General features: G+C 33.9%; 4 protein-coding genes, 2 long non-coding RNA genes and 1 pseudogene across 10 annotated transcripts; 1 reads left to right on the top strand and 6 right to left on the bottom strand.

The window, feature by feature from the left end:
* Nucleotides 1-868: 868 nt before the first annotated feature.
* LOC7462871 (transcription factor SPATULA) lies at nucleotides 869-6102 on the bottom strand. 3 transcript variants are annotated; one of them, XR_002980142.2, is made up of 8 exons: nucleotides 5415-6100; nucleotides 5181-5279; nucleotides 5017-5082; nucleotides 4837-4902; nucleotides 3096-3416; nucleotides 2947-3016; nucleotides 1182-1309; nucleotides 869-1104 (listed from the first exon to the last, which is right to left on the bottom strand). XR_002980142.2 is itself a non-coding variant. In XM_024594645.2 (7 exons), the coding sequence occupies exons 1-7, from the start codon at nucleotides 5769-5771 to the stop codon at nucleotides 1251-1253; spliced, it is 1035 nt and encodes a 344-aa protein (XP_024450413.2). In that variant the 5' UTR covers nucleotides 5772-6102; the 3' UTR covers nucleotides 869-1250. The 3 variants fall into 3 exon arrangements, 2 of the variants coding, with proteins under 2 accessions (XP_024450413.2, XP_024450412.2); XM_024594645.2 differs by having other exon boundaries at nucleotides 869-1309; nucleotides 5181-5276; nucleotides 5415-6102; XM_024594644.2 differs by having other exon boundaries at nucleotides 869-1309.
* A 6483-nt stretch (nucleotides 6103-12585) lies between these two features.
* LOC7462870 (probable E3 ubiquitin-protein ligase RHG1A) lies at nucleotides 12586-20005 on the bottom strand. 3 transcript variants are annotated; one of them, XM_006386442.3, is made up of 6 exons: nucleotides 19652-19988; nucleotides 16004-17789; nucleotides 14262-14315; nucleotides 13493-13591; nucleotides 13271-13411; nucleotides 12586-13190 (listed from the first exon to the last, which is right to left on the bottom strand). In XM_006386442.3, exons 2-6 carry the CDS (start codon nucleotides 17705-17707, stop codon nucleotides 13059-13061), a joined length of 2130 nt encoding a protein of 709 aa, XP_006386504.1. In that variant the 5' UTR covers nucleotides 17708-17789; nucleotides 19652-19988; the 3' UTR covers nucleotides 12586-13058. The 3 variants fall into 3 exon arrangements, with proteins under 3 accessions (XP_006386504.1, XP_024449977.1, XP_052306275.1); XM_024594209.2 differs by having other exon boundaries at nucleotides 14262-14312; XM_052450315.1 differs by lacking the exons at nucleotides 12586-13190; nucleotides 13271-13411; nucleotides 13493-13591; nucleotides 14262-14315 and adding an exon at nucleotides 14893-15113 and having other exon boundaries at nucleotides 19652-20005.
* Nucleotides 15585-15997, bottom strand: LOC127904966 (uncharacterized). The gene is made up of 2 exons (XR_008058453.1): nucleotides 15848-15997; nucleotides 15585-15778 (listed from the first exon to the last, which is right to left on the bottom strand). It is a non-coding gene; the product is annotated as an uncharacterized LOC127904966 (long non-coding RNA).
* Nucleotides 20006-23302: 3297 nt separating the features above from the next.
* LOC112326498 (NAC domain-containing protein 79-like) lies at nucleotides 23303-27242 on the bottom strand (annotated as a pseudogene).
* Nucleotides 27243-27830: 588 nt separating this feature from the next.
* On the top strand, nucleotides 27831-28626 carry LOC112326499 (uncharacterized). The gene is made up of 2 exons (XR_008058473.1): nucleotides 27831-28252; nucleotides 28380-28626. It is a non-coding gene; the product is annotated as an uncharacterized LOC112326499 (long non-coding RNA).
* A 6982-nt stretch (nucleotides 28627-35608) lies between these two features.
* LOC7462869 (polyadenylate-binding protein 2) lies at nucleotides 35609-43038 on the bottom strand. The gene is made up of 9 exons (XM_002301135.4): nucleotides 42455-43038; nucleotides 41009-41127; nucleotides 40070-40723; nucleotides 39890-39967; nucleotides 39730-39819; nucleotides 38813-38947; nucleotides 36543-36719; nucleotides 36252-36455; nucleotides 35609-36157 (listed from the first exon to the last, which is right to left on the bottom strand). Exons 1-9 carry the CDS (start codon nucleotides 42705-42707, stop codon nucleotides 35894-35896), a joined length of 1974 nt encoding a protein of 657 aa, XP_002301171.3. The 5' UTR covers nucleotides 42708-43038; the 3' UTR covers nucleotides 35609-35893.
* A 5175-nt stretch (nucleotides 43039-48213) lies between these two features.
* Nucleotides 48214-49513, bottom strand: LOC7462868 (WUSCHEL-related homeobox 4). Its single transcript, XM_002301134.3, has 3 exons — nucleotides 49185-49513; nucleotides 48650-48931; nucleotides 48214-48542 (listed from the first exon to the last, which is right to left on the bottom strand). Exons 1-3 carry the CDS (start codon nucleotides 49392-49394, stop codon nucleotides 48393-48395), a joined length of 642 nt encoding a protein of 213 aa, XP_002301170.1. The 5' UTR covers nucleotides 49395-49513; the 3' UTR covers nucleotides 48214-48392.
* Nucleotides 49514-60005: the final 10492 nt, after the last annotated feature.

Genomic DNA, 60005 nt, shown 5'->3' with positions numbered 1-60005 from the left:
TACAGGTTGCAGTATAACTACAAAATAAAGTTAGCACAGGTGACGTTTCATTTATTCACACTGCCAAAACCATACTTTAAATTGTTTTAGTGTGGTAACGTATAAATTAAATTTTAAAAAATAAAAAAAATATTATTTTAATATATTTTTAAAAATAATTGTTATTATAACGTGAAACACATGTTTGACATAGATTATTCTTAAACTTTCAGAATTTAAAAAAAAAAACAAAAAATAATTTAAAAATCACATGTTGCTCCCAGGAAATAAATAAGTGACCTTACCATGAAGCGGTGATTTCACCCCTAAATCGGAGTGACATGTTTGACATAGATAGATCTTAGAATAAGTGGGGAATAAATCCGATATTCTAACCGATTCATTGGCCGGAATGATTTTCATAGGATGCTTAGAATCACTATGATCTTTCCTTGTTATTTAAGCATGTAATTATTGGAGAAAACGGGCTATTATTTTTATAATACAAAAATAAACTTGTAGTAATATTTATATTAACAAGATAATATAAGAGAAAATAATGAAGAGTTCTATCCTGTTAGTAACTACCAAAAATTAGTAACCCTTCACCTGTATAAATATGTAGTTTAGCAGACAACACACAAAAAGAAAAAAGAATAAAAAATAAAAAATAAAAAAAGAGAAGTAACTCTAAGATGAAAACTCCATTGACAAAAGAATTGTTTATACAAATAAATTGCATTTAGGCCATGAATAAGAAGCATAATTTATTATTATTTATTGTGATTATATTTATGCTCGTGATAGTTACGTGAGGCATGTTTATATTGTTTTTTTCTACTGATATTTTCTCTCTCTCTTTTTTCAAGCGATATAAGCAACATACATGTAACTTCAAAAAATACAAAATTTCTTCCCATTAGATCATCCCACAATAGTTTGAATTACTCGGTGAAACTTTAAATAGCCAAGGATGTACGGAAGACGGCTCAAAAGGAAAAAACAAATCAAGCAACATATAATTGACTTCACGCCATTAAAATGACCTTTTAGAGAAAGAACAGTGCATCAGACATCAATTACATCGACCACTGGTATACAGAGTGAAACAAAATGCTGCAAAATCTACAAATAAACAAGGTTGGAAACGAACGAAACAGGTGGATTGATCCACCTTAAACAAGTTTGGAAAGTGTACTTACTGCTCTTCTGGTTCCTACTCTCTCCATAATGACATGTTGGTTTGAGCAGCACTTTCATACCCTCTACTATCACCTGGTTCGTTTACACGCTTTTCCGTCCTCATAGGTTCCCTGCTGACTCTGCAGTCCTGTAAATAAGAGCAAAAGGCATTCCTGATGGAGCCACCAACAGATATCCATACACGAAGACTTGTGGCACAGCTACTGTGAAAAACTTGCTGATTTGCTTTACATGTTCCACCGAGAAAATTAACCACAAAACCACTATTGCAATTTGCACAAAGTATAGTCAAACATGTAGACGAGCCTAAATCCCAGAAAATCATATGCTTAGATGGTACAAGAATTCTATACCTAGAAACTGGATTTTGAAACTATGCTTTTCTCTTTGAGTTCTATTTCAGAACGAAGCAAACTTTAATAGGAATGCATACTATTTTGACAAGATCACCTTTAGCTTAATCAAGGTAATCAGTTAATTCGAGTCGTGAGTTGATAAAAAAACATTCTAAGAAATGCATTTATTAGAAACTAAGTGCAATTGACACACATTAGAAACTGAAGTGAGCACAAAATATTGCCAAAATTTGATTGTTTAGCCAATATCGCATTTCTTGCTTAAACTTGTAATTAATCCTAATTAAATTGATCTGGGAACGCCAATCTCATAAAAACAAAGAGATGGAAAAGGAAGATCAGGGTGCAGGTTCAGAGACAGTATAGATATTGAAGAACTATAAATGAAATAATTAGTCAAAGAGATGGAAAAGGAAGATCATGTATGACATGCCCTATTTTCAGTAAAAATATATACTTAAAAATTCAATAAAATAATTTTTTTTTTTAATTTTTAAAATTTATTTTTGATGTCAGAACATCTAAATGATCAAAAAATAAAAATAAAATAATAATTTCAAACTAAAACAAATTAAAAATTAGCAAAACAGAGGTTCAACCCCTACACCAAAACAGGACCAAAATGAATTTGATGGCGGTAGTGGTAGCAATAGGTTTAATGGTTTTATTATTAGTTTTGTTGCGTTTAGAAGTGAACCAGAGAGAGATAAGGAAAAGAAGAACTATAGCAGCTCCTGCACTAAAACGAAGAGCTGCCCATGAACGTAAACCAGAGATTGAGGTTTTCTTTGATAGCTCATCGTTCAAGAAATAATTAGACATTACCACTACTACTACTACTTGTTTTCTCTCTTCTTTGTTTCTTTAAACAAAAAGAAGAATTTGTTGATTTTCGCAAGTAAACAGAAAGAGCGAGGGAGGGAAAGAGGAGTCGTAGAGTAAGCGTTGTCGCGGTGGCAAAATGACAGAAAGAAGTTGAGACATTGAGAGCAGCAAGTTGATCAAGGATAGAAGATCCAAATATCATTAGACAATGAGCGTAGCAAAAATGGTAAGGATTATATAGCATCCTTCAACTTCATTTCCTTCTTTCAAATACAGATTTCAAACACAGTAGCAATGGAAACATTCATCCAATCTAACAGAATCGTCTTGGTTTCCTAAATAATTAAACAACTAAAAAGATTTTGGACTAACATTTCTAATGAAGTCAAAGGATGCTAGGAGTTCGGTTCTTATAGTTGTATCTAATCTGTTATAAATAAAATAAATGACCTGGTGAAGGGTGAGAAGTCAGTAGTTTTGAGGAACATTTGCAGCTCATAAGGTATTTGGACAAACGGTAACTGTTATTGGTGGCAATTTCATTGATCATGTATTTGAAGAGTAAGACAGAGCTAGGACACACCGGATGGAGAAGTCTTCACAGTTTGATTCATCTCTATTTGTGCCTGTGGTGTTGCTTCCCTGCATATTTCCTTCACATCACCAAAAAATAGTTCAATGTTAAACCAGCGATTCTCATAAATACTCTAATGGTTGTTTCTCAGAGTTTACCTTTGAAGATGTGCACAGATTGAAGGGTGCATGGTTGACATGGATCAGTGGTTCAAAACCAAAGCTAGTTTCTGATGAGGTAATGTTTGTCCCTGAAGGAATAGCAATTGGTTGATTTGAGACCGTGCACTGGCTTGGAAGATTAAGAGCAGTTTGCACCGAGCTTTCTTCATTTGCAGAAAATATGCCTGTTAATGTGTCTGTAGTTAACAACCCATTTCCTTCATCAAAGCTCATTCCTGACAAGGGCGGCTGCATTGGCTGTAGTGCTCCTGGTAAGCACATCGGGTGCAAACTCAATCCATTTCTCATTGTTAACATCTGTAAACCAATCATGCTATGAATCATATAATATGCTGAAGTGACAATAACTGCATCGTCCACTCCGTGACCAACCTATTTTTGCTATTTTTCCTATTGGACTTGGCAGGAAAAAAAAAAGATTCAAAAGGAGGATATTGATTTCCAGGGTTCAATAATTTCTAAGGGAAAGGACTGGGAAAAGGATGTCCATCCCAATCCAGCTCTGTAACTTTCCAGCTTCAGTTCTATCCTTGGAAATTTAAGCAAACAATGCGCACCCAGGGACAGAAAACCAAGTTATCCAACTTATATTATAAGTGATATGAAGTCATGCTCAATCATAACTAAGAAGATTCAGTCCTGTAGTCATAATAGTAGCATTCAGAACCATTGTAAAACCAAATTTGAGTCAGAGCCATCTCTGTAATAAACAAGCTGAAAATTAGATTAATTTTTGCCTATCTCGGCCAATGTTGCAAATGGTCAATTTGCTGCTCTCTCTACCAACCAAGATATGAATTCCTTGAGCCTTAAAATAAAAGTTAACAAACACAAACATATACTATAAAATGATACCGTTTGCTTAATGCAGGCCTATTGGTATTTGATTATGGATTACAAATGTCAAAAACTTTTATGATGCTTACCTAGATGTTAGGAATCTGGAAAGATCTATTAGAGAAGACATGAAACAAAATACATCAGAAATGGATGGCATTCATAAACTTCTATGATGCTTACTGAGATGTTCAAAATTTAATAGAGAAGACAGGATACAAAATACAACAGAAATGGCTGTGTCAATGTTCTAACCATTTTAACCAGATGCTCTAACTATTTATAAGGAGTGTATAACCTACAAAGTATCAGACCCTTCAACTGACTTTTACATCTTCTTCAAAGAATCAAAGCAACATTCTTGCACTTAGCTGCCTAAGGCTGTTGCCCTACTACAAGAAAATGGCCCCGGATCTTTAGAACTAAATAAGATTACATTAATAACTAAAAGCTCTAAAAACCAGGCTTCTAGTGAAGGGTAGCGCATAGAGCAAAGCAACATTCTTGCACTTAGCTGCCTAAGGCTGTTGCCCTACTACAAGAAAATGGCCCCGGATCTTTAGAACTAAATAAGATTACATTAATAACTAAAAGCTCTAAAAACCAGGCTTCTAGTGAAGGGTAGCGCATAGAGCAAAGCAACATTCTTGCACTTAGCTGCCTAAGGCTGTTGCCCTACTACAAGAAAATGGCCCCGGATCTTTAGAACTAAATAAGATTACATTAATAACTAAAAGCTCTAAAAACCAGGCTTCTAGTGAAGGATAGCGCATAGAGCAACAAAGTCCAAAATAAAAAGGATACAAACAAAAGAGACAATTAAATAATCAGAGTGGCTTCAACCAAACAGCCAGGTAAAAGAGTGCTAGAAACCACCCACCTGCACTTGAAGCTGAAGCTGCTTCAAGTATTCAATGGCCTCATCCAGCATCGAAGCCTTATCCGTCTATCAAAATTAAAAAATATAACTCCAAATCAAATAGTAATTCTTTTGAATTTGAAACTCCCTGCATTCAAGCTTTTACTAATTAAAACTCCTTTGCTGTAAAAGATAGTGTACCTTATTAGAATTAGGAATTAAATTCTGTAAGGCTTTCATTTTCTCATTGATCCTACTCCTCCTCCTCTGTTAAGAAAATAACCCACATAAATTAAATCCCACATTTATCTCACAATCAAAAAATAAATAAACAAAACAGAAGGAAGAAAAATTAGAGTGGGAACCTTTTCAGATAAATTATGAACCTCCGCAGCTCTACTCCTCTTCGATGAACTTCGCGGCCGCACTGCATTAGCTTGCACCTCAGCCACCTCCGCCCCCTTCTATATTCAAAATACTTTAAAGCAGTTACTTATAAAAAGTAAAAAAGAAATTATAACTATCCGCACACTAAACAAAAAAAGAATTAATAATAACTCAAGTATTTGCTTGAATGAGTTATTAAGTTACCAAATTACCTCGCTATCGCAGCTAAAATCACCTAGATCATCCTCCACGGAGGCTCCCCTTCTCTTTGAAATACCTGAAGAGACCGCATTATCCACGCCTCCTTTAACATAATAACCACCGGGATCAGAGAGATTGACACCGGAGTTTCCAGCACCGGCTCCGCACTCCGTCTCCGACCGTCCAAACAGGTGGCAATCCAAAAATTCCACGGCGGCGGAGCCAGTCTCCACCGGCGTAGAGAGAGCGTGATGGATGAATTTAGAAGAGGAGGAAGAAGAGTTGTTGCCGAGGAACTGTTGGAGGAAAGTAGAGATCTCTTCTGGCTCAGTGGCCGGTGACCGTGCCGGTCCGTACAGATCCGCCATTTATATATTAATTAAAATATTAAAAAAATAGAATGAAAAAGGAGAAAGCGAAGAGCAGAGAGTGGATTTTATTTTAATGTTTTTGGTGTTTGATTCCTGTGTGTGTGTTATCTGTTAGCTGATTATTCTTCTTTGCTGCCTTTATTTATTTATTTGGTGAGTGCTGGCTTTTTGTTTTTGCTGTTGAAGGGGAACGGGGGGGTTTTTAAGGAGGCTTTTGGGACTTTAGTGGAGGTTTTGGCATCACGGAGGAAGATGATATTTTGATTGTAATCAATTTGGATTAATCTCCCGCCCTTCTTTTTGCGACCCCACCCTCCCCTTTGGTTTCTGTTATTCTCATAGGCCTTTACCTTTGCGGGAAATCCTTGGATGTGGGCTGTTCCGTTTTTCTTCTTTCCCTTTTTCCTTTTTCCACTTTTTCTTTTCTTTTTTTGCTTCTGGTTAATCTTTTTCAAATTTTGATTTTAGATTTAAAAGAAAAGGGTAAGTTTATTTTGTGAGGACTTTGAATTCCCTGTGCTTTATAACTATTGTATTATAAATATATATACTAGTGTAAAAAAAAAAATATTACATATACACAAAGACACTCTAAAAAAAAATACAAGAGGCCACCCATTACAGCTGAAAAATAAAGAGGGAGAGCAAGAAAAGAAAAAACAAGAACAATAACAGCCTCATTAGCAGTAGCAACGACGGAGAGATCGAGAGAGAGAAGAGAAGAAAGACGGTGAGAAGTTCAAAGCTTTAGGAGGCTTGATCTCCCTCCACAAGGAGCGTAAAGGTGCACCATCGATATTCTAAGATTAACAAGAGAAGGGAGGCGTTTTAGATACGGTAGGTGGCCTCTCTCCAGTAACGGCGGCGCGCTGTTCCACGCGCCGGCAATGGTGGTTACGCTTGAGTCTATGCTTCGCCATTGTTCTAGGGTGTTCTGGTATCATTCCTGAAGCTCCAGCTGCTCTTACACCCTATGGTGACCATTTAGGTCCAGTCCAACCACTTCTGGAAGGTCTATTTCATACTTTTGCGTGATTTTAATTTGTTGCTGTAATTGTTGGTTGATTATTTGATGTGAGTTTGTGAGAAGATGGTGTAGTTGGATTAGTGAAGTGATATTGTGCGTGGGTGGTGCATATTTTTAAGTATGTGTTAGAATAAATGGATAAACAAGAAAAAAGGGAATACTATAAAAAAAATCTATCAATTTGCATAACGCCAAGTCCTGCCAGAAAATCAACAAAAAAATCTCTTTGAATCTACTTGTGTTTTTATTAGCATTTGAAAGAAAGAAAAAACGCTCAAAATATTTTCTTGCATGTCTTTGATAAAAAAAAAAAATATATATATATATATGGCATGTATTTTGGATTTTATAATAAATTTATAAAATTCATTAGAACCTTGTCAAAATTAAAAGCCTCATTGGGCTGCATACCTAAAATTTCAAAATTCCAACTTTGATTTTAAAAACCCATTAAAGAAAATATTTTGCTATTCATTTTTAATATTTGAATAAAAAGACTCGTAACGAGCCAATACTTGAATATTAAAAAAAATAACCTCTTATTATAATTTTTTCTAAACAAAATAATGATAAAATCTTTGTTTAAGAGTAAAACTGAGTTTCCTAGGATACTTAACAATTAAGGGTATTTTTAATCTACTATTCCATGATACCAGAGTTAGAAATATCCAATGTATCTTAGGACAAGTGAAACTTTTTGAGGCACATTTCACAAACTTTCCTGAAATTTAGGCTGGGTTTCATGAACTTAACATAAGTCCAGCGATATATTTATGGTTATAACTTAAGTTATGATATGAGATGACCACCTTGAAGTAGTCAACTCACCAAACAGTTAGAGTGACAAAAACCAATTAGACTTTTAGAATAAATAGGTGTTGGATTTTTTACCAGAGTTTAACTCATCGTAATAAACCCACAATACAGCCTCTCTCAATGAGAATGCTCCAAATGTGATAATATCTTCTCTTTTTCATAACATATCCTTTACCATAAAATCTCTCATGACCGGTTAGGGTTCTCTAATGACTATGATACTGGGTGATCACTTTTTTTTACACAACCTAAGACCTTCCCCACCTCTCTCAATCAAAAAGACTACTTTGCTTTGGATTTTAAGGAAAGATGGTTGGTCGCAGGCGATTTCGTGTTTTACAACCTTCACAATAAAAATATTAGATATTTTATTTTCATTGAATATCCATAAGAATTTATTTTTTTAAAAAAAGTCATGCACATTAGGTTCATATATAATTACTCATAATGTAATTCCTAACATTGTCATTACAAACCTTTAATCTTGAAAAGCATGGTTTAATCATAGAATTTTTAAAATATTACTATAATTATTTCATTAAAAGGGTATTTAATTTTATAATTTTATAAATTCTAAGAACCAAAAAATTAGGTAAGGACTACCAGAGTCAAGCCTAAGCCCGCTTGTTTTTTTTTAAATAAAGTAAACAACACGTAATTCACCTGAACAGACAATGACGTGACATTTATTTTAAGAAATTTCAATTATTTTTGATGACCAGAAAGTTGATGTCCAAGTTTTTGGACCTCTAAAACCTAGATTTAAACTTGTTTCACCTAAAAAAAATCAATAAATCAATTTCCAACCCTATATAACATTCTAATCAATCTAAAACCTCAAAATTAAATAGAATCTAAAATAAATTTCTTAATGGCTAAACTAATTTGGTGTTGGGCAATCAATGCATCTTTTACTATCATGGTCAATTTTAAACAAAGCGAGTGCGCAAAGCTCTTCGTCTAAAACAACCGTGGCCTCTTCTTTGAAAACAAAAGGGTAGAGAAGACACGTAACAAATAGAAAAAGAAAAAAGAGAGACGACCAGTCCAAGACCGAAAGCATTCTGACAGTGGGCGGAAAAATGTAATTTATGTGTCGTGAAGGGGGCATTAATTATACTCATCTGCTCAACTCAGAGATACTTCTTTCCATCCAAAACGTCACCTTGGCCCGACCAGAAAACAGAATTTATTTATTTAATTATTTCTTTTAAGACCAAAAGTGCAATTCCCGAGAAATCACTTTTAGCTAACTTTTCTATTCAACCCATACGGTTTTATCTGCTGACCGGACAGTGCCGGTCGAAATAAATGCTGACCGCAGGGTTTCTTCTCAGGTGAACCTCGATTCACTCCCTTCCTCAATTAGACTCCAAACCTCTAATTCTCAATTAAGGTTCCAAACGTTTCCATGTCTCTCAACAAGTCCTTTTTTTTAATATTTGTTTGTATTTTCTATCTAACGTGCACACTATATGCTGTAAAAAGATGCTTCCTAAAGATAATTTGACAGAAGAGTTTGCAAACCGATGAGGCTGGGAAAAATCCTTTGGTCAAAGATTAGGGTGTTTCACTTGCCGATAAAACTGAGTTTGGATGACTTTATGAACCCAGCAATACCAGTAAGAAAAACAATCTGATACTTAAACCATTATAATGTTTGTATAGGTGACGAGTAGAGTGAGTATTCTCTAAACTTCAATGTTTTTCAAGCCTTATTCAAAGTCTTGTGTTGTGTTGGAGTTGAAGTCTAAAGAGATAAGTTTTGGTCTGGTTTTATTTTATGCTCTAGAAATATCTGTTTATACAGGTTATTTTAAGATAAATATCTTAAAAAATGTCTAGGTTTTAATATATTTTATATAAATATTTCATAAATATCTAAGTTATAAGATATTTAATATAAATATTATAGATATTTATAAAAATGTATATATTATATAAAACATCATGTAAGTTTGATTGGACTCGGTCCAAGAATTAATATTTCTGGGTAGTTATTTTATATATCATCACAAACATTAGCAAAAGAACATAATTGAGAAGTGTCTGGAATACTTGGGACCGAATTGATAATATTTATAAGTTTGATATCCTATTAAAAATGATTATACAGGTTAGGGATTAAATTGAGGTTTCACATTCCTTTCTTCCTCCTCCTCCTTTTTTATCCAAGCAGGGAAAAAAACAAAACCATAGGATGATGACAATAGTCAATAAAAAAAAACGTAATTTGAGTGAAGACAGTCATCAAATAGGATAATCACTAACAACTTTTTTATCCGGTATTTGAGACTTATAATCATAGTTATTAAACTTGAAATAAGATTAACTTGGCTAAAGAATTGGATCTTGAGTCACACGAATTGATCGAATCAGACCAGAAAAACTTAAAAAAAAATTATGTTTGAGATTTTAATATTTCATATGAAAAAATTAAGAAACAATTAATATAAATATAAATTATAAGAATTGAGATATGAGATATAATATAATTATTCATATTGACAAGTTAAGAAATAATCTATTTATATATAGATTATATATATAAAAAAAGACATGAAGTGTAGTATAGTTATCTCACGTTGAAAAGTCATGAAATAATCCATATAAATATAGATTATTAAAAAAATATACATTGAAAAGTCAAGATTGAATCCATATAGATATAAACTATAAAAAAATATAAGAATAAATATTTATAAATTAATTTTATACTTTTTAAATTTATTAAAAAAATTAAATCTCATCCGGCTATACCCCAAGTAGAACAAATGCGCTTTCGTAAGATCGAGTGACACGTCGTACGTAGCCATCCTATCATGAGGCAGTTAGATGAATCTACCATATTTTCCAAAGACCCAGCCCGCCTCTATCCCTAGGTTGCCAAGGACTATCCCAGCTAACAAGATGCATTCTCTTCCGAGACTCCATGGCCCCGTCCATACAATTTTTTTTACATAATTGACCAACTGTTTATAAATATTTTTATGTTTTAAAATTATATTTTTAAGTATTTTCAGATCATTATGATATACTAAAAAATTATTATTTTAATATATTTTCAAGTAAAAAACACTTTAAAAAATAATACCTCCTATAATACTGAAAGTTGTCATCATAGAATAAATAGGAGTGGCAGCTAGAACAGATTGGGGAAGAATCACCCTACCAGCAAGTTATAGATGATTCACTCTCCACCCAGCTAACCGCTCCTGAGCCCGTTCTACATTGCTACCATAGGTATCCCTGTTAACTCGTTTACGTAGAGGAGGTAAACCGAACAAGACGTTTGGTTACAATTTAGGCTGCCAATTTAGCCAATTAGCCCCAGCTTAATACTTTAACATAGCATTCGATTATTGTTTTACAATGAAAATGATGAGAATAGTCTGGACAAAAGAGGCAAAATAGAATATAAGATTGGAAAATAAAATTGTATTTGATAATGATCTACTCGATAAAAAAATTGTTTTTATATCTTGTTTGATTGATAGTGGATAAGACAAAATAAAATATAAAAAATACATATTTACTCCTAACATGTATTACCGTCAAACTTATATAATTTTAAAAACATAATTAGATTGTTTGTTTTTAGTTTATATTGAGTGTTGAAATTAATAATAATGTGATAGTCCTAGTTATAAAACATAGACTAGCTTAGAGGGTAGACATGAGACCTGATGTCTAGATCGATCCGAGTCTAAAAAAATATAGGAAGAATTAACTCAGCCTTACCCGGTCAAACCCGGGTCTACCCGATCCCTGGTTGACTCGGGTAAAAAACCTGATGAGTTTTTTTTTGTTAAAATAATGTTATTTTATTTAAAAAAAAATATTATGGTTGACTCGGGTTGGTCCTCTGACCAGTAATATGGGTCTTGCCCTGAGTCGATCTTCAAATTTGATTTTAAAACTATGATAATAATCATTTCTATCTTTATATATCTTAGCACGACAAGTTTGAAATTAAATCATTTTGTTTTCATTCACATCCTTTTTTTAATTGAGTCATTTTTCTTCCTATTTAATCATTGTAGTTATGTTTCATAAAACTGATGATCGGTAAACCATAAAATGATATTTAGAATCATGAATAAGTGAGACGATGCGAGATGAAAAAAATATTAAGAAAATAATGAAAATACAACATAGAAAAAGACAATCCAATTGGAGTCGCAATAATTACCGATATTGTTTTTTTTCTTTATCCATTGATTTTTTTTAATTCTCAATTTAATCATTTCATATTAAATTGATTTGGAATTGATTTCATATTAAATTAATTTGGAATTGAGTTAATGTTTTGTTTTGATTGACTTGATATGAGTTAATCAATTTAAAAAATACAATTCAATTTTATAATGCTCGATTTAAAAATAAAATTTAATTTTATTAATTCAAATCAAGAACTAAATTTCAAACCAAAACAAATATTTAATCATTTTTTTTAAAACAACATTTTTATATTAACTTCCTAATTATTTATTATCATTTATATATATATATATATATATATATATATATATATATATATATATATATATATATATATATATATATAATTCTCAAATTATTTTATTAAACTTGCACATAAACTTTTCAGATTGCGCATATATTGTTTTTTGTTGAAGAAAAACACCTCCATTGTGGGTATCAAACTAATAAATATAAATAAAAATGGGTGAGTGGAAAACGAATATTGTAGAACGTCGACGGCACCTAGTTTGTGTCGATAAATCGAGAAATAAAAATTGGCGAGTAGGCAGGTAGAAAAACGAATATGGAAGGACGCCATCACCCCCTTGTTTGTGTCGCATGCTGTACCCAATCCGTTGCTAGGAAATAATACTCCTGTATTAATCTAATCCAGCTCTAGAGTTTGCAACGGTGCCCGTGAACTAGCAAGTTACGCTGGAAATTTTGAATAAGAAAACGGAACAAAAAAAAAAGAGTACTATCAAATTCTCCAAAAACTCCAGAATTGCAAATTTAAGAGGTCAGTACTTGAAACAGAAAAATAAAATAAAAATAAGGCAGTTGAATATTCAATTGATATCATAAACTACTCGTTCAACGATAAATAAAATGTATGAAACCAGTTTTTGCAATTCCCACTTCTTTTGAAAGTTGCGGCATCCACCAACTTTCAATGATAAATAAATTTGGAATCCCACTTCTGCATCCCCACTTCTTTTGACAGTTGCATCATCCACTAGCATTATGTTTTCTTTCTTTATTTGTGTTTTTTTTTTTTTTTTGAAAAAATGACTCCCGACTTGCCAAGACAATGAGGGCAACCAGAATAGGTGGGTGTATGGCAGCGCTCACCATCCAGTAACCAAAATATGAGATAAATTCCAGGGCCACGCCTCTCACGTTTTCCTCGTACAACCGTGTACCAACCGTGTGTAATGGCCTGACATCTTTACCCTTTCTCATGTAGCAAGTCCTGTTGTTTTGCAGATGGGGCACCAATTCTTGTGCATCAGCCACTGCTTAACACACCCCGCGTGGAAATCATGTCCGCAGTCCAGTGTTCCAAGATCTTCTCCATCATTGTATTCCTCCTGCAAGGAAGAAAATAATTAGTTAAGCAAAGAAGAGCCTCTGGACTCACAAGGCACCAATCCAGAGGACAAATCATTACCTGGCAAATGCAGCATGGTTCAGCCTCCACCTTCGCTCCAACAGCAACAGAGTATTTCTGCTGTTTTAAGTTGTTTACTATAGTTTCTTCGCTCAATCCAGTACTGACATTTCCAATGCGCTCTTCCAAAGCCAGCAACTCCTGTAATTCCAGAAAAGAAATCCATCACAAGAACAGTCTTCACAACAAAAAAGACACCAAGAAACCGTTTCTTAGATTCACCTCATAAGACATGTTATCAACATCAAGCCGCATATCCCTATGCCTATCATACATGTCAGCTGCTCCAAACAAAACTGATTGGTCAAGAATCATAACATCCTGCACAAGCAGAAGCGGAAGTTAAAAATCTGACACTATTGAGAATACAAGTGAGTTCACTCATCTGTTAGCATGAGAGTGTTTATATAATGGGAGAAAATTTCCTGGTTGTTCATCCCAACATAATACAGTTGAAAATAATATACACAAGCCCCAGGATCAATTATCAGTTGGGGGAATCACAAAATGTTTAGCTTCTGTACCTCAGAAGTGCATGTTGTTCCGAATGCATAACATGTTATTCAGATGGCAGTGAATGGACCAGAAAAGAGCCTCAAGTTAAATGCCCGAGTAACATCTCATGCAAATTGGGACCAACAGTTCACATATTTAGAAAATGTGGGTTCCAGGTCTGTTGTTGCGTTAAAAAGAAGGAAAATGAATATGGTGAACAAACTTTGCTCGATAATGGCCTTATTATTTCCACAACTTATCCCAGACCAAAGTGACTAATGAACATTCCAGAACCATAATAAGATCAAAACCGATATAAATATATATATCGTTTAGCAGCTATAACCATCCACCTTTTGTGGCTTAAAGATTTTGTTTTCAAGCCATTAACCACCAGCAGCTTATAAGAAAATAAATAAAGCAGATTACACATACAGCTCATCTTTCCACTTAACATGTAATAAACTGAAACATACAGAGTTTCTACAATTCTTACCTCAAATCGCAAGCTTTCACCCCTACGCATGAGATCCAAGACATTGCGAATCTGCTATACAAATAGAAAAACCAAATTAATCGTTTGCCAAGACTCACAAACATCAGGGGACTTGGAAAATGACAGACATCAATTCATGGAACTAAATGCAACACACACTATTACACCATTTTTTTTCCCTTCCTCTTAAGCATCATTAATTTTTCTTTATTCAAATTCAGTATGGCAGCTGACATAATCAGAACAGATAAAACAGTCATTGGATGAAAAAAGAGGCGTACGAAAATAATTGATGAAACTTGTGGATATAAAAGATTGACAATGAATAAAGTTCAAAATCACTCACCAAGTTCATGTTAATACTTTGGGATTAATTGGTATAAGTTCCAATTTCTACTTGTAATTTTCATGATTTTGGTTTCCAGTTTTTATTCTGGGGACTCTTAATGTACAATTGGTTATAGTGTATGTGGCGTATACTGGTGACGTTATATGTACTGGGAATTCCTCATCCCCTGAGGACTTTTGCCACAATAATTTGTTTGGTGAAGAAACAAGGAAGAGAAATCCAAAATCTGGTGACTTAATATACAATTGATAACCATCGACCTCTTACCAGCCAAACTCTGACCAGTTGGCAATCCACCACAGTGGATGCCATTGCCAACCAGCAGATGGCCATCAACTAACCACTGGCGACCAGTGACTCCAAATAACAGGTTGACAACAGATTAATTCTGACCAATCAACTATTGGCAACCTCTGACTGGTTGGCAATCAACTACTGGTGGCTGCCAACCGACAGTGGAGAATGGTAGTGATTGAGAATGAGAGGGGACAGTTAGTGATAACCTGCAGAAACGATATCTAAAATTAAAAAATAAAAACTACCAGCAGAACTTCTGAGTTTTTGGTTTTTCAAAGTTCCAAACACTTTTTAGGAAACATGAAAAGAAAACTCATAAGAGCAGTTTTTAGAGACCAAGAACAAAAACCCAAAATAAATATCAGAAGGGGTATGTGTCAAAAACCCTGTAAAAGAGTAGATTGAGTCCAATCATGCTTGCTTTAAGTAACACATTAAAAAATTAAAGGAGCCCAACTCATCACCAGAAAGATGTCCACAGAGAAGCATGGTATTATATTATAAATGGAACAACTTTGAATAGTAATGACTGTCTTGAAACCAAAAAAATTCACTAACTTCTAGTCAATACAAAGTATACCACACAAAAATCAGAAAACAATATTTATGCATAACACAAAGCACAGACTTTTTAATGATTATTATGTCAATTTAATCGACAAATTTAACAGCCAAAAGAAACTAAGAAAGAAAATGCATTGTATTCTTCCAAGATGTTTGAAAGGAGAGACAGAGAAAAGGAAATTTCTCCTAACTCCAGAAATCTCTGTTGTTGGCCGACCAAAGTTGCAACAAAGTTATACTTCATTAAGAGGAAGCTAGCAAGTTGATAAAGCATTATCCAGCACTTGCATATAAGCCAGAACTAAACCTTCAGTAGAAATACCCTAGCAAGTTGATAAAGCATTATCCAGCACTTGCATATAAGCCAGAACTAAACCTTCAGTAGAAATACAGAGAGAGAGAGAAGGAAAGAAAAGAGAACTTTGATGACAACTAGCAATGGTGAGAAAAAACGATGATAACATCAAATGTCAAACCACCTTTAAAATTAAATGAAAATACTTAAAATCCTGACAGAAGACAAGAAACAGACCTCGGAGACAACAAGCCTGCTTCTTCCTTCACTGGACAAAGCTCGCAGAGGATAAGGAATTCCCAGTACACCATCACCTTGTCTCTCCAACCATGATGCTGATCTTGGATGTGGTCGATGAAGACCCTGGTTACCAGCTCCAGATGAAGGCACTGTATCTTCTGAGCTGGAAGCACCAGAATGGAATGGGGAATGAGTACTGCTCTGGCCTCCAGTATCAGCAGCAGCAGCAGCAGAAGAAGAAAACAATGATCGACGAGCATACTCAGCTAGTCTTCGTGAATTTCTTGAAGGAGGATTTGTATGAGGACCCCACGTTGGGGCAGATAGAGGGTGGATACCTGGGCTTGCACCAGTCCGAGATGTAGAACCAACATTTCCAGGGCCACTTACCTGTCCACTGGTTAAACTTCTATTGCCTGGATTCCTAACTGAAGTTCTCAACTCAGTCGCAGGAGCAAATATAGGATGTTCCCATATGTGTCTTGTTATGTTTCTTGCATTGGGTTCCTCTCTATCATCCAAGCTAATGGAACTTGATGAAGTACCAGTTCTCGAGCTTGAGCTTTCATTCCATCTAAATGATTGCACATTCTGTGGCAAAGCTGGAGCTGGGATAACTGGCTGATTTTGAGGAGTTATACTATCCATGGCTGATGATGACCTGAAGTCCAACGAATGATCAATCGGAAGAGGTCTTGATGAGCGGTGGGAGGATGATAAACTGGAACGCCTTACGGTGCTTCCTGTAGAAAATAAAGAGGGGGGAGAAGATTCTTGATTTGAAGAATTGATCCTCAAACGGAAATTTCTATGGGAGCTTTCTGCACGTTCAGCAACTGCTGATTCTGGGATAGCATCACAAGCTAGTCCTCTTACTCCAAGTCCAAGTCTGGGGTTCACTTGTTCCGATGGAGCAGATATACTTAAACTGCTGCCTGCATCATATCGATTGGGAACCCCAGGCCATGGATTACTCTCTGACCGCTGATAGAAGCTAGAACTTCCAGCCACAGATGACTGGCCAATATTCCCCTCAACAGCCTTTCTTTTGCAGGATTGTCGGCGACCATCCAATGAACAACCTGGTCTTCCATCATTCTGTTCCACTAAGTACCCCCCATTTCCAGGACGCAAGAAATTATCTGGACCACTAGCAGGTGAGTTCCGCTCGCTTTCTGCGCCAATAGGCTTGTAAATAGCAGAGGCATCCATTACTTGACAATTATCACCCCCATGACCAACAAAACCAGCATTCAAGTTGATATTCTGTGGAATTGCATCCGGGTTGGAAATCCGCTCAAATTGTGGGTTCACATTTACCCTGTTTAGTGAAAGAATATTTGTTGGTTCATATCTCCTTTCTTCTAACCTTGGACCAGCTCCAGCAGAGCTACTCGCAGAAGATGACCATCCATGTTCCAGTTTCCGATCATCATGACTTGCCTGGTTTTGTTGCCCACTGGAACTGGGTTCACCTAAGCTCCAGCCACTCAAATTTTGCCGTTCTTGATCAATAGAATTCGCATATGGATTGTTCATTCGACTAGGTGATAGCATAAACTCCGTCAATCGGTTTTCCGCTGGATTTCGCATGTTACTCAAGCAAATTTGCTGATCTATGATTGCATTACCAGAAGTGGATCCATGGTCAAAGTCCAGGGTTTCTGGCAAGGAGCCAATGATACTTCTCTGCCCTTGCATTAGGGCTAATGTCAATGTCCCTTATAAATTATAGGTAAAAGACTGAAGAAAATTCCAACACAAACAGCAATATGCACTACACCTGAAAAAAATTACCATAAAGAAAATGAAATCTAAAACCAAAAGGATAGGAATAAAGTAATCAATTCAATCTAGAAATCAGTCAAGATCAATATGTTCTAATTTGTCTAGAAATTTGGAAAATATATGCAATTCTATTCGCATAGAAGCTTAGGATTGCTCACAAGGCCCAGAAGATGAGGACAGTGGAATTTTTTTCTGGATTTGAGCAAAAGATATATACCCAAACCAACCCACATTATAATTTTATTAGCCATTAAGATAGTTTATGAGAACTTCTTTTCCTATATAAAATAAGAATAATGAGTGTATGAGGGAATGTATTGGGAGTACAAGAATATCATTCAAGTACTGGATAAACTTTCAAAATGCAAAAGCCTGCATAACTTCATCTCAACAAAAACAAAGAACTAAGGATCACATTGTGGTAAAGAAGCATTTATTTTCGGGTCTATCCAATGAACTTTTCATACCATATACCCAAGTAAGCTTTCTATTCATACCTTCCCTTTCCCAAACATCAAAACCAAATTCCGACCACAACTCAACAGTCATACACCAAAAGAGACAATTAAAATCAGATGAAATAAAGAACTCAACTGCAAAGAAGGTCCAACTCAAATTCATAACCAACCAAATCAAATAATCAAAGGGTAAGAATTTCTTAACATCATCAACAAAAAGAGGATGCTTGAATTAAACACATCCATAGATAGACACAGCAGAGATTAAAAGGCAAACTTTTTTCTAGCTCCTCAACAACCACTCAGGACCAATCTCATGAACCCAAAAGCCCCATCAAAATCAAAATCAAAATCAGCTTAACAGCATGTTTGAAACCAATTCCACGATGAAATTGAATTCATTTCTTACAGTAAAATTGAAATCTATTGATTTTGGATTTAAATTCTCTGTTTGGAATGATATTAGTGCAATTGAATTCAATAATTTTTTTTTAATATTGGACAATAAACAAATAAGATTTTAGTTTTAACATATCACTCCTAGAGCTGTATTCTAAAATAAAAGGTTAGAAACAAACGTTGGCTCTTGGAGTAGAGATTTTAGTTCTAAACTGGTCTCTGTTTTCCGTCTTCTACATATGGGTGGATAAGAACAAAGGGTTTCTGTTGTAAAAAAAGAGGAAAAAAAAAAACAAGAGAAAAGGTTTCCCCTTATTCACGAACTCTGTCCATCCTCTCTCTCTCTGTTTTATTCTTCTCAATTCCCTTCACCTTATCTCGTGTTATCTCTTAAATAGCTTCCTTTTCTATATTTTTTTTGCTCTCTTCGATTGCGGGTGGCTTTTGATTTTTACAAGGAGGTCGATGGCTGTAATTTTGAGGAACCTGCGTTTTGCTATTACGATGAGAGTTTGTTTCACTTTAGGGTTGAAATGTGGTGTTTTGCTGGTGATATTCATTGAAAAAAGGTATTTAGCTGGTTGGAGGTTGAAGAAATTACAAGACAAGTTCTTAGGATACGGCCAGGTTTCGTTGAGCTTTTGAAATCACGGACGAGTTTATTCTTGGATACAGAATTTGCGATGGTAATAATAACGAATTCTCATCAAATCTGGGTGAGATTTGAAACCGCAAAAAAATCAATTCTGCAGTCAATTAAGTGATTCCAAGCATAAGAATATTTTAAATAAATAAATTAAAAAAAAAAACAGTTACAATAAAGAGAGAAAAAAAGAAGAAAAAAGCTTATAAAAATGGAAACAAACAAAACCCCCACATAAAACTAGCTTTTAGCAGCTCAATGAAATAACAACAAAAATCAAACAATCAAACACCATAACCAATCATATCATCAACCGATCAAGCTAAAAAATTGAATTAACACAGAAAAAAAGTTTACCTAAGAAAAGAACCCCGATCGATCTAACAATCTGCAGTAAGAAAACAAAAAGAATAAATTATTAGGCCTCAACAACACCCAAAAAATGAAGGAAGAAGCCTCCTTTCTTCTGTGTTGGCTTCTCTTTCTCGAGAAAAGAAAGAGAAAAATAAATAAAAACAAAACCCTCACCGAAAGAAAGGAGAGAGAGAGGGGGGGAGAGAGAGAGCGTGAGAGAGGGGGAGAAGGGAAGAGGAGGAGGAGGATATGAGATATGAGGGATGCAATGTATGTTTGTATGTATGTAAGGGAGAAAAAGGTAGAGAGATTAAAAGAGGACAGTAATCAGTAATTTACTAAATAACCCATTCGACCACCAAGAAATAGAGAGATGAAAGAGAGAATGATCGGTTTCTCTAAACAAGGACTTTATTATTAATTATATAATTCAAATAAAAATACAAACAACGACATCAACACCAAATAGCAACAACAACTAGGCAAAGGAGGTGTCCCCCTCTTGGGCCGCTTACCAGCTCTTCCTCCCTCCTCTCCATGTGACTTTTCTTTTCCTTTTTCTTTTCCTTTTCTTTTAATACTTCACTGTTTGATTAGGAAAACTAATTTTGGAATTATACAAAACATTTACCACTCTTTACCGATCAATACTATCAATTCACACGCACAAAATAACTGATCTCTAAGCTTTAAAACGAAGAACAAAAAAATTAATATTAGTAAGAACTTACCAGTGCGAGCTGGATGACAGTATACAATGATTTCATTGAAAGAATGTTGATTGTTTTGTAACATTGCGTATATACAGTCTTAATGAGATTGTTATGAGGATGTTTTTTTATTTTAATTTCAATAGTGAAGAAAAAAATTTAATCAGTTTTTTTTTTTTTTTTTTTTGAAAAGAAGAAAGAAAAGCAGCGGTAATCTTGCAATAATAATAAATGAGAAAAGAAAGAAAACAGAGATGGCTATCATTTAAAGCGAGGCCGAGGAGAGATTAGAAAGGAGGAAAGAATGGTCTCTACTTCCAATGCGCGGCGAAGCCAACGGGGCCCATGCTCACCTTGTTGTTTCCATCTTCTTCACGCCAAGCACTCCTCTCTTTTTTTTTACCATCACATGTGTGTTTTTTTAGGTGACTGGACCTGCAATATGTAGCTGTGTGTTTTGAGTTGTCACAAAAATTACAAATTAAATCTTGCATACGTGGCACTGATATAATTGTTTGGGGCCCGCTGTTAGATGACTTAGATTTTCTTGCCTTACCTAAAAATCTGATTGCTTTTTTGACTAACTATTTACGTACTGATTTCCTGTTACATGGCTTTTGTTTTTTGTTATGTTTTTTTTTTCCCCTTCCTTGAGTACATGTATCACAGACGAAGAGGAGGTTAAAACATGCCCTAATGGTTAAATTTCTCGAGTAAATTGTCGGCGTCGAAGAGGGCGGTGGAATTTATCAAAATTGGGATGCTTGTTTAGCTGGGCATCAATCAATCTTTAGGTCACAAGAATCCAAGTAGCCCTCCAAATTGACAGCAGTATTTATTTACTTTGCCTGAGAAAGGCCCCCCAAGTTCCCTTGCAAGTACCTTGGCAGGTTCCGTCTAAGCTTCCTTTAAAAATCTAGCCTCTTGAGTCTTGCCCTTCATATCTCAATCGTGGCGTGGGCCTATTATTCTTCTCGGCTTTGGTCCCTTGGCACCCTTTTTATTTTCATGATTATTATTATTTACTTGTTTCCTCTCCTCTCCTTCAAAGAAGGTTGGTTGCCTCGCCTTTTCTTACGTGTAATCTTTTCTGTGTAATTATTTCTGGCCACGAAAATGGGCTCTAATCTGTCCACATGGATTATGCTTAGATAAACCATTGCGTAATGGCACATTTCAAAGTTATTTGAATATTAATTCGGAAGGAGATAAGATTGATTATTCTCCCACTTTAATAAGTGAATATTTAGAAACCTGCAACGCTATTGTCAATGCAGAAAAAACTTGGACAGCCTAAGGCATGGTGGCTAAGGAAAACGCCAAGGCCACTCCTATCTATCAATTTTTTTTTTCTTTTTAACTTCGCTCCAGTTTCACGTGGCCCAACACTTGAATGTAATAATTGAAAAATATAGAGTAAGCAAGTTAATTTGACTTTTTTTTCCCCTCAATACACACTAGCAGCTATGGGGGCAGCAGAGGAAGATTATGGGCTGGATGTAAATGAAGAACGAGTCCTCTAGCAAAAGGGATTATAGTTGATGGCAATTATGAGATTAGGTCTCAAAGCTTTTATGAAAGGTGGGTGTGTGGTTATGGAAGCAATTAATTTGAGGGAGCAAAACTCATGAGCCTCAACTGGGTCTGCGAGAACACAAAGATTGAGATGACCCACCTCCATCAGCATGTGTGAGCATATGTGGAGAGGTGGAAGTTGGATCCTTGGTAATGATTAAGCACATGACAACTCTGTTCCTCCAGAATTAAATCTAAACATAAGAGAAAACAAGGCTGAAAAACACAAGATGGTTCATATGAACCTGAGAGGGCACAAGATCGCCTGGCGACTAATGACCTCAAGCCACAGCCACTCGATTCCTGTCTTGACTTTAAACAGCACAAGGATGGCCTGCGAGAAAAACAACCATCTCGTTCAAACCGCAGATAATGGCTCGGTTATTGGACGCATACACAAGATGAGCAAGACGTCAAGTGTCACACAAGCATTCACGGGAAAAGGAGGGGGGGAGAATAAAATACTTCATCAATGAAAGGGATGCCAGTTGCCCAACCCAGAGATTAAACTTGAAGGATGGAGGAAAGAGAAAAGAGGAGTGAAAGGAAAAAAAGAAAACCATCGTACTAGGTCCACTTGCTCGATGTAATTCGACAGCAGGGCACTAATTCGGGATTCATTGACAATGCAGCTTTCTGTCGTCATTGTAACTCAGTTCCAAAATAATTCATAGCACTAACGCTTTCTTATTAAAAAAGTAAAAAGAAAGAAAGAAAAAAAAAAGTAAAACCGAGGCGAATGAGTACTCATGGAATTATTTTCAGCTTCCATATGACAATTCACAATGAATGCACTGACCAAACCACCTTGCGAGATGCGGCTTTATTGTATTGCAGACGCAGTATCATGTATATATATTGTCAAGGGTAGAGAGGTTGGTGGTGGAGCAGGCTATGGGTATTTCATCCACCAAACAACCCAGCAATAACCCACAATCCCCTACAGGTGGAGATGGGCACTAATCAACTATAAGCCTACAACCAAAAAACGCAATAAATAAATAAAACTCAGTGTTTTAAAGCATATTACACGTCTATTCAAATAAAAAAAAGCCTATTGTTTTAGCTCTTAAATATATTCAAGTGTTATTCAGATTACAACTAAAAAAATAATCAGTCTATTCAACATTGAGAGAGAGAGAGAGAGAGAGAGAGAGAGATTACCCACATAGTTTGATCGTACAGCTCCAGCAGCAGTTCAAGTTAAGAACACAAAAGGGAAAATGAACTTGATAACAATTACGATGCAAGAGGGGACTTGTGATTAAAGTGCTAATAACCAATTCCGATTCAAATGATTTGCCAGCATCTCACTCTGCATCAGCTGACAGAGCAAGGCCCATAAATTAAGAGACGTTGCACGGCATCATTATATAAAGATATATCCAGGATTCATAAGTCATGAGAAAACAATCCAAATATGCCACAGCAGAGTTCAGAAATGGAACACATAACAAGGTAAGCTTAAAGTTTCGTGGGAGGGAAGAGGAGATTAATTTACAATAGGTATCCAGATGCTAGAGAACAAAGCATAGGCCTGTACAAGTCCAATTGCAAGGGCAGGGCTGGGAAGAATACGGTAAATAACATCTTCTCAGAGATACAAAGAAACAATCCACCATCAATAGAACAATAGCAAGATCATAAAGCCAGGTGAAGCAGCCGATTCTCAAAGATTTAATATTTGAACTTGCCATCATCCAACACATTGATCTTGTTGCTTCTACTGGAGAAAAACGCCTCATATCAGGCACAGGAAATCTGCACATGAATTACAGGAAGAATTTCTGCGCAGTTCCTTTAACAGGATGGGAGAAAAGAAAACTACAGGCATTCACCTCGAATGACAAAGCCATTCCTTCAATGGATTCTAAACCCCTTCTTGAATATACTAACCCTGAGCATTAGGGTTAGCATCCACTTCTCATCAAAAACTAAACTCTTCCAATAAATTCAATTTATGGTTTCTAAACCATTTATCAAATATATTGTTTCAGGCAACAATAACCCTGAGAAGTCAAGTTTCCACAAATCTTTGAAAATAACTCTTTCAATGAATTCCTTCTATGGTTTTCAAATCCCTTTTGAATAATTTTTCCTTGATGCTTGAGGTTAATATCTACATAGTTTCAAAATTAATTCTATCAGCTTTTGACTTGGACAATCAATCTGCAAGCTTATCTACAAAATCATCCAAGTCAAAAGCTTTCTCCCTCTAAAATGGATAGCAACTGTTGGGCAGTTTCAGCATCTGCAGACATGTTACCATCAATGTGCCTAGATGTCCTAACCTGTGCTCCAGGAAGGAAAAACGACATTTATTAGCACCTTGAGGTGGGAAAATGACTTATCATGAGAAAACAGAACACGTGAACGCAGAAACCAGCTAAATTCCATGTATACTTGGCCATTATAATATGTCAAATATTGCTTCAGAAAGAAGTCACAGTTATACATGTAACAGATAGTCGGATACACATCATGCGCATCAGACAGTAAAAGATGTAGTAGAAGTGGGCATTAAAGTAAAAGGCAGTTTCACGATATTGAGAACATAACTAAGGTCGAAGTATCAATGAGGACTCATAGGAATAAAGAGAAAACAGAGATTGTGACAATTTGTCAAAATATGTAATTTTTACCGTCAAATTGCTTCATATATTTTTGGAACTCCAAAAACTTTGAAGTCTTGACTGCCAATCATACTTTCTGCGTTCAAATGAAACAAGCATATCAAAAAAATATTGCAATTGTAAGAAACAAAGCCATATTGCTAAGATGTTAATCCATATAAGTTACACTAGTACAAGTTATGCTACTTAAAAACCCTGACAATAATCTTCCACTTGCATTCACGGTGCAAAGGAAAAGCAATAATCTATAGCACATGTATAATTTACATGCTATGTATGAACAAATAATAGTGCCTCCTAATAGCAAGAAAAAGAACGCGTGAAAAAAATAAAATTAGGGTCGGAAATGTGACACAATAATGGTGGATATAATCCAGCTAAATCAATTGGCCTAAATATCATAAGAATCTTACCAGGTCTTTGGATTGGCTGCCTGATTGACACTGGAAACTGGAAATAGAAACAGGTCTAGTTGTGACTCGGCCATCGAGTTCTCTACCCATTCTTAAAGCATTTTTCATATAAACAAAGCAGTCATTGCACTTCAGCCTTGGCAATGTCGGGCGTGAGGAATCCATCATGCTGAGTGCCATTGTTGTGGACAGCAGAAATACTTTCTTCAGCACAGGAACTTAACATTCTCAGGAATGCTATTTCCTCAGTGAGACTTGACATATACCTCACACAGGACAAACGAAGCCTGCAGGCAGATAATATAATGAGGTTTTGCAATAGCAACAAAAATCAATTGAATTAAATAATTCTTTATCGAGATTGCCAAAAATCTTGAAACTTAATCTAAATAGAAAAAACTCAATAGAGAAGATAAATAATAAATTCATTCAAAACAAGAAAAGCTATTAAATAGATCACTACACACCACATCGATTTTTTAAAATGGGAAAAAAAGACAAGTGGTATAACACAGCAATCTGACATGTTAGAATCAAGACTGTGAGCTTGATCATGGTATCCCTGGAAAATTGTTTTTTTTTGGGGTGGGAATGGGTGGCCCTAGCCCTCTCAAAGTTTGAAAAATTCTCAAAATTCCCCCTTCCCTAAAACTTTCAAGGCACTTTTATGAAATGGGCCGCCAAAATCAAAATTATATGTTTTGGCCCTCCCGGTTTACCAAGTCTAGATTCATCCCTGGGTATAGCAATATATAAATCCGTGTCAGTGTTTGGTTTGTGTTTATATGTATCTGGAAGTGGAAAGAAAGAAAGAAGAAATCAAGAGTAACTAAACCAGATGAAACTCACTTTAGCTAAATCACTAAATTGGAGTTAAATTAGCCTTTTCACTCGAAGATTTGCTTCTTTAGTTATGCTTTTAATGAAAGGAAGAACGCGGAAAGCAAGCAGACAACAATTCTGTAACAAGACCCATCTACCAGTTGCAGAGTTAATTAATTTTTTTTTTGCAGAAATAAGTCTTTAATTGATAGTTGAATTCACACTAGTGCATCAGTAGTATCCTTATTAACAAATGGAATGGAATGAAAATAACTCGAATCTAAGAAAGCACCGCACAGGACCATTTTACTGCATTAAAGATTACTAATTACTAAGATAAGCTCCAACGTGTGAAGCCTGCTAACACTTCCAAGTATTCCCCGAGCATAAAAACGAGATTAATAACAAATACATAAAACAAAATTAATTTCACAATTCACAAGACCCTAATCTTATTATAAAAGCAAGTAACTAAACAACCAGCATTCAGTTCGTAGTCCTAAAATTCCAACCTCAAATCCACAAACTCCAATAATAAAATCATAAAATCCACAACTCCTAATCAAAATAATACAACTAATTACTCAACATTATAAGAAAAAATAAGAAGAAGGAAGGCCCAAAATTTAAAATTACCTCAAAATGATGAATAGGAGCATACTCGTGTAAAAGCCAATCAGTCCTGACTGCACTCTTAACAGAACTCCCCAAATACAAAACAAACCTATTACTTGTCCCCAAAACAACCTTCCCACCTGGACCCAGCACAACATTTCTAAACCTATCACTTCTCCTCCAATTCCCTCCTTTTGCCTTTCTTCGAATAACAATACCAGCGCCTCTTCCTCACTTTATAACCATACGCATAACACGTAAATCAAACGGCAACTCAATCAAATCATAGCCATCGAGATCATCGGTGTCGCTGGGAAAGGTGCGGTTCTAGTTTGTGAGGTAGTAATAGAGGAGTTGTTCGCCGGAAGGGTAAAACCGGCAACCTGGCGGTGGTGAGAACGACAGCGTTTTGGGGTTTTCTCGTGTGATTGTCTTCCATTGTAGTATTTGTGAGTGCAGAAAAGGAAAAAAACTGTGAGGGGTTAAAAAGGGATTTGTAAATTAGAGAGAAAGATGGGTGCCCTTGAAGTTTTTCTCTGGGCCTTTGCTCTAGTAGTGTTAAACTCCAGTGTATATTTTGCCTTATCATTGTTAAGCTATTATTTTTAAAACTATACTATTTCTCAATTATTATTATTGTAAATAACACTTTTTTTTTTTTTGTCAAAGTTGTTTCTATTCCCATCATTGTTAAGCTATTATTTTTAATCATACTATTTCTCAATTATTATTATTTTGACATGTACTAGTTTGACAAATATTTGATCAAATTGTATCAATATTAAAAAAAATTCTTATTTTATTTTATTTTATGTAGTCAAATGTAGACTTTTCCACCACCCTGACCTAAATGTGAGAATATGCCCTATCCAAGTTTTTCTCACCCTTGAGTGTCTCAATTCTCAAATGTATGCTTGCCTTGTTATCCAGTTGCCCACTTTATCTTGTGCATTTTCATGCTATTAACCAAAAAAAAAAACCAAGTGATTTATTGTGCCAACACTATAGCTGACGACGATTCGTTGCAATATAGACGACCAATTGTTTATGAATAGCACAAGTATAACATGTACTAAGGACAGTATTTTTTTTTTTAATTACATGAGCCCAGATCGATGACCAATTTGTAAAACATTGTTAAAGATTAGAAAAATTCAATGATAAGGAACCAAAATGAAAAATACGAAGAAATATAATGGCTAATCTAATATTATGAGGCAAAGTTCGTTTTTTTGGTTTTTTTAAGCTATTTTTTTCCTATCAATTATGTCCTTTTTCAATCCTATTTGCATGGAATAATCCTTGAAACCATGGTAAAAATATCAAATTAAAAAGAAAAAAAATGGGGAAATCACTGTAGCTTTAGACTCATATCTACTGTGGATTTGCACAGTATCTTAGCTTTTTTTTTTTTTTTTTCTGTTCTCCTGATTTTTGTTTCCAGGTTGTTTGCAAGAGATATGGCAGGGTAAAGGGAGAAGTTGCGGAGTTTAGTGAAAAGAAAGCAAGAAAGGACAGTGTTCCATGAAAAGAGGAGAGGAGATCTAGAAAACACTATAATCAAATTCGTCCTTTATGTGCTTTTATTGAAAAAATAACACAACACAGGCAGAAACGAGGGATTAGTTGCAGAATTTAAGGAAAAGCAAGCAAGAAAGGATCATGAAAAGAGGAAAAGAAAAAAAAAAGGAAGAGATTGGAAAACAATGTTCCAGAGATCGTGCTTTTTACTATTGTGAACACTGTGGACTGCTGCAGTTGGTGGAGTTAGGCTGTAAATCTTTTGCTCTTTTGATGCCTCTGTCTTTTTGTTCTCTCGACAAGGAAAAAGAAGCCGTGCGCTTTTGATCCACCAGTGACCATTTTCTTTCTTTTCCTTCCCCCCTTTCTCTCCTCTCTTTCCATTTTATTTCTCCAGTTCCATTGTGTTTTATTGATCATTTTTCCTACTTTTTGATCGCAGATATGATGTGAGGAAGACATCGAGAAAGAAAGAGATGGCTGGAGGCGCACTCAGAGAGGGGAAGGATCGTTTCAGTTGAAAGAGGAAATCGATGAGAAACAGAGGTTTGCGACCCTTCGAACCCTAATTGAAATGTCAATTGTTAACCTTTCGTACATGTAAGATTCCTCATTCACGAGTGGTATAAGAGGTTGTGTCTGATATTCATAAATTAAAATTTGAAACCTTTTTATTACTTTCCATTGAAGATTCATTGAAGTGAGATCATGAAGTTTTGGAAAGCATGAATGCGTAAAAATTGCTTCCATGGTGTATTAAAAAGAGAGACAATCACTCCAGTTGAAAAACATGTCATGAGGGCGTTTCTTTAAATTTCGAAAAAAAAAATTTGTTTAAAATGAATTTTTTATATATATTTTTAAATCATTTTAATTTGATTTGGTGTTGTAAAAAAATATTTTAATATATTTTTAAATAAAAAATATTTTGAATCATTATCGCTACCACAATTCTAAACATACCGAATATAGGTTGTTTGTCCTGACAACTGGGCGTCTTCTTATCTAAGACACTGCTTTTGGTCATGCTTGCTAATATGCTTTTCAAATTTGTTCAAAAGAGGGTTTTGGTCCTGTTATTTTTTTATTTATTTAAAATAATATCATTACTTTGATACTTTAAAAAAAAAAATTCAACATAACTCTTTTACAAGACTTTTTAGTACTAGGAGCATTATTATAATTGTAATGTATTAAATATCACTAAAAAAACATTATACATGTCAGCATGTGGATGACCCCCGCACTGTTTAGGCGGCATGTGTAGAACTGTTCGACCACTAAATACCACCTTCTAGTGTAACATTTAGAAGTTCTCAGTGTCTTTTACGCTATGAGACGACACCCGAACTATAAGCGTCTGTAGTTTGGGGTCAAATACCTTTCTTCTTCTTCTTCTTCTTCTTCTTCTTTCTCAAATTTAGTGATAGCCCCCTCAAAATTTCATACTAGCCCCTTCAATTTCTTTTTACTTCATATTTGGTCTTTGTCTTTTAATTACTATTTTTTATTTTTGAATAAACTATAAAATTACAAATGTTTTTTAATTTTACCACATTATGATGTTTTAATCTTTCAAATTTGGCTCCCATTTTTTTATTGCTATTTATTTTGTTTGAAATTATTTTTTAAATCATTTTTTTTTCAAATTTCATTATCCTTGAGTTTTTTCCTATCAATTTTTTTCCTTGTTTTTTTTGTTGTTATTTTTCTGCTTTTGCAAGTTTTTTTATTTATATTTTTTTTCTTGATTACATCCTTCAAAATTAAATTGGTTGAGAAATAAGCTTATTGATTGAACCTGGATCTAAGATTTCACATGTTTCGAGTTTTAGAATTTAGACCAAGTTTAGGAGATTTGTCTAGTTTTGTTTTTCTTTTTTAAGATGATGTTTTCTATTTTTTTATCATTTTTTTTTAGTTTTGCTTTGTTATTTATTGTGGCTTGCTTTTTACTGGATTGACCCCGGGTTCATGATCGGGTCACTAGTTGTAAAGGTTAATGCGGGTTCACTTTTGTTTTTTTTTTCTTTTTTTTAATTGATTTATTTCAATTTCTTCTTCAAACTCTTTACCTTAATTTCTTCCTATGAGATTATTTAAATCTTATATCTATAGTTGCGGGGTTTTCAAGTTCACCTGATTTAACACGGTTTTTTTCTAAAAACAAATTGGGTGGACTAGATGAAATTTCTTTTAAACACAAAAAAAATCAAATCAAAGAAAAAAAAGCACACGTGACAAAAAAAAATGCAAGCATACAGATTCAAAGATGATGGGGACATATAGCGATAATGTATATTTTGTGTTTTAAAAAAATAATCCAAGATACCATGAAGATCAATTCAAAATAAATCAAATACTTTAAACAAATTTCAATTCAAAAATAATCAAATGCTTCGTGACCTAGCCTGTCAAATATGCAATTTTGATCATGGACTTTACTAGTTTAAGAATTTTGTTTTTAAAATTTATTTTATATATATATACAATGGTGAAATTGAAATAAAAATAAATTAAAGAACTTAAAGAGAGGTCAGGCAAATGTGTCTGAACCAAGTGACCCAACACACATGGGCCTCTAAGAAAAGAGCCCAGGCCGCATACCTTGGTTTGGTTTATATTTTTATATTTTTTTTGGAAAAAAAAACAAATGACGGGTTGTCTACTACAGCTGACGACATGTCGTCTCTTACCCAAAATTTGGCCATCACAGAGTTGGCTAGAAAATCAAGGAAGGTGATTTTTTTATAAAAAAATTCCAATTTTCAAATGTTTTTTATTCGAAAACACTTCAAAAACAACATAAAATTCTTTATAAACCATTTAATAACCCTAAAAAACTTGAAATCACTCAAAAAAACCAAATCAACTGGAAAACAAAATATAAAAAGAACCTAATCTCCTTTTCCATGGATATTTAGAGACAAAAACAACCACCATCAAATTGCCCTCATCGAATGAAATCCGTTAACACCAAAATTTATCTTTCTCGTGGTTAGAATCGATGTCAACCAATGATTTTCTTTTCCATCAATTAAAATTCAGTTACTTTCTCTCTCCTCTCTAAACTCATGGACTGAAAAACAAGAAAATTAAACGTTCGATAAAAATTGAATTTTGGAAGAATGGATGGGCCATAAAGGTTGAAAAATGCAAGTAGAAGGACAATTGATGTTTTCCCCTAAAGTTTAGATTGACCACGATGTTTTTGGTGTTTTCCATTTTGATCCCCCATCATTGAATTTTTCCTTCCTTAATAAAATTTGACAAATTAAAATTGGGCATATAAGGATGCAATTGTAAATAAAAAAATAATCAAAGGCCGGAAAAAATTGCTACAATATCTACAATACCAAACACTATTATGTTTTAGTTTTTAGTATAATTTATCCTTTTACCTAGTCAAATGGAAACTTTAGATTGCCAGATTGTGGGAAAATTGGCCTTATGTTTTATTGGTTTGATGGGGTAAAGTTGACGACAAATTAACGGGCTTTGATTGGTCAGAGAAGAAGAGAAAAGAACTAACGTGGCCATTGAGTAATTTGGTATGTGCTGTACTTGCTGAATGTGTTGAGCACATGTTTAGTATAAGTGTATAACAACAGTGCGAGTTTACAATTTATTTATGAGCACATATCACCAGTTTTACGTTACAAATAGGATTTCTAATATATATATATATATATATATATATATATATATATATATATATATATATATATATATATATATAAGATACATTTTCTAGTATCATACTTTTTTTAACCGAAAAATAGGAAGATGATGTCCACACTTAATAAAATAAATTAAAAAATATACAAATCAATAAATTAAATATAAGTTATTAATAATTTTTAAATACAAAAATGACAAGCTGATATTCCTAGTAAAATCAAAGATAAATGCATATGAAAATATTTTATTTCTATTATCCTTTTTATTTATTTTATCTTATAGGTTAGTTCAGGTTTCTAAAAAATAATTTTTATTTTTATAATTGCATCACACAAATATAACTTTATATATATATATATATATATATATATATATATATATATATATATTACAAGAGGAGAGAATTTAAAGATAAATTACAATAATCAATTGAAAGTATTATAAAATTAAAGAAATAAATAAAATATTAATTACTGTTTGAAAAATATTAAACTAAATTATTTTGAAATATAAAAAGAGAGTTGTACCTCTTTGGTTCCTTTTGGATGTTCTAGCAGGGATGCTGGGAGATTAATGACACTTGGAAGATTTTGTTTTTTTGTTGTTGAAATTAAGAGTGTCATTGTCTAGTCACACTTAATTATTTTACTCGAATATAATTTTTCATTGTATGTTTACTTTGAGAAAAGTTTGATTAAGAAAAATATATAATTGTTATCATAAATAATAGTTATAGACTTTGCTAACTAGAGCCTAAGTAAAAACAAGTTTGAGCATACATTTCACATTTAACATTTCCTTGATAAAGCTCTCATCTTTTAATCATGTGATGATAAAGAGCTCAGTTGAGCTCTCTTTAGCTAGTATGTTAGCATTAAAGTTGGAGATGAGTTTTGCTCTAAGATCATAAAAATCAATGATAAATCCAGGTTTCAGGCTATGGTATCATACCTGAGTAGATCCGTGAAATGTTATTAAAAGAACTTTGCACATAACATCGTCATCTTGTGTTACAAGCTTCAAGCTACTTCATACATTTAATATTTGTTCTTTTAGGTTTGTCGTTATTTTCTAAGTTTATTTTTACCGACATGTAATTTTTGGAGAGACAAGTATGTAAAACCTTATTATAAAGTTAGGAATCTCTTACTTGGTAGGGATGATATTCATTCTTAAAAGCTTGTATCATTACTAATCTCATCTCATGTTAGGATTTATTTTATAAGGAGTATACGAGTAAGATTCAAAGGGAGGTCGTGGTGGGTACTTATATGGTTATGACTTGTTAAGGTTCTATTTTTTATATATTCGGAGTTCAAATTTAGAAAGTCCAGTTTGAGAATATTCTCCATGGTGGGAGTAACTTTTTTGAAAGACTGGAATATGAGTATTGTCATGCCTATTTTTTTGTACATCGTTTCATCCCTTTTCTTAAAAAAAATTAGAGTTATTTATATGCATTAGTGATGTATATAGTGGAGCTAGATAGATGTAATCCAGTACACAATCCTATTATTACCTATATTCAAGCTTACGAAGGATGAGGATGGGGTACAAAAATAAATATTAATATCTATAAACAGCAAGGAGTCTTATGTACTTTATGTATTTGATAGATTATGGTATTTGTCTATGTTGAGCTTAAAAACAGTGTCATGGTAGTTGAAGAAACAATTCATAGTCACTTTGTCCATCTTTGCGGTTTCGTGTGCTTGTTTAAGCGATATGGTTAAGGAGGATACTAGGAGAACTTAGTCACGTTCAACTTAAGTCCTTAGCAGTTCAGCAATTAAGAATCCAGTAATGCATGGTCATGAAAAACACATAAATGTTCATTTTCTTCTTCTTGGTGAGTTCACGAAGGATGAAATTGTAAAGATGGTCCATTATCATTCTCAAGAGCAAGTTTCAGATACAATGACTAGCTCTTAAAACTTGATGTGTTCTTGAGAATGTGTGATCTAATGAATGTTTGTTTCGATCCAGATGTAAACTGATCGCTAAAGTTATCGGTGTTTTTAGCCATTAGAGTCCGGTTTGTCTGTTCGTTACTGCTATGTTAATAATTCTTACTGTTAAGGAACTTGTCATTTGCTTGGCCTTTTCCTTAGCCATGTACCGCGTCATTAGAATTGCTAGACGTGGGTTGCAATCAATCTAGTTGTTTACTTCAATGAAATCTTTCTTCCAATTCTTGCGTGTATTACATAAATAATCCGTTCTTAAAAAAATACACCGATTAAAATGGTTGTTGTGTTGGAGATGATGGTGGGCTAAGCATTATAAATTTACAATAATAATATGTTATTTCACAAGGGGGAAAGGGAGATGCAGTGTCGCCGGTGTTGTCATGGCAAAATTGCCATTATTTACAATAATATAATCTATTATTTTTTAAAAAATAAAATTGCTGATGTTCCTTATTTTCTTTCCTATACATTCCTCTCTCACACATAAGCATAAAACTATACTCTTTTGAGATATTTTAAAAATGGCAATTTACCTCTTCATGATCCCTAGAACTTCTTATTTGAAACCTATTGGTAAGAATGTTTGGTGCACCAACCTCTAGGTTCCAATTTGTCGTTGTTCAAGTCCTTCTCTCATGAGCCCAAAGTCCAGTAGGAGCCACAACGCCCACGTCAAGTTACATGACTGCCGCTAGCATTAGTTTATAATTAAGCAACGTTTGTTTTCACGTTTGAAATTGTGATTGATTGAGTGTATTTTAAAAAAGTGTTTTAAACAATGAATTTTGACTGCTATTTTGTGAAAAAAACATATACTAGAATAATAGGTTGAAAAATGATTTAAAATAAATTGGAATATTTTAGAGAATTGATCAAAAACACAAGGCAAGTTGAACTGATTCTCCACGATTCTAAGACATGATATGATCCTACTTGTGAAATCTAAACATAGTTCAGAATCGCTTCTAACAAATATTCAAAATCTCCCTGCCTCAAAAATTTAAGATACGTTTTGTATCAACGAAAACCATTTCAAGAAGATGGAACTGTTTAGAAAATCTAATATTCTGAGGATTTGTAGAAAAATGCCCTACTTTAACACCTTTTCATCTAATTTCATGGCATGTCAAACATTATTTTGAAAGGAGAACGATTTATAAACAAGTAAACCATTCTAAAATTCTATAAAAATTGATGTCGCCACTCACAAGGATCAACGGAAAAATCTAAGTAGCCTGTCCAACATAAAGAGTAGCCACCACAAGGATTTGTTCGAGGATGTTCTGGCATTGTTCCTTGAAAACCACAACCTTCGGTTTTGAAATCCTCTTTTACCAAAATTTGAAGCTATAATGGTTTTCCATGACATCCACGCAACTTTGTCCTAAGATGTTTGAGAAAGGATGTTAATCGGCACGGGCAGTGTGCTTTTGATCAAATTTATCGTCATTGCTGATGTTTGTTAATGACTAATTGTTTGAATTAAAAGGACCAAAGCGTGGCGCATGTTTATTAACCACCACCAATTTGTTTTTCTAGTGGTTGTTTGTCACGGGCTCATGCATAAAGAAGGGCAGACGACTTCACTGAGCTAGAGATGGTAAATACTAGCACCCCAGGATGCAGCGACCATGTTTCAACCAGACCCCAACTCACAGTGAGTTAACCAACTTCACCAGTGGGAACCTCTTTCCATAGCACAGAGGCCTACCCATCCGAGAAAACAATGTTAATCAGCAGAAGCGGACTGCAAGATACACAACCACGTAGCAGCCAATTATACAAGAACTACACAGAACAAAAAATATTCTTCATCTGGGTTCCGGGTTCCTATCATCCTCGGGATTCTTGGTTCCTCTCCACGCATAGAGCTCACTTGTTTCAAGAAAACGGTGCAATGCTCGTCTACCTGCACACCCATTTAAGAACCGCAGTGGTAATAATGATACCATAATTCAAAGTAAGATGCTTCCCAGGCCTGGACTCGACAAGTGAAACATATAAATATAAAACGTCACAATTAACAAATAACCCACAGCCAGCATTAATCAAACTAAAGAGAGGAGTTAACGGTAGAATCTGCAAATGAGTCGGAAAAAACACCCCCGACAAGACACAAGGAAAATCTATCAAGTTCTACCAAATACCTGGGGATCTTGAACAACACAAATGATTGCATACCAGGAATTCCAAATTTCAATCCCCCTACTTAAACCTAAAACCACACAATGGATGGAATGTAGCAACTTATCTGCCAATAAAACCAGGTCTAGATTTTGCAAAACCAATCCGATGCACTCTTTTCCTAATCCACCAAACACACCAAAGAAACAAGATTTTCATTCAGAGACAGTGAGGCAAGCTGGTCCGCTGGATTGTTGATCTGCTGCTGAGCAGCTACAGTCCTAAGAACCTCCATAGCCTCTGCCACTTTTGCCTTCAAAGCTTCTGGTGACTCGAGCAGGTGCAAAACCTCAGTTTGATCCATCTCTAGAAGCATGCCTGTAACCTTGGCTGCTGAATCATGCTCCAGCTGATCCACTAGGGGGTATAGACCCTCACCCAGCATCTGCCAACCAATAGAATCAAGAAAATAAGATAAAACTCTATGCCCAGGGAATCACTGGAACAAGTGAAGACAAACAAAGTGATGTGGACCCCACCGTCCTTTGCTGTTCAGGTGTTGCATTTGCAAGGGCAGTAGCCAAAGCAGTAATGGGCATGGGCTGTCCGCCAGCAGCATCTCGTATTGGCATGACACCCATGTCATAAGGAACTGAAAGCATGCCACCAGCAACACCTGGCATCGGAACATCTGGCATGTTACGACCAGGTGGGTAACGATAGACACGTCCCCTGGGAAGCATCTGGAACAAACAAATAGGATAACACATTTAATACAAAGAACATGGGATCAAAATGAACATGATAAGTTAAAAATATCTTCTACTCACCTGTTGCTGCATGAGAGGGACTGGCTGCTGGGTCTGTTGAACAGGGCCACCTCCACGTCGCCCTCCAGGGCGCTGGCCTTGCTGACCCTGCTGAACAAGAGGCACGAAAAAATTTGGCATTGGAGCACCACCAGGCCTCATTCCAGGTACAAGTTGCTGTTGATAGCCAAATCCAGCCTAACAATCAACCATTATTGCTCATTATTGTGCATTATGGGTTTCAAATGAAAAGTAAACATGCAATAATATTCTGCATCTAGGTTCATATAAATGCCCCGCATCAACTTCAGAATTGAGAACGGAACCAAAGAAATAGAAAGAGAAACAATCATTTCCTAGCAATAAAAGCACATCACATCTCAGATACTCAAGCTGCAACGAATTCATATCATAAACATTTGGAACTGCTTCAAGTCTCAATAATATGACTTCCAAGCCAACTATCTTGCAGGATTCTTTACAAAGTTCATCCCAGTTTATGCTAAAACTATTGACCACAACAGTCACAGGCCGGTACAGGAGTTATTAGAACCTCATGAAATGTACAAATATCCATTTGATTTAAAAAAATGAATAAAGGACATCGCACAATGTTGAATGAATCAGTACTAAAAACTCGAAACATCTACCATAAATGTCTGCATTTTGTGAGTGCATATGCACGCCTCAACACATGACATTTTCTTTCTGATTATGTCATGGCAAAACCCCTAAATTTAATTTTGTGTTCATATTAATTATTCATTTCTAATTAATTTGATAAGTTAACCCTTGTGTCCTCAAGAACACATTCAAGCGACCCTTTAGCTTCTTCGGTCACCTCTCAACAGAAGTGGGGCTGGAGTGCTGATATAAAAATAAATCACCATAAATTAGGCTACTTTGAAAAAAAAAACCCTTTCAAATTACAATCCCAGAAGCAGCAAGGAATATAATTTATATATTATTTTTTGTTTATATATATATATCTTTTATTGAGGTAGTTATAGAATGTAAAAAGGTTATCCTCCGCTGTAAATTGTGTCATTCTTTTTTTAGATTAATTTAATCTCTTTCCTAGCAGTAAATAATATTGATGATTAAAAATAATGATAATAAAACATCCATTAAAACTGGAATCTCCTTCCACAAAAAACTATGTGCCGGTCCTCTTCATCACAACCCTCTCTTGCATCACACCTCCCTCTTTATGTTTTTATTTGGACTCAATTTGCTTAGGATCTTGAATAAGGGGACTTGAAATAATGCTAATTAGGAGGAGGCAGTTGAATGATAACTATAACTCTTTCTAATTCAAAAGACCCTCTCCTTAAATTCATGCTTGTAATTCTTCATTTGATTCCACTAAAGCTTCAGTTTCAAGAGCCCAATTTCTGGGTTTGAGTTGATCTCAATTGCAGGTTCCAGAAATTTTTTATGTTGTTCTTGTTGCAATTTCTGGGTGTGTTAAACCTTTCCTTTTCGTTTTTTACCCGCATTCTATTTCTGATAGTTCATAATTAGCTTAAGATTTGAGAATTTCTAGCTACAACAGCACTCTGACCCCACTTATTGTCACATGATCATAGTTGATGGAGGAGAAATGACAAAAGTTAGCTACAAGGGTTAATTAAATGTGGTATGAGAACAAAAGGGTTGATTGACAGAATTAAAATATTAGAGGCAGGAATTTTTTTTGACAAAAACACAGATACATTTTGGGGTTTTGCCTTGTGTTAATTGTTGATGCATTACATGCCTGACAAGACCTCCTTCCAACAACTACAATTTAAAAGAACACCTCATTTTGAAATATATGGACATGCTGGCCTGGAAAGCCACCACAAATGCATATACTGGAGGAATGGTGTAAATCCCATAATGCGGCAGGCAGGGATTTCAAATATATTCATATAGTTCCAAAAGATCAAAACTGAAAGGGTTATAAGAAATTGCTAAAAAACATTTTGAATATAAAACGAACAATTCAAACATAAAAATGAACTATCATTCTATAGCCATAGAGACATTGACTAGAAGAACCAAATGAATAGCAAATGATCTGGCAATCATGAAGGAGGAGGTATCTTTCTATGGCCATAGAGACATTGACTAGAATGAACTATCATTGCCAGATCATTTGCGCTATTCATTTGGTTCTTCTAGCCCATGTCTCTATGGTTATAGAACGATAGTTCATTCTTCTTCTTCTTCATGATCTGGTAAGCATGAAGAAGAAGAATGAACAATCATTCCATAGCCATAGACATTGACTAGAAACAAATGAATACCTGAGGAATCATTGCTGGAGGTCCTTGCCCATATAGAAATTGCTGCCCAAGACCGGGAGCCCCAGGAGGATACATTTGCATACGAGGAGCAACTGAAGGTGCCATGGCAACTGGCCTCATTTGAGAAAATTGTGCCTGCAAGAAACAAGACAAGTTAGCAACAAAGTCACAAACAACCACAGTAACATTGAACATGCAGCAATAGCATTTAACAGAAAGGAAGTGATCACATGTTCCAATAGAAAATAAACCACGATAGTTACCTCCCTTTTTCCTACCACCAATTGAATGTGATTTCATACATGTTACATAGATATCACCCAATAGCTAAAAGAACGAAACATGCTTGCATCAAAAAATGGTAGGGATCATGATCCCATAACCATAAATAGCATTGCTTTTCGGGAGGTGGCATCTCCATGGTCTTGCCAGAAGAAATGACAATATGCTAGAGAAACAATCCACTTGAAAGTTAATACACCTCCCTTAGAAATACCATGGAACTGTTTGAAGAGACTAGATATATAAATATCTTTCAGGAAGAGAAGTTTAGAATGAAAAGGTAAAGTTGTTAAAAGTACAAATGCACAATAAAAAATACAGTACATAGTAGGTATCAAGTAAAAATGCCTTCGAAAGTTCATACACTTACCTTAGAAATACTATGGATTCAATGCGACTAGATAAATAAATATCTCAGGAAGAAGAAAAGTTTAGAATGAAAAAGAAAAGTTGTCAAAAGTACAAAAGCACAATAAAAATACAGTACATAATAAGTAAAGTATCAAGTAAAAATGAAAATGCCTTCCAAACAGCCAGAACATCCATAAAATACAATAAGTAACTTCAAGGAGACAGTATGGAATAATAGAATATTTTCATCAAGAACATTTATTCATTTGCACCCAAAATAGTACCTGTAGCCTTGCTCTTCTCTCTTCCTTCCGTTGAGCAGGGGCAACATACAGGGGTTTGCTAACAACCATTTTTCCATTCATCTCTGCAAGCTGTATAAAAACAATAAGGATGACTATGAACTTAGATTACAGTGTGGCAGCCATGAAGCTCATAACTTACAGCTCTAGATGCTTCTTCAGGAGTTGAGAACGCAACAAATCCAGAACCTCTGCTAATACCACTAGGGTCGTGCATAACCTGTAAAATTTGAAAAGTGAAAAATGCTTGAATGTCAACATCCATGGGAAGAAGAAATTGTGCAGGGCTGATTTCCTTCATATATGTGTAGTATTTACATACCTTGCACGAAGTAATAGTGCCAAAGTCAGAGAACAATTCCTTGAGTTTTTCATCATTAACACTATCGTCCAGATTCTTGATATACAAATTCACGGCTTGGTATTTTTCAACAGACTCCAGGCTCTGCTCAAATCGCCCTTTCAGTTCAAGCTCTCTTTCAGATTTTTTTTGGGCTTTTCCAACATACCACTCCTTATCATCAAATTTCTTGCCGTTAAGAGCCTCTACAGCTTTGGCAGCATCATCTACATTTTCAAAATTGACAAATCCAAAACATTTTGATTTTCCATCTGCATCCCTCATCACTACAGCACTAGTAATTGCTCCATGTTCTTCAAAAATACTCTTCAAGTCTTCGTCTGTTGTGGATTCAGCAAGATTTTTCACATAGATGTTGTTGAATTTGATGTTACTTAGAGCACTATCTCTTTCCTGTTTGCGCAGAAAGTTTCCAACATACACTTGTTTATCATTAATCAGCATGCCATTTAATTTATCTATTGCATTTTGAGCAGCCTCTTCACTGTCAAATTGTACAAAACCATAGCCCTTGGACTGGCCAGAAGCATCAGTAGCGACTTTGCAAGAAAGAATATTACCGAATGAAGAAAACGTGTCATGTAAAGCTTTGTGATCAATAGTCTTGTCCAGATTCTGAAGTCCCCAAAATGCAACGCAGAATATAAGGTCAGGGTTAGTCTAAGGCATCACAAAAGAATAGGCAAGAACAGAAGCCCATGCAGCTCCAAGGCAGTTTTGTTTTCAGAATATATTACCACAGAAGTATAAAAAGGATCAATATAAAGCCTTTCCAATTGGAGAATTAATATCTTAGTAGCATAAAGAAAAGATTTGAATTCCAGGCAACCAAAATAACCATCAGCTACCTTAAAGGAGATAAAAGAAAGAAAAGTCAAATAGAACAGTGAAAGTGAAAACCTTGATAAATATATTCGCCATGCCACTCTTACGAATACTTGGGTCCCGATGTGAATACATGATCCTGAGAGGCTTGTTATTGAGTGGAGTGAAGTTTAAGACATCCAATGCCCTTGCAGCTGCAGATGAGTAAATAGATAATAAGCATGTGCAGTGAAGAACAAAAGTAAGACAACCATGAGCTTCAAGTAAAGTGTTAGTGCCATTAAAGCAAGTGTGGAAGTGAGCTGTCAACATAGGCACTGACTAGTGATACCTTGCATATGTTTCTTTAATAAAGAGTAATAGCCCAACAAACTTCTATAATATGATTTTCGAATTACCACATACATGGAAAAGCCACTTGAATGCTAAATCACTTCAAAAGCTAGGGGCGTATATTACATGACCAAATCATCCTACACAAAATTCAAATCAATTGCTACCACCTCCACCTTCTGTATATTATGGGCGTGTCTTCCCTTTCTATCTTTACACTCTTGATTCACATTCTCAGATGTGAAACCTTTGCATCCCTGGGAATGGGCAAGATTGAGGGAGCAAGTAGGTTTAATGTGTATTACTAAAGCCACACCCTAACTCCAATACATGGATTATAGTTTATGTACATGCTATTCCTTTATGGTTCAAAATTCTGATCACAATCCTATAAAATCTCACCCATTTGATCCAACCAGTTGTGACTCTGAAATTAAAATCTTACTTGATCTCTCCAGCTAGCTCAATTGTGAGCATAAAAAAAAATGAAGGTCACACAATGGCAGAGCAAGTACAGGTATTAGTAGCATAGCAAAAAGTGGTTGATCCACACTCTCCGCAAATCATAATAGATCCAAAGGAGAAAGAAAATTTATGCAATGGTTTAGTGAGTGAAATTAAATTGATCACTCCTGGTACTAAAAGTCCTCCAGGCTATGTAGTCTCACTCAACCCAATCCATATAAGTTTAAAAACTCGCACTGGTTCCTGCTTAACCTAAAGTTAATGGGCTTTAGAACATATCTTCCTAAGACTTATCTTCTCAGCATGGTCCCTCAACGTAACTTCATCTATGGTACTGTATCATTAGCAAATACCGCACAGAAAAATTCCCACTCTTTCTTAAAGAATATTTCTAAATGATGACCGATATTTTTTAAGCATGACAGCAGGAGTTATAGAGTCTAGGGCATTACACGAACTCGGCAATCCCTAGGTTACACTGGATACATGGTTGACGTTACAACAACAAAAAACACTACCATATCCAGTTTTTATTTAATACAAATTTGAATTTTTCAATAAAAATTAATTATTCTGTTAGATTCGACAATCTTCATCTAGATGATTAATTAAACCACATCAGCAGCTTAAATATCTTACGCGTTCACATTTTTCAGTAATGTAAACTCAAATTTACAATAAGAAATGCAATTAAAAAAATATTAGTTCAGGGAAAATGCTAACCATCCTGAGGGTTGCTGTAGTTAACATAACCATAACCAAGTGATCGCCTGGTGCTCAAATCCCTACAGACCCTAACCGAAACCACCTGACCGACCTGATTAAACAGATCGTAAAGCTGCGAATCAGTCACGTTGAAGTCAAGATCTCCAACATAAAGCGAAGTCGGCACAAACTGGATCGCTCCAGGTCCCGCAGCCACTCCGTTGGGTCCAGGTACTGGAGCCGCTGCTTGATGCACCTGAATCTGCGCCATCTCAAATAATAATAAAAATAGCACACAGGCCTTCTAGATCCTTCAAATATTTTCAATTTTTTCTTTTTTTGTGAACTTTTTATTTCCCTCTCCTCTTGCTATTATTAAATTAAAATCTAGAGATCGAAAAAATACACAGGATTCTAAACTGGAAATTTAAGACCTAAAACAAGTAAATTTGGGGAGGAGAGGGATAGGTAGAGAGGGATAGATTCATCGGATGGGAACCGAGCGGGATACGACGGAGAAAAGGAGAATTTTTTTGGGATTTTTTTAGGTGGGAGGGCAGAACAAACTGCACCGCACCGGTAAAGCAGTGACTGGTGCGGTTTATATAGTGAGGTTATTAGGAGAAAGAACCCTAGTTTCGTTATCAGAGAGACTTTAATTGTTGGCCGTTCGATCATGTCGTGGCCTGTTGACTGGGGTTTGTTTGAACGGTTATAACGAATCCATCGTAATTATGATTAAATAAAGTCAGGTATGTTACGTAACAATTTAGCGCACGGGACGACACGGATGGGCACCCTATTAATCCTTTCAATCCCCCGCGTAAGTCTTTTTACCCGCAATAATTTTATTTTTTTACCGCTACGAAATAAATACCTTGGAAATTGCTAATTGTTTTTTTTTTTTGTTAAAAAAATTTCATCCAGCCCAATGGACCAGAGATTTCTAATTTTTGTCTCATTTCAGTATGGTGTCTAAAAAGCCCAAAAAACCAATAATTAAGAGCTATGAACTTAGCCGAAATTATTCAGATCGGCCTTAATGCCAAAGTAAAAGCCCAGAACGACCTCCTCGGTGGCCCAATCCCATGTTTTTCTTTTTTGGTGTATAATTAATAATACGGGGCATCATCTTTGAGCAAAACCCATGGAGGGGAAGGTGTTGTGCGCTTTATATAAAGCTCGTCATTGATAGTTAGATGTAACGTGCATTCCATGATAGAATTATGTACTTAGGCTATACACCTACAAGTCTCATCTCTATCATGTAGTCCTGCTAATTATCAACATTACAGATTTGGATCTTCTTGTATTCATTTCTTTATTTTTAGTCAGATTCGTTAAGCCTGAGATACGAATTAATGGTTATAATTTTGACAAATATTAAAAATTGGATCTTTGTAACCTGGGGTACTTTCTTCATTATTCCTTGCATAATTATATTTATTATATTATTTTGGTAATTATTCTAGGTTTCAAGGAGGTTGAGAAGAGTAAGGTCTGATCTAATTAAAAAGTATAATTTTTTATCTGATTAGAGATTGAGAAAACCTTTAAATAAGGGTCAACATTTATTATGTGGTATTGTTTTTGTTTAAGTTGTTGTATTTGGATTCTTTTTAATATTTAGATTAAAACTTCCAATTTAATTAGGATTTTACTAGTTAGGAATCTTAAAGCTAGATGTGCAAACCTCATGTTAAGTAGTATAATTCCAAACCAAAAAACAATAAATTAAGAGAAAAATCTTTATAATTAGAGATGAAAATTCCTAATTAATTAGCGTAAAAACTTTTATGAAATAAAAATTTATTTGGCATGCAAAAAGTATAGATGACTGAATATTAGACAAGAATAATATGTGGGACAATTTAAGATTGGCATTTTCATAAATAAAGCAAAGTCTCCCTCCCTCTTTTATGATGAAGCCCACACCATTTGTAATGTAAGAAAACTTGAAAACTCTTTTTTTTTCCTGCTTTTCTCTCAAATATTATGGCATGGAAAGTGATAAGTAAGTGATTCTTACTAAACTAATTAAATCAAATTAGAAAAAAAAAAGCAATTGGGAACTAAGGGAATTGGAGAGAGGAAATGTACAAATTGGAAGAGGAAGAGGGATCCCTGAGAATTATTGCAAAATATTCATTTAGTTGGGTTATTTGGTAATGGTAAGATGCTTATTTTACAATAAATGCACTTATTTTCTTGAATTATGATACAAGATTGAAAATCCCTGATTTTTGAATTTTTAAGGTTTATATAAACTTTAATGAAAATGTCAAATTGTGTAAATTTATAGCAAATTAGGGTTGTGAACACATGGATAAAGGTCTAATGTGAGAAATTTAAAACAAATTTAAGAAAATAAAAACCGTAAGTGGCTAGCCATGATTAGGTATATGAGAAGAATTTAAATTTTTGATTAAATTGTGTGATATTTTCATGTATTAATGAAGCTAAGAATGTTTAAGCTTGATAAAGAACAATGTAATGTGGATTGCTAAAAATGTATTTATTATGGTCATATAATGGAATGATGAATTCGTTAGAAAGTTGACTAAGTTGTGTAAATATTTTGTTTTAAATGATGTTATTGTACTTAAACTTAACTGACATGATGATGAAATTGTATTTAATCATGGTTATAATTCATGTGAGATAAAACACAAAGATATTGGGTTATGTTTAGAAATGTGGAAAGATATAAGTATAAGAATTAATAGATTACATGAATGTTTAGGGTTTTAAATGATGTGCTGATGTTAGAAATTGATTGGGAATTATAATTTAAATAGTTATATATATCGTGTCTTGACTGATGATTTGAAAAAATAAGAAAATAGAAAATATATATGTTGGATGCAAAATGTTAGTAAAAAAAGGAGATTATATGCCAAATGCAAATTGGAAATATGGAAGAAATTGTGAAATTATATTTGAAATACAAATTAGTAATATGAAATGAATAATGATGTGTTTGAATAAGTATGAATAATGGGTTGGAATGAATTGGGTACTAATTGAGGATGTTTCTTTACAAATCAGAAGGAACATTCAAGATTGGACTACAGTTAAGGGAGCTCGTACTACTGGAGAGTTAGGTAGGTGTTCGTCACCTTAATTTTTTTATTTAAAGATATATTCTTATTAAAATTTCTTTACACAAGTGAAATGAGTTTTGAGATAAAATTAAAAAAATAAAATTGTGTTAAAAGAAAGTCAACTATTTGGACGTGAACTAATCATTATATGTTAAGGTTGGCCATTTAGAAGAAAACTAATCATTATATATTAAAGTTGGTTGTTTGATAATCATTATATGTTAAAGTCAACAGCTTAGACAACGACTGATTATTTATGTGTTAAAATCAACTGTATGGATGAAGACTAATTATATATATATATATATGTTTAAGTCAACCATACTAGCAGAGAATAAACATTTAAAATTAAGTTAGTCATACTAGCGAAGACTAATGGTGTAAAAATAAGTTAGTCATGTTGGCAACAGATAATTATTTGATATTTAGGCGGGCATAATAATGGAAACTGTGTTAGATAATTTTAATCATAACGACGAAGCTTGTAATTGAAAAGGAATAATTCAAAAGAAGTGAAACTATTAAGGTTTGATATAGTACATGAGTGTAAGATATACCATTGTCGTAGTGATTTTGTAGTTGAAATTGCATAGTTTTTTTTTTGTGCTAGGTGGAATTCATAATTTTCATCTCATGAAATTTAATTAAATTGATGTATATGTTAAGTTTAGAGTAAATACTCTATGGAAAACAGCATCTGAAAATTCCTGTAAAACTTTGAGCGCGATCCAACGGTCGGATTAAAAGTTCTGGTCTTTTTGAGCCATTATTTTAATCTGGAGTGACCAAACATCTTCTCGAGATTAAACCTATCTCACTGGTTCATAAATGCATCTGCTAAATCATCCTCATAATCTATCTAGACAGATCCTCATCTAGTTGTGGCAGACTCACACTTGACTACCCAAAATCATCTGTTATCGCAAGCCTAGCTACATCAGATACTATGGAAGATTATCTTGGCATTCCATTGCATATAATGGTTAAAGTATTGGAGGTCATAAATGATGATGAACTCAAGTTTAAAGTAAAAGAATGTGGTACAAACTACAAGTGGACTTCATAAAAATAGAAAGTATAAAATTAAATATATATTTTTCTTTAGCATATACACACCATAAATTAAAATTTGAAATTTGTAGGGCAAAGATATTTTACTTTGTGAATAGGTTGGTTACAATTTTATATTTGAAGTATCTATTAATTTGAAGTGATCGAGTTCAATTTCTAACTGTTAACTAAAGGCGAGTCTTTTAGAAGTTCAATTTTACACCAAGACTTTTTAGGTTTTGAGGAGTTTGAGAGGAGTTTAAGGTGTAATTTAATAAAATAAACATACTTTTTTATTCAATCATTTGATTGGGTTGGAACTTTGACTGAAGATGCTAAAGGCTCTTTTCCTTTAAAGTTAAAATTTCATGATCATCGAAGACCGTGAAAACCTTCAAATAATGGTTGAAAGTTAATATGTGAGACTATCTTTATTTATATTATTGTATTTAGATTTTTTTTTCTTATTTAGACTAAAAATTTCAATTTAATTATGATTTTACTAGTTAGGATTCATAATGCTATATGGATCCTATTAGTTATTAGTTAAGTTTTAAATGTAAATCTTTTTACTATAAAAATTTTTAGATCTAGAATTAATATAAATAAAAATGTCTAATTTATCTTTATTTAAAGATTCAAACTATTATTCAGACTTTTATAAAATATCAAAGACTCTCTCTATTCCTTTATAGCACTAGGGTTGTAATTTTAACCTCAAGACTTGAGAACCTATGTTTTTATCAATGATATATACTGTGTAATTTTGACAATTTGTTTTTATGGATTTTTCCCAATTACCCATATTTTTACTAAATTAAGGATATTGCACTTGCGATAAATACTCAGAGATGGCATTAGCATTTGGTGGAAGATAATACTTATTTTTCGTCTGTCATGCTCTAATTTGGATGAAGTAAGAATTTAGTCAGTATTGTTTTTCTTATAATATATATATATCTAGCAGTATTCTTCCATATGCATAAGAGTAACGCTACTTTTTTTTTTTCTTCCTATCTCATTTCTCTCCGAAATTGAAACTAGAAAAATACCAATTTTTAGCCATTGGGGATCTCCTGATGAGGACCCCTTCTATTAAAGAGAAATTAACTACTCTCACTCGTTCACATTTTATATACAGCAGTGATCATCTTTCCCTCCACATATTTTTGGCATGGTTTGGTTTTTTCCCCCCTTAATCAATGATATCTCTTTCACCAAAAAAAAAAAAGAAGCAATAATATCCTTGGCATGGTTGATGAGGAGCCCCACATAACAGTGACTGATATTTTTTTTCTTGGGAAAATGCATGTCAATCACTGTCAGCAAAATAAAGATAAAACTTTCATGACTCCTGATAGTTGATACGCTACTTTATGAAAGTCTTCTAAGTAGTGCAACATATCATTTTTTTTTCTCGGTATCGGTGGCAGAGGACACATCTCTTTTCCGATTTGAAAATTGAAACTCGAAAATATGAAGCAGCTAGCAGGCTTAAAAGATTGGAACTAGGTGCGTGGACTTCAGTGTCCACAGGTTCCTCCTTTTAACCTAAAATCTTTTCTCAGCAAGGTTTCCCTAGCTAGTCGAAACGATCACACACATCTACAAGAAGAGACCGAATAAAGAGTGACAAGGAGCTTTGGTTCCAAGTCAGAAAATAGAGTACAAAGAGACAATGCCTTTCTTCTTTCTCGAAACAAAGAAAGAAACTAAAGAAAGAAAAGCACGTCAAGGCAGATCATCACAATGAAATTAACAAAGTTGAATGGGATTTATTTATTTATTTCTTTACAACCCCTTCATCTGCCTTCCGGGTGCAATGGGAAAAGCTCGAGAGTTCTATCTCCCTTCTCTCTACATGACCTGCTGTCCTCTAATTCCAAGCACTCAAAGGTCCAGCTCCTACACTTTCTTTTGTATGGACTATCCTCCTCTCCCTCCACCTCTCCCTGTACAAAAATAAGAGTATTAAATATAAACTAAGCAAAACATTCAAAGCTTCGTTTATCAGCGTGAATAAATTAAGAATTAAGTCTTTATGGCTGCTGAGACATACCCTAGTATCCAAAGATATAATGGTAACGGGAGATGGGGTTCTCGGACTATGGCTTAAACCAAGGCTGTTCCTCTTCTGTTTTTGCCTCTCGCGGGCTTTGTGATTTTGGAACCAGTAAAAAACATTCTTCCCTTCAATCTTGCCGTATCTGCTTAGTTGTGCAGTGATATCTTCTATTTGTTGCCCATTAGGAGTTCTCATTCCTCCCCTATACAACATCTCTAGTATACCTATCTGCTCTTGCGTTGGGTTCCAACGTGTCCCTCCCGGGTGCGTCTCCCCCTATATGCATCCGAATTTTTAATATTTAGGTAAGAAAACCACCGTGCTTGACCTAAAAATGCTTTTCTAGTTATCTTTTCTTTTCTTTTTTGTCGTTTTTCTTTGAAAATTCATGTGCCGCTACTATCCATATGTTACGGTATATGTGTAGTGTAATTTAATTCGATGTCTGGAGTAATTAAGATAGCACAGATCAATCCAAGCAGAAGTAATTAAAAAAAGATAGTATTAGCTAGATAAGAATGATCAGTACCTGAGGGGAATCTTTCTTCTCGTCAGAAGAGGCAAGATTTCTAGGGCCACTGTCGGGTCTAATGAAGCTCTTGAGATCGAAAGAGGCAGCACTATGATCTGTGTTGGCCAGCTTGGGAGCGAGAGGGCGTAAACGCTTGAAACCCAGCGTAAGAAAGGGTTCGTGCTCCCAAAATCCACGTGCCAACTGATGCACCTTCATGCTTCCCATGGCGAAGGACTGAATGATAGGGAGTGGTAATTATATAGAGGATGCTAAAGAAAGTGGGATATGAGGTGGTGCTTAGAAGAACCCAAGACCAAATCATTAGGGGAGGTTGACTTATGATTTCCATTTTTAAAAGAAAGAACGAGGCACACACAAATTTAACACAGAGGGAGAGAGACCATGTGTGATCGATCGAGCGTGTGGGTGTGTGAGTAACTGTGTGTATATGCGTGTGGGTTGGCCCGTCTAATCGGGTCGTTTTTTTTCTTGCTTTCATGATAAGGTGTCCCATGTTTTTCGGTGGCCTCTTCGGTTCTCTCTCAAGCTTTTTTTTTTGTTATTATAGTATAAAGTAGAGAGGGAGAGAATGAAAAAGATTCCTCCAATCCCAAAACTTGAAAATGGAACTTCTTTGCTTTTCAGGATACGGAAAAATATTGGTGACTGAGAGAAGCCAGCGAGTGAATGCCGTCGTCTCGAAGTGGTAGAGAATGTTGAAAAAACAAAGCATATATAATCACAATATATCTATTTGAATGTAGTAGCAGCATACCATATCCAAATCCAACTCCTCTTCTTCGAGAGCTGTAGCTAGCTCCAGTTTCCCACGTAGAATAACCTCTCTAAATTATAAAAACCTCCGAACCCCACCTCTTATTCCCCTTTTTCTTAATTCTATGGCAGTACCTTATCGTGTCTTATTACACTAACTATATAATGTATTATCTCATAAACCACTGATTAGTTGATGATAAGTACGTATTATAACATTGGGGTGAATAATAATTCTGATTCTGTGCGTTATAATTAGTTGTTGAGTGAAACTAGAGCATCGCAGAAGGATCTCACTGACTGCAATCACGGCCATCATGCACTTTGGACTGTCAATAAGTGATTCTGCGTAGCACGTGTGATTTGGTAAATGAATTGGGAGACATTAACAGCAGACGTGCTTGATTAATCTGGATTATCATCAATCACTATAAAAAAACATTTGCCAAATGGTAAATTTATGTTCTTAATTATTATATATATATGATTGCCCTTGTGTGGCTGTAACTTTCTCTAGTGGTTTAGTAATTAAGGGTGCCAATGTGGACAGACCAGAGTTCATTGACTATTTATAGGAATCTCGACTGAGCTGAGCATGTTTTTCCTCTTATGGACAAGGTTACGTTCTTGGAAGCGATTGCACTTCAAATACATGTCCTAAACGCATTAAATTTGTTTCCAGTAATTGTGTGGAGAGACCTCGTGTCTTGACTTGGTTGGGGAGTCGTCCATTATTAATTTTCACAGATTTTGTGGGGGATATTAATGTGAAATAAAAATGTATTAAAATATATTTTTTATATTAACAAATCAAAAAACATCTTAAAAAATCAATTTAATATTTTTTTAATAAAAAACTAATTTAAAAAGCATATTAAAAAACATGTTTAAAATGAGGGATAAAGCCATTTTCCACGTGATAACAGTGAAAAATATTAATTTAATATTCTTTTTATATAAAACAAATTTTAAAAAGGATTTTAAAAAACATGTTAAATTAATAAGCTGTTAAAAACATTACGAGTACATTTGATTAACTAATGTAACAAAAATTCTTCAGGCTATGACTCTAGTGTAACTTTCATGCATCTAGCTGGCTATATTATCCATATGATTTTTACCTATGGACAAAATTCACTATATTTTGTTTTTTCCGGTAAACAAAGGCTTCTAAGATAAAGATTTGGCGACCGAGTTGATGTGAACCTCTCTCTCTCGACCACATATTTGCAATGTAGTACAATAAGATCCTTCAGCTAACAATGTTTTTGGCCTGACATATGGATTTGGGTTGCTGAACAACTCATTCTAAACTCTTGACGGGTTTATACACAGACGACATGCAGACCTTTGGCTTTCCTCTTAACATTTAAGCTTATCTGCTCTTGCTTTCCTTGCACAATTTAAAGAACCGACAACTTGGATTTCTTTTCTTTCCTTTCTTTTTATCATCAACAACTTGGATCTTCGTATAGCAACCAATTCTTGAATTATATAAAACAAGAAAAGTAGTGAAAGAGATTTTTTTTAAAAAATTAAAAAGGTTGAGCATAGTCTAATAGTTAAACTGAAAATTATTGTTATTTTTGTTAAACATGTCGTTTGGTGTGTCTAGAATTATTTTCGAGCTTTGTCTTGTCTAACTGATTCATAAATATATTCACCAGAAATTCCATGTCAGTACCCTCTACTAATACTAACTAAGCTTTCTTCACATAAATCTTGAATCAACTTCTTTCATAATAAAAAAGAGAAATATAAAGCTAATCACCTCTTATAAAGAAACTGTATGGGAATGCGGTGCAAACCGCATTCCGTACCGTGTTTTCAAAATATTTAATTTTTTTTTTGCTAAAATTTAATATGTTTTGTATGTTTTAGATCATTTTGATGTGCTGATGTCAAAAATAATTTTTTTAAAAAAAAATCATTGGCATACACGAAAAATTATTTGAAAAGTAACCGTAACCACACTGTCAAATACTCTAAAAAAAACCATTATGAATAAGAAAGTCATAAATAATCAGGTTTTAACACTTTTCTTCTCTTATAACTCACCGAAATTCTTGTAATATCCATATTTTTTAAAACTATAAAATCTAATGATCTCTCCTCTCAAAGTGACCAATAAGTCAGTTCTTTTATTTAAAATTTCAACAACTCTATTATAAACAGTTTTTTTATTTAAATATCAATAACTCTATTATGAACTTAGCCTTATATTTAATTCAGATTGAAAACTATTATAAATAAGTTACTCATTTTATATATATGCATATAATTATTGATTCATTTCTAGCTATATAATAATTTAGCACCTCATAATCAAAATATAACACAAATTATTTTCTTATTAGGTAGAGTTTTCATTTCTTTAGAGTTTAAAAATAACATAAAACTCTTTATAGCACTTCAATCTAGTATCGCTTCACTTTTCATTATAGAATTACTCGAGTCTTTTCTATTGGAACAATAAACTTCAAATTCTTACACTATAAATATCACATTCTATCTCAATCAATTCATCAAAATTTGAAACTACTAAATCTGGAAAATTCGAACACTTAATATGGCAATCGGTCAAAGCCACTTCATTTTTGTTGTTTTTTTAAACTAGAAAACCCTTCTAATTTTTCATTAAAACTTAAGCATGAAAATATGCTTCGCTTCTCTCAATTGTCCCCACTTTAATTCATATGTGTTAATAGAATTAGATTTTAAAAAATATTTTTGTTTTTTGTTCAAATAACTAGCACGCTATACTTTACTACTTAAACCAGATAGCAATTAATCTCTATGTTTAGCATCCACGACCTCTACAATATGCTTGCTGCTATTCCAAAGAGAACAACACGTAAAGGTTAAAAAAGTTAAAACTTGAATGCCTCATGGGTGATTCTTTTGGGAATTACCTCTTCGAATTAAGTTGCATTGTGAAGCAAAAAGTTGCAAAGTGAAAAGCCATCATAGCTAGTAACTCTAGAAAGAGGAAGCTCGCTTCCAAAAGCGATCTCTTTGAGGTTAAATTTTATTGGCCAGGTGTCATTCTAGCTTGACGACAATACGTGGGGTAATGATATCAAATGTTGACATATAATTAACCTATGAGCTTGATTCCAGGTTTTTGGCCTAACGTACAATATCCCGTAACTTGATCAAACCAGCACCACCACCTTCAATCACGACAACATAAAATATTTACCTCTCAAATCCCAGTCTAGTTAGAGACAGGGAGTCATGCCCTTGAACCCGACCTCAGCTGTTTTGCAATTACATTACTAAAGCATGCAGCAGATGCCATGAATAGACTGCTTAATTTAATTGGTTAATTAATTACCCACAACGTACCATATCACAGCTGTTTATAGAATAATAGCATTTGAAGTGTGGAAAGGGGGGCAGAAGCTTTGAGACCTCTCTCATTCTCTTGAATTGACAGTGATAATTAATTATTAAACACAAGGGTAAGCTGTTTCTACTCTAAATTAGTGGCTGCTTGCTTGTAATTAGTTGGCACCTCTGTGCCATACCTGGCTATAAGCAAATTAAGGGTCTTTGATTAAAGACGTAAACCTTCTTGAAAATGTGAGCGTTATACCGTGGGGGCTAAAAAAAATTTAAATGTAAAAAAAAGTATTAGGGGATTTTTTTGGTATTGTTATAATTAAACCTGAAAATATAATTATTTAATTTTTTATTAAGATAATTTTTTTATTAATGTATCTCTTATTTGTCTTAGCAAATACATGATTTTTAATTGAAATTATTGTTTCTGTTAAAAAAAACATTTTATGATTGTTAAAATAAGTTAATAAAATATATCAGAATAGTATGTCCATATTTTGTGTTATTAAAAGCTAAAAAAATCATAAATATAATAAAATCATGTTCAAAATCTATTTAGAATTTTTAAGAATAAAAAAATGAATTTCCATGAATAATGTTGTGTTAGTTTTATTATTTTCACATCAACTATATAATAATTGAAAAAAATTATAATTAAACTAAAAAATTATAATAATATTTAAGATTCATGTGCAAACTAAAAAGTAAGATAATTTAGTAAAACAAATTTTAAAAAAACAAAAATATATATATATTAGGCCTGACCCACCCATAGTAGCTAGACCAGATTTGTGTGGGCTGGAGTCACCCTTCTTTTTTTATTTCTTAAAAAAAAACCCACAAGTAACATGTTGTGAAAATATTGTCATCCTAATCTCTTTTACCACAACCTCTATGTTAGAAATGTGAAAATGTAGACTCCCACTCTAGCTACGGACGGTGTGATATTGATATTCAAATAATTACAAAATATATTAATAGTTCACTATTTATATAAATAATAAAATATCATAAAGAATCCCAAATTCTTTTAGCTATGCAGGTTAATTAGATGGCTATAAAACAGAATTAATACATTATTTTTTTCTTACAAACAACAAAATTAGATTAAATGAGGCTGGATGCACACATCAAGACTAAATCAATAAGCATTATCCGTAGAGAAATTAACCCATAAAGCGATCACATCGAAGAGAATTGCTAGCTGTTTTTTCGTTTCTCGAATACTAGCTAGAAAATATAATGATTAGTTCCTGCATTGATTCAACAAATGCAAATTTAATTCAGGGCTTAGAGCTTTCCCTACGTCGAATCAATACCTCTCAACAAACAAAGTGAGGGGCAATTAATCTTCCAGCATGTAATACACAATTATTGAAATTTGATCGAAGGTTCACGTCACCGGAGGAACACACGTTGCCGGAGCATTTTCGTGGAAGAAGCCAAGATAGGATTTTGTTGTGATGTGTGATGGTGGTCAAAGATGGAGAGGGGGGGTTGCGAAGTCGAGTTCCATGATAGAAGTGGATCCCAGACAGTGGAAGAAGCGGTGGGAATGCATCATTGCGGAAGACAATGTCATCATTTGCACGTGTTTGTGGACCCCACTAAACTCCATGATAAAAGTATACCATGCTATTGCACGAGCAACACAAACAATGCTACAAACCGTAGCTTTGGACCGCTAAAATCTCAGTTGCAGTTTAGAGAACAGTCCCCTCTGTCTGACTCTGTCCCTCTCGACAGGAGAAACGGAAGTCTCTCTCCAAACGACCGATCAATTGGTTGTCAGGTGAAGAAAGAATCAAGCAACTCCAACTGTACTAGTTATGTTCTGTTTATTTCCAATACACACAAGCACACAAAATTACAATATAGCCTCAGATCAATGTCTGATTTACATGCCAGCATAACTAACACTCACTTTCAATATATCTACACCGTGTTAAAATTAATTAATTGTATTCAGAATAGTTTTTAGCACATCAACAAGTTTTGCTCAAAGAATCAGTGTAACATGTGCTAATTAAATTAAAAAGAAACTAAATGGTCTGCTGGTTTTACTAGGAGCAAGAGAGTGGATTTTTTTTTTTTAGTTTAACGTGGGTGTCCGGGCCAGCTTGCGCGCACCTCGACTAATCTCACGGGCCCTAAAGTTAACAACCATGTAAGCCTCCAGTGACAAGAGAGTAGATTGTAATAGTACTGCACATTGTCTTCTTTTATTGCTCCTTTAATTTTTTTCTAGTTACAGTAATTTTTTTTTTATAATTTAATATTTTTACATTAAGTTGATTTCAAGTTGGATCTGAGCGTATATTTTGATTAACTTTCTCGTAATATAAATATTTGACCTCTTTTTCTTTCTTTCTTTTTTCACTATACTCGAGGCATGTTTTATGTATTTCGGTCCCCAAAGTTATTTTTCATTTTGATCCCTATTTCTTAAGGTTTTTACTTTTTGATATAAAACTTTTATTTTGTTGATGTTTTAGTTCATGAGTTTGATATAAGAGAGAGAGTTGCAAAAGGCTATGAAGGAGAAAGAAAGTGGCTGGTTGACTACATTCCAGTATCAAAAAAAAATTATTTTTGGTGTTGGTGGTTCCGTCTATCATTATGTTATTTTAAACCTTTATTTTAATGGAAAAAATATATAGAGACTCGAGAATGTTTTTTGAATCGAGTTGGTTTTTCATTTTTGGTACAATGAAAGGTTGATTTGAGGTTATAACTTATAAATAGCGATGGCAATAGATATCCGCGAGTCAAATTTTTTAATATCGGTACCCTATCCATTATCTATCGATAAAAAAATTAGATATCCATAAATTATCTATTAGGTCCATTACCTATTATTATTTATTAATAAAACAAAATAGTCAATGTATGTATGTATGTATGTGTGTGTGTTTTTATGTTAAATGTTAAATATTTTTCATATATATGTGTTTTATGTCAATATGAAGGAATGTATATATCATATTGTATTAAAAGAAAATATAAATATTCCATAAATATATTTATATAATATAAATATATATTTCAAGTTAGGTTCGAATGGATTTCGGGTTGAGTTTGACAATATTTATACCTTGCTTATTATTCACCGGTTCCAAAAAATACTCACTCATTCAGGTTAAGTTAGGCTTGAATCTGTCGGATTCAGATTAAATTTTCATCCCTAGTTATAAGCAAGAAAAATATATTAAGTTTTAATTACACTACAAAATTATTTATTTTCAACCAAGTTTTAATTACACCTCGTTTAGTTACTTAAAAAACAATTTCATTACCATATAATAAATATTTTTTTAAAAAACTCATCGCATCACAAAATCAAATATTTTCACAACTAAACGAGGTTTTGTTGTAAGATATTCAACCTGGTCTTCAGTGTAATTTTCTAAAACATGCCCTCTAGTTCAAATACAAACGCCTTGACTGGTCCCTTGAATTTTTTCCACGAGACTCAACATGTTCTCGAGTGCAAGTTTCTTTTCACACAGGCCCGTAGTTAAAAAAATTATTTAACAACATTGGCATTGGTACTTGAGTGCAAGTTTCTTTTCAGGGGAGTCCTCTAGCTTAAATGTATTAACATAGAACTATCGTCCAATTGCTTCAATGATATTTAATTTGGCTCACGAGTGCATAATTCTTTTCCAACATGTCCGCTGGTACATATATCTATTTACAAATAATTCCTTGTAGTCCAGGATTGTTGTTTACAAATTAGTCCTTGATTTTGAGTTTCTAGTATAGTTTGTAGATTATGAGTAATCTTTTACTTCATATTAATTTATTGCATTCTTGGTCTAAAGTTGATCATGATCGTTTGCCATATCTCTCAAAAGTCTAGTTCCTTACTCTTTTATATCAGCATATATATGTTCATCCAACAAAATGTTACTAAATTTTGTTAGTTGCCTGCATAAAACTATAATGAAATTTGGAATAAAAGAAATCAAAATTATGAAAGTATGCAACAAAGAAATAAAGAAAGTTTGAACTATCAACCTTTGTAAATTTGGAGAAAGACTCATCAATTCTAATGTCGATACTTTCCCGAAACATCCTTCAATGTCGATTTTTGCCTTCTTCTATAGTAATTACTTTATGAATTATGGACTCTTTTAATCAATTTTTTCTTTGTGAAATATATATTTAATTTAATGTTTAATTATTTTTTTCTCTAATCAAAGTCAGATATATTCATAAAATATATCAAATTTAAACATAAAATATGCATGTAAACAGTGGCGGAGGCAGGGGGGCTGGCAGGGGCCCCGGCCCCTGCAAAGAAAATTTTCTCCAACCCCTCCCTTGAAACAAAGTCTCAGAAAGAAAATTCCCCCTGTAACGTTATTTAATTTGGCCCCCTTGATTTTTTTTTCTTGCTCCGCCCCTGCATGTGAACAAGCATATAATGTTTTTTAAAAATTATATAATTAATATTGATTTTATTTGATTTTAAATGAAAACTCGAGTTAATGAATTAAAACAGATTTTGTTAGAGAAAACACAACAACGCATGGACCCGTTGATTAGTATATAAATAGTAGTCAAGCACATAATACATCTTTATGGTTACGTGGACCGCCGGGAGAAATTTTTTTTTTTTTTGTGTTAAAAAAATGATATTCAGGTAGGGTAAATATATATATATATATATATATATTTTTAAAATCTGCGACTCGAGTCATAGTTCTAACTGAATTAAATAAATTTGTTTTATTTTAGTCAAATGATAAAAAAAATAATGACAACAAATGAACCAAATTACAAGAAAAAAAACGATAATGATAACCTGAAAAAAAAAATTTGTAAAAAGGGACAAATAGTGTAGCTCAATTCTCAGCCTATTAAATATGAATATACAAAAATGGATAAAAAAAATGACAACAAAAATCATTCGAGTCAATCCGAGTTAGCATGACAAACTTATAACTTGGGAAATTAGGGGTGAGCCAACTCAAGATAACCCATTAAACTTACGATCCAAGTCATGAGATCATGATAACTCGGTAGAAAAAAAAAACATAAAAAATCACAAAGCTAAAAAGAAAATAAGTTTTGAAAAAAAATGATGTCAACCCTGCGTTAACTTTTCAAACCTATGACTTGGAGCATTAGACCAAAAACTCTCTATCTAAAAAACCATGAAGTGTAATTCCCAACCAATTAAATATTGAAGGATTAGCTTGGAAAAAGAATTTCAATTACATAAAATGATAAAAAACAAAAAATGCGAATGAAAATAATTTGAATCAAAATTGAAACACAAAATAAGTTTTATTTTTTATTGAAGTGTGAAATTGAAATGAAAAATTAATTGAACAAAAGGACAAAAGAAATCAAAAGAATGAGGATCAAAATCAAAAATAAAAATAAAATTTTGATTGGAAGGTGAAATTGAAAAGAACAACCATTTTAACAAAAGACCAAAAAGATATCAAAAGAATGAGAATCAAATTGGATAAAATAACATATCACAAATTGAGATTGAAAGATGTAATTGAAAACAATTCAAGATTTTACAAAAAGAATAAGAACAAAAATTAAAAATCAAAAGAATAAGGACCGAAGTTGATATATATCCCTATAGATCAGAGAATAATTCTGAAATTTTCCATAGGTGGTGTGATTTTCAAGGTGAGGAGAAAGAAAAGTTGGAGGGGAAGAAAACAAAACCCCTAGTGTTGCTCTGCCAACCCAACAATACCACATGTTGTCCCAAAAGAAAGAGAACTACATGACGCTTAAACAATGAAATCTGATTTTCAGCTACTGAAAATTGTCGTATGCGCCGTCTGAAGACTAACTTCCAAACACTTAACTTACTGGTATATGTGTTGCACTTGCTAGTCACTTTCACTCTTTTTTAATATATCTTGTATTTATTCAAAAATCAGATTATTATTCAAAGAACTCATGTGAAAAGACTAAAGTGCCCCTAAACTCCATCTTTAAAATTTTTGCATTAAAGGATAGTTTAGTCCTTTCATCGTGCTCCTAAAATAAGACAAAAGCATATTACCCCTAAACAATCCAAGCCTCGTTCAAGTTATTTTTTTGGGAAAGAAAAATCCATCATTTTATTGTTATAGTAAACAATGCTCAAGGATCTACATGAAGAATATTTTTCCTAGCCGTATTAGTTTTTGTTAATATATATATATATATATATATATATATTAACTTGATTGTAATTGAAAAAAATATAGAATTCAATTATCTGGGCGATTAATTTATACAAGGGCCATATCAAGTGGATCGCGTAAAGATGGGATAAAGATATGGATTTACTCATCCATCAAATTCTAATAAACAAGTGTCAGGCCTCAGGTAGCTACTTGAGCCAAGATCAAAGCTTCAAGAAAGAAGGTGCCACTTGTTAACTCCGCAAGGTAAAATGTCAATAATTCAATTATCTGGGCGATTAATTTATACAAGGGCCATATCAAGTGGATCGCGTAAAGATGGGATATAGATATGGATTTACTATCCAATAATCCAATAAACCCCCCCCCCCCCCAAGTCTCAACATGCGCAGCCATTGTTGGAAATTTTAACAAGATATTTCAGTAGTTTGAATATTGTAGAAATCTCAAAATAAACAAAATTTCAACGTATTTTTAATTGAAAATAGTATCTGGAGTTGTACATAGCGTTTGTCAGATTTTTTTTTTTTATCAGAGCTCATATAAACCAATA

This window comes from Populus trichocarpa, chromosome 2, assembly GCF_000002775.5.
Source record: "Populus trichocarpa isolate Nisqually-1 chromosome 2, P.trichocarpa_v4.1, whole genome shotgun sequence".
NCBI classification, from domain to species: Eukaryota; Viridiplantae; Streptophyta; class Magnoliopsida; order Malpighiales; family Salicaceae; genus Populus; species Populus trichocarpa.
The sequence above is the reverse complement of the archived record's forward strand: the minus strand, read 5'-3'. Positions and strand labels throughout refer to the sequence as shown.

Excerpts from the sequence above, each read along its gene's own strand:
- LOC7462871 (XM_024594644.2), bottom strand. The coding sequence starts at position 5,771 with ATGGCGGATCTGTACGGACCGGCACGGTCACCGGCCACTGAGCCAGAA. Across the intron at positions 5,083-5,180 it reads TTCATAATTTATCTGAAAAG|AGGAGGAGGAGTAGGATCAA; the intron begins GTTCCCACTCTA and ends TTTTCTTAACAG. Across the intron at positions 1,310-2,946 it reads TGTGAAGACTTCTCCATCCG|GACTGCAGAGTCAGCAGGGA; the intron begins GTGTGTCCTAGC and ends TCTTATTTACAG.
- LOC7462870 (XM_006386442.3), bottom strand. The coding sequence starts at position 17,707 with ATGCAAGGGCAGAGAAGTATCATTGGCTCCTTGCCAGAAACCCTGGAC. Across the intron at positions 13,412-13,492 it reads TTGATAACATGTCTTATGAG|GAGTTGCTGGCTTTGGAAGA; the intron begins GTGAATCTAAGA and ends CTGGAATTACAG. Across the intron at positions 13,191-13,270 it reads AACCATGCTGCATTTGCCAG|GAGGAATACAATGATGGAGA; the intron begins GTAATGATTTGT and ends TCTTCCTTGCAG.
- LOC7462869 (XM_002301135.4), bottom strand. The coding sequence starts at position 42,707 with ATGGCGCAGATTCAGGTGCATCAAGCAGCGGCTCCAGTACCTGGACCC. Across the intron at positions 39,968-40,069 it reads GCACTATTACTTCGTGCAAG|GTTATGCACGACCCTAGTGG; the intron begins GTATGTAAATAC and ends CAAATTTTACAG. Across the intron at positions 36,158-36,251 it reads CACCTGAACAGCAAAGGACG|ATGCTGGGTGAGGGTCTATA; the intron begins GTGGGGTCCACA and ends ATTGGTTGGCAG.
- LOC7462868 (XM_002301134.3), bottom strand. The coding sequence starts at position 49,394 with ATGGGAAGCATGAAGGTGCATCAGTTGGCACGTGGATTTTGGGAGCAC. Across the intron at positions 48,932-49,184 it reads AGAAGAAAGATTCCCCTCAG|GGGGAGACGCACCCGGGAGG; the intron begins GTACTGATCATT and ends GGATGCATATAG. Across the intron at positions 48,543-48,649 it reads TTATATCTTTGGATACTAGG|GGAGAGGTGGAGGGAGAGGA; the intron begins GTATGTCTCAGC and ends ATTTTTGTACAG.